Raw genomic sequence first — 72,089 nt, 5'->3', positions numbered from 1 at the left:
TCCTACCTCGACTATAATTGTATTTTAATTGTACTTGTTTAGAATAACAGCCGCCGCGTTTGCAGACTTTATTGGTGTTATTGCCCGCACTTAAGCTTTAGTTAGTTTCGGTTTTCAGCCATTCACGGGTTTAGGCTTTTGCAGTGCTGATTTGCAAGGCGGGCCTAGCTCGTTTCAATCACGTGTTAATAAGCAGTATATTAATTGTGTGTGCGCGCTGTCGCGGAAGCGTCAGCGGGAGCGTTCAGCCTCCTCGTGTGAAGACCGACTCGGGTAAAGACCTGCGACTCTACCTGCGCGACTCCACCGAGCAACGAAACCGGTAGGCACTTAAGTTTCTTCCCTCCTTTCACACTTTTCCTTCTTCCTCAGCATGTGCTTTCAACTCATTCCTGTTGTCTCTCGGCAACGCTCCACTAACCCACGTAAAAGGCAGCGCAATGTTTCTAACCTGCGCCCTATTTACTCCTCTTCTAATACTAACATTCCTCTCTCTGTCTCTGTGGGTCTATGGAATTGTCAGTCAGCAGTTAACAAAGCTGACTTCATTCCAGCCTTTGCTACTAATTCTTCTCTAAATATCTTGGGCTTGACTGAGACCTGGATTCGTCCAGAGGACTCAGCAACCCCTGCTGCTCTCTCTAACACCTTCACTTTCTCTCATACCCCTCGCCAGTCTGGGAGGGGTGGGGGCACAGGTCTTCTCATTTCTGACAATTGGAAATACTCGACTCATTCCTCTCTGTGCAACTACAATTCATTTGAGTTTCATGCTATTACAATCTCAATTCCTGTCAAAATTCATATCGTACTAATTTATCGCCCCCCAGGCCAACTGGGTACCTTTGTAGAGGAATTGGACATGCTGCTGTCCTCATTCCCAGAGGATGGTAGCCCACTTGTAGTTTTTGGCGATTTCAACATTCATCTAGAGAAGCCTTATGCTTCAGACTTCCACTCTCTTCTAGCCTCATTTGATCTTAATTGGCTCATCACCACGAGTACACACAAATCTGGCAACCAGCTTGATCTCATTTACACACGCAACTGCATCACAGACAACATTCTGGTAAAACCTCTGCACTTTTCTGATCATTTTTTCATTACTTTTAATCTTCAACTCCCCATTTGTTCACCACCAACCCCGCTACCAGTTACCTTCAGACGAAACCTGCGCTCTCTTTCTTCTTCTCATCTTTCCTCTGTCGTGTCATCCTCCCTTCCCTCACCCTCACAATTCTCATCTCTGGATGTGAATACAGCAACAGACACTTTATGTTCCACATTAACTTCTTCTCTAGATAGTATCTGTCCTCTGTCATCCAGGCCTGCACGTGCCACTCCCTCTAATCCCTGGTTATCTGATGTTCTTCGTGAACATCGGACCAAACTCAGGGCTGCAGAGAGGAAGTGGCACAAATCAAAAGACCAATTTGACCTATGTAGCTGTCAGTCTCTGCTCTCATCCTTTTCTGCTAAAATTCATGCCGCTAAATCCTCCTATTTCCACAACAAAATCAACAGCGCTTCAAACACACGTACACTTTTCAAAACATTCAACTCTCTCCTCTGTCCCCCTCCACCACCACCCACCTCATCCCTTACTGCTGATAATTTTGCTACATTTTTCACTGACAAAACATCTACCATCAGCAGTCAGTTCTCCGCTCCACACACACAGGAACACAGACCAACCACACACACAGCCACACACCTCCTCTCTTCATTCTCCCCCCTCACTGAGACAGAAGTATCCAAACTTCTCCTCTCCAATCATCCCACCACCTGCCCTCTAGATCCCATCCCTTCACACCTTCTACAAGCCATTGCTCCCACACTTTTACCAGCACTTACACACATTATCAACACATCTCTCCACACTGGCACTTTCCCTAACACATTCAAGCAGGCTCGGGTAACCCCACTGCTTAAGAAACCCACATTAAACACGTCTCTTGTAGACAGCTACAGACCTGTTTCTCTCCTACCATTCATAGGAAAAACACTTGAACGAGTTGTTTTCAACCAGGTGTCATCTTTCCTCTCACAGAGCAACCAATTGGATGTCAATCAATCTGGTTTCAAGAGTGGCCACTCGACTGAGACTGCACTGCTGTCAGTCACTGAATCCCTGCGGATTGCAAAAGCTAATTCCAAATCATCAGTTCTCATTCTGCTCGATCTATCTGCTGCCTTTGACACGGTGAATCATCAGATCCTCCTGTCCACCCTCTCGTCACTGGGCATCACAGGTACTCCACTTCTCTGGTTTGAATCCTATCTCACAGGAAGGTCTTTCAGGGTTGCCTGGAGAGGGGAGGTATCCAAAGCTCATCAACTGACCACGGGTGTTCCTCAGGGTTCAGTTCTTGGACCCCTCCTCTTCTCCATTTACACTACATCACTTGGTCCCATCATTCAGGCACATGGTTTCTCCTACCATTGCTATGCTGATGACACACAACTCTTCCTTTCATTCCAACCAGATGATCCCACAGTAGCTGCACGAATCTCAAGCTGTCTGGCGGACATCTCGGCATGGATGAAAGAACATCATCTACAGCTCAACCTGGCTAAGACTGAGCTTCTCGTCTTCCTTGCCAATCCGACTCTAAATCACGACTTCAGCATCCAGCTAGGCACATCCTCAATTACCCCATCAAATTCGGCCAGAAATCTTGGAGTAATCCTTGATGATCAACTGACCTTCAAAGACCACATTGCAAAGACAGCTCGGTCATGCAGATTTGCACTTTACAACATCAGGAAAATCAGGCCCTTTCTAACAGAACATGCAACACAACTTCTGGTCCAGGCTCTGGTCATTTCTAGGCTTGATTACTGCAATGCTCTTCTGGCTGGACTGCCATCATGCACAATCAAGCCTCTACAAATGATTCAGAACGCAGCAGCACGTCTCGTCTTCAACGAGCCCAAAAGAGCCCACGTCACGCCTCTCTTCATCTCTCTTCACTGGCTACCACTTGCTGCTCGCATCAAATTCAAGGCGTTGACGCTTGCTTACAGATCCACCACAGGCTCAGTACCCTCCTACTTCCACTCACTCTTACGAGTCTACACTCCTACCAGAAACCTGCGCTCATTAAAGGAGCGAAGGCTTGTGGTACCATCACAGAGAGGCACGAAATCACTTTCCAGAACATTCTCATTCACTGTCCCTTGCTGGTGGAATGATCTTCCTGCCTTCATCCGGAATGCGGAATCCCTGTCAATATTCAAAAGACAGCTGAAAACCCATCTCTCACTTAACCTCATCTTAAAAAAAAAATAAAAAAAAATAAATAAAATTTTATACCTATCCTTTCACTTCCTCTCTATTGTAGCTTAGGATACTCTGAGCACTGCCTATAACTTGTATTATGAGCACTTCTTGTCTATTTGCCTCGTCATGACGACTCGCTTGTTGTATTCCTCACTTGTAAGTCGCTTTGGATAAAAGCGTCTGCCAAATGAATAAATGTAAATGTAAAATGTAAATGTAACTAACCCTTTAACGGCTTCTATTGTTCTCCTCATTTCTCCTCATTATTCTGCTTTTAAAATGGGATATTTTGAAATGGCTATCTTGTAGCATCACAATTAGTACTCAATTAGTATATTAGAGTACACAGTCATGTCATGTACAGTATAAATGGCTTGTTTTGATCTCTCACTAAAACAGATTATGACCCGTGCAATAACTACAACATACTCGACAACCACTGGAGAAGCACACTCAATTACTGGTCTATGTTTGGATACGTATCTGCACATGATGACACTCGTGTAGAATGGGATGGCTGGTATCGACTCTTCATCAATGGATCAAGTGCTCAGATGCCTGAATGGTGTATGTCTTACATGACATGTGGAGGTTTTAGTGCTCTGTGGCTTGGTGACTCTCATCCTCGGCTAGAAGATGGAGTTGTTACTCGTCAAATTTACGGCTCCCGTAATGATCAGTGCAGTCACTACAGATCCGACCCAATCCAAGTCAAAGCTTGTCCTGGAAATTATTACGTCTACGAATTTACCAGACCAACTCTTTCAATCCCAGCTCCTGTATATTGTGCAGGTACATTAATTCCTTTTTATATTTGACATGATTATCATGAATTGTATTGATTTGTATTCATATTGTTTTCTTATATAAATATATATTAATATATTTAATCTGCAGTATATAATGCTCTCTTTCTACTTTTTCCTTAATAGAGCCTTTCTTTACCCCAAGTGTCGACCCCTGCTACAACTATACCAGTCTGGATGAGCCTTGGAGAGCCACTGACAACTCTTACTATAATAACTACGTTGGCATGTGTGATTCTTATGTGGAGTGGAATGGCTGGTACAGGCTGTTCTACAATGGTCAAAATGCTCAGATGGTAGAATCATGTGTTAATCAAGGCATGTATGTCACATATTACCCACTGTGGCTCAATGGATCTCACCCACAGCTGGAAGATGGAGTGGTCACTCGTCAGGTCTGTCTCTCCTTATGGAGTGGCTGCTGTTCTTACACATCCCACCCTATAAGAGTCAAAGCCTGTCCAGGAAATTACTATGTTTATGAGTTTGTCAAGCCATTATCTTGCGGAACTTACTGGGAAGGTGAGCATTTACCTATCTGTACTTTAGTCATTTATTCGTCTGGATTTTGTTTAAAAGTTATTGAAGTTGATATAAAATGTTCCTAATACCAGAAGCATCAAGTCAGTCCATCTCATCAGCGTCTACAACAGAGACAATCCCATCCATAGAATCCATTACTCCATCAGTCACAACCACTGGTAAAGTATTGTCTTGACTCCTTTATAAACCCTCACAAGCATCTTTTGTTTGTTTGTTTGAACATTACAGAACACTTTAGAAAAAGTCAAAGCAAAAATAATTTCTCCATTAATGATAAGTAAATATGTTATGAGAAGGAAAGAACAACAATTGCATAAAGACTCATCTTATGCATGACACTTGACTGAATCCTATTGCTGCATTATAATAACGTGAACAGAGAATGTGTTTTTTAAACTATGAAAATAAATCTGAGAGAACAGATAAAGATATTAAAAGGTTATAAAGGTTATGAAAAGTGAAAAACTGAACCCAAGTGCAGCTTTATTAATTGTGAATTATCTTTCATATTCCCAAACGGTTTACAGGTCTCAACCATCAGAGGCAGGAAATTACTTAACAGCATGTATGTACAGGGATAAAAAAGTAAAGGTGTCAAAGAGGAATTTGATAACCTTCCATACATTTATATAAGTTTATAGTGTACTTTTGTTGCTGATTTGGTTTAAAGAAAATAAAAAAATTACTTAAAACAATTTTAACAGGGAGCTCAAGTAAAGAGAGCACTACGGATAACAAATTCATACCACAACTACTACAACTATATGACAAGTATGTAACATTCAACAAAATGTTTTCCCCTAATATTTCCATGACAACAGCTCCATTTGTTGACCCCTGCTACAATTACTATGTCCTGGATGATCCATGGAGAGCCACCAACAATCAAAATTTCTCTCAAATAATGTGTGATGCTGGGGTCAGCTGGAACGGCTGGTATCGTCTCTTCATTCAGGGTCAGAGCGTTCAGATGCCAGTCACAATGCCGGTGGTAAACAAACACTCGTGTTCCAATACTCGTGCACGAGTTTTGGGAGGCGTTCCCTCGAAATGAGTTGTGAAGGAGGGGAGTTGTTCTTACGCATGCGCTCATTTCAAAAACTCAGTAACAGTCTTTGGTTTCTCAGTCGACGAAAAGATCCTCTTTAGCACCTTTGAACAGCATAAACAAAGTTCACACAGCTCATATAACCCTCAAAATGGATCTTTACAAAGTGTTCGTCATGCAGCATGTCTAATCGCATAAGTACAGTGTTTATTTGGATGTTTACATTTGATTCTGAATGAGTTTGATGGTGCTCCGTGGCTAAAGCTAACATTACACACTGTTGGAGAGATTTATAAAGAATGAAGATGTGTTTATGAATTATACAGACTGCAAGTGTTTAATAATGAAAATAACGACAGTCTTGTCTCCGTGAATATAGTAATAAACGATGGTAACTTTAACCACATTTAACAGTACATTAGCAAACATGCTAACGAAACATTTAGAATGACAGTTTACAAATATCACTAAAAATATCATGATATCATGGATCATGTCAGTTATTATTGCTCCATCTGCCATTTTTCGCTATTGTTCTTGCTTGCTTACCTAGTCTGATGATTCAGCTGTGCACAGATCCAGACGTTAATACTGCCTGCCCTTGTCTAATGGCTTGAACATGAGCTGGCATATGCAAATATTGGGGTCATACATATTAATGATCCCGACTGTTACGTGTTATGTTGAGATTCGCCTGTTCTTCGGAGGTCTTTTAAACAAATGAGATTTACACAAGAAGGAGGAAACAATGGTGTTTGAGACTCACTGTGTGTCATTTCCATGTACTGAACTCTAGTTATTTAACTATGCCAAGATAAATTCAATTTTTAATTCTAGGGCTCCTTTAAAAAAAATATTTCAAAAAATAAAATATTGGCTCATGTGATTTGAAAGTCTTTTAGTTTTTTAAATTTTATTCAAATTTAAAAAACATCCAAACATTTCCGGAATTCGGGTTGTATTTAACCGGATTCCAAACTAACACGACTCGTTTTGTCTTTGTGTTGTATTTCATCCTTCTAGTTGATGGAAACGCCTGTTCTGAGCTCAGCTGCTCTGAGGATGAAAGGTGTGGGATGAAAAATGGTGTTTATGGCTGTTTATGTAAAAAGGACCATCACAGACCACAACCACATTCTGACTCTTTTGGTTGGTATCATTCCACAATTAAATAAGAAATATACTTTTTTTTTCTCCAGTCATTAATAATTCCTTCTTTGTTTTGTCTCAGATGTCTCAGAATCCTGTGAAAGCAGCTCTGGCTCCATGTCTGTGTCTCGCTGTCAGCTCTTTGAGGCTGGTTTTCCAGCTGATGTCTTACACCTCAATGATCCCAGGTGCAAAGGAACGGTCCGGAATGGCAGAGTGGAATTCCATTTTGATAATGATGAACACATCTGTGGTACAAATCTTGTGGTAGGTTTAACTAAGTATAATATATTCAAATACAACATCAAATTATTTGTAGTCTCTGATAGAACCAAAAGAGTTTGATTTGTCCACCTGGAGAATCTCTATGTAACACCATGCCATAAAAGAGACTGGAGCTTGTGCCCACATTCTCCACTATTATTTAACTTGTCTAATACAACTTTTGTGGCTTTTGTATTTTCAAGTGTAGCTTATATACATTGAATTCAGTTTAGGCTAAATTACAAAATGTTATATTTGTTGTCCACAGGCAAACGGCACCCACTTCATCTATGATAACTTTATTCTGGGGACACCGAGGTCAGAAGGTCTCATCATCAGAGAGAAAATCCTGAAGCTTTCTTTCAGCTGTGTTTATCCTCAAACACAAACACTTTCCATGAATGTGGAAATCAACCCACTGGAGAGGTAAGTGTCAAATTCAAGTTCTAACTTCAGCTGTACCATTTTATTAAAGGAGTAGTTCAACCAAACCATTTTTTCTGACCTTCAACTTGTTTAAACCCTAATGTCTTTATATGTTCAATGGAAGAAATAAACCTTTCAATGCAGTTAGTCCTCATAGAGACTTTCAAGCATTAAAAAAGATGCAAGGATGCACTGTTGATACAAGTCTTTTGAAATTATGCCATAGCTTTGCGTAAGTAGCTTGAGAAGGAGAGCAGTCAGACTCGTGAACGAATCTTAAAAAGATCTGACTCAAAAGAATAAATTGCTTATGATTCGGACATCACTACTTTTCTGATCAACTCTTATGAAACCACAACTCTAATGACTTTAGTTTAGTTCTTTAGACTATTTTTGAACTTTGAAAATGTCCCCCCTTTTGTGTTGCATTAAAGAAAGAATTTCATAGTTTAGAATGGCACGCAGGTGAGTAAATGATGACAGAATTTTAATTTTTTGGCAAACTATCATTTGTAGCATTGTAATATTTTCTAATATTGTATTCTCTTAAAACAGTTTTTTACCATATATATATATATATATATATATACAGGTCCTTCTCAAAAAATTAGCATATTGTGATAAAAGTTCATTATTTTCCATAATGTAATGATAAAAATTAAACTTTCATATATTTTAGATTTATTGCACACCAACTGAAATATTTCAGGTCTTTTATTGTTATCTCAAAAAATTAGCATATCATGAAAAGGTTCTCTAAACGAGCTATTAACCTAATCATCTGAATCAACTAATTAACTCTAAACACCTGCAAAAGATTCCTGAGGCTTTTAAAAACTCCCAGCCTGGTTCATTACTCAAAACCACAATCATGGGTAAGACTGCCGACCTGACTGCTGTCCAGAAGGCCATCATTGACACCCTCAAGCGAGAGGGTAAGACACAGAAAGAAATTTCTGAATGAATAGGCTGTTCCCAGAGTGCTGTATCAAGGCACCTCAGTGGGAAGTCTGTGGGAAGGAAAAAGTGTGGCAAAAAATGCTGCACAACGAGAAGAGGTGACCGGACCCTGAGGAAGATTGTGGAGAAGGACCGATTCCAGACCTTGGGGGACCTGCGGAAGCAGTGGACTGAGTCTGGAGTAGAAACATCCAGAGCCACCGTGCACAGGCGTGTGCAGGAAATGGGCTACAGGTGCCGCATTCCCCAGGTCAAGCCACTTTTGAACCAGAAACAGCGGCAGAAGCGCCTGACCTGGGCTACAGAGAAGCAGCACTGGACTGTTGCTCAGTTTTGCATGTCATTCGGAAATCAAGGTGCCAGAGTCTGGAGGAAGACTGGGGAGAAGGAAATGCCAAAATGCCTGAAGTCCAGTGTCAAGTACCCACAGTCAGTGATGGTCTGGGGTGCCATGTCAGCTGCTGGTGTTGGTCCACTGTGTTTTATCAAGGGCAGGGTCAATGCAGCTAGCTATCAGGAGATTTTGGAGCACTTCATGCTTCCATCTGCTGAAAAGCTTTATGGAGATGAAGATTTCGTTTTTCAGCACGACCTGGCACCTGCTCACAGTGCCAAAACCACTGGTAAATGGTTTACTGACCATGGTATTACTGTGCTCAATTGGCCTGCCAACTCTCCTGACCTGAACCCCATAGAGAATCTGTGGGATATTGTGAAGAGAAAGTTGAGAGACGCAAGACCCAACACTCTGGATGAGCTTAAGGCCGCTATCGAAGCATCCTGGGCCTCCATAACACCTCAGCAGTGCCACAGGCTGATTGCCTCCATGCCACGCCGCATTGAAGCAGTCATTTCTGCAAAAGGATTCCCGACCAAGTATTGAGTGCATAACTGAACATAATTATTTGAAGGTTGACTTTTTTTGTATTAAAAACACTTTTCTTTTATTGGTCGGATGAAATATGCTATTTTTTTGAGATAGGAATTTTGGGTTTTCATGAGCTGTATGCCAAAATCATCAGTATTAAAACAATAAAAGACCTGAAATATTTCAGTTGGTGTGCAATGAATCTAAAATATATGAAAGTTTAATTTTTATCATTACATTATGGAAAATTTATCACAATATGCTAATTTTTTGAGAAGGACCTGTATGTATATATATATATATATATATATATATATATATATATATATAAAATATACACTGCGTTCCAAATTATTATGCAAGTGACAAATCAGTAAGATTTCTGTACAATAAACATTCAGATTTTAGTTTTTCTAAGAAAATGTTTGTTTGTTTATTTATCCATGTCTTTTTAGATAACTGGTATCAATCTCAGACAAAATAATTTGCCAGGTCTGTGGAAACCCTACTTAGAGGTTGTTCCACATTATTAAGCAAGTCACAGTTCTCATGCAATATAGGGAGGAAGAAAGATCTTTCTGAAGATGAAAAGTATGAAATGGTGCAATGGTGTGCAAAAGGCATGAAAACAAATAATATTGTGTGAAACTGAATGGAGATTATCGAATTATCATAGGATTTGTGAGTGATTTAGAGCACAGCAGAACTCGGTCAGATAAAGGCTTATTAATGAAAGTTCCTGTCAAAAAAATTGATGGTATTAAAAGGGCAGCTATAAAAAAGCCAGTGTTGAGCAGCAAACAGGTATTTGAAGCTGCTGGTGTCTCTGGAGTCTCAAGAAGCTCTCCATGCAGGCTGGCAGTTGTGCGTAAAGATGCATTTCAGACACCACTAACCAAACCTCACAAAGAGAAACATTTACAGTGGGTTTAGAAATACATGAAGACTCATTTTTAAATAGTTTTATTCACTGACTAATGCTGTACTACAATGGATGGTCTAAATGAATGGATTTCTGGATGGTTGGTGAATGGCCGCCACGTTCCAACAAGACTGCAACGTCAGCAAGGAGCTGACGGGTGATGATTTGGGCTGGAATACTGGGAAGTGAGATGGAGGGTATTAAAATGACTTTTACAAGATATGTGGAGTTCATAACTGGCCATTTTCAGCTATGGTATAAAAAGGAGGATAGTGCCTTCTGAAATACAATGCACTATGCACTATCCCATGCTGCATAAAAACACCACAGCAATAAAACTGTTTGAAAATGTATTTCTACACCCACTGTAAATGTTTCTCTTTGTGAGGTTTGGTTAGTGGTGTCTGAAATGCATCTTTACGCACAACTGCCAGCCTGCATGGAGAGCTTCTCGAGACTCCAGAGACACCAGAAGCTTCAAATACCTGTTTGCTGCTCAACACTGGCTTTTTTTATAGCTGCCCTTTTAATACAATACATTTTTTTGACAGGAACTTTCATTAATAAGCCTTTATCTGACCGAGTTCTGCTGTGCTCTAAATCACTCACAAATCTTATGATAATTCGATAATCTCCATTCAGTTTCACAAAATATTAGATGTTTTCATGCCTTTTGCACACCATTGCACCATTTCATACTTTTCATCTTCAGAAAGATCTTTCTTCCTCCCCATATTGCATGAGAACTGTGACTTGCTTAATAATGTGGAACAACCTCTAAGTAGGGTTTCCATAGACCTGGCAAATTATTTTGTCTGAGATTGATACCAGTTATCTAAAAAGACATGGATAAATAAACAAACAAACATTTTCTTAGAAAAACTAAAATCTGAATGTTTATTGTACTGAAATCTTACTGATATGTCACTTGCATAATAATTTGGAACGCAGTGTATATATATATATATATATATATATATATATATATATATAATTTATATAATTTTATATTTAATTTTAACATGGATCTAACTGTTTCATCAGCATTGTCCACAAGACTCTTCCCGCTGGTGAAGGCAGATATCGTGTCCGGATGATTCCATATCAGGATGATGACTTTATCCGGCCCTTCACTGGTGCAGTGGATGCAGAGTTCGACCAGGAGATGCATGTGGAAGTTCGTGTTGAGGGGGTCGACAGCCGCCAGTTTGCCCTGGTGATGGACACGTGTTGGGCTACACCTGTGAATGATCCTGATTACAGCCTCCGCTGGGATCTCATCGTTTCAGAGTAAAGCAGGGCTTTTTTAGGATTGCCTGAGGAACTTATCTCTCAGGATTTCAAGACCAAAGCACAAGATTCCACTTTTGCACAGTGGAAAGAAAGAAAAGAATTTGATTTGTTGATTTGTCATTATTGATATCCTCAGGTGTCCCAATCCAAATGACGACACACTGAAGCTGCTGCAGAACGGCGTCTCGACATCCAGCCGTTTCTCCTTCAGGATGTTAATCTTCACTGCAAACTCCACTAAGCTTTACCTGCACTGTGCTGTTCACCTTTGCCTTCTGTCAAGCAATCGTTGCTCAATGGTGAGTTTTGAGTACTTAATATCCATCCGTCCATCCTTGCATCCACCCAAATGTGAATTTTCTTTTTTTTTTTTTTTTAGTTTTAAGAATCTGACATTGAAAAACTCCTGTTGATCAAACACTAATCTAAATATCAGCAGAGAAATATCACTTTAAACGTCCATGGTGGTACAGTTTAATGCTCAAGGCTGCTAAAATATTTGTTTTGGCTGTCCTCTGCTGGAGACTTTTTGCACTCCTTTGTGTTTCTTGTTTGTTCAGTGATATTTAACAGGGATTCACACAGCTGATTTTGCTCTTTTCTCTATCAGGACTGTGACTCTGGACACCAGCGGAGAGAGGGCAGGTCTCTGGACTTCCATGACAGTGCTTCCATATCCATGGGTCCTCTGATGTTGTCTGGGGGGAACACAGGTGAACATTTCATTTAATTGAATCATTTGTAAATGAAGATTACTGATGATTTCTGTCATGAATACATTACATTTCATTTCATTATATTCCCTGTTCACAGATAAGTGGGTTCCAGACCAAGTGAAGGTATCTGAGGCTTCTTGTTTGTGTGGTTCTCTGATGGTGTTTCTTGTTCCTCTGATGAGTGTCCTGACACACTTTTAGTTTAGTACCACAAAAAAAAAATGTACATTTTACATACATATTGTCTAATGCCATTTTAATGAATGTGGCCCTGGCGATATACTGATTTTGAGTTTCTAATTGTTTTGTCACAGATGCTATATAGCCTTTGTTTGTTTACTTATAAGCACCAAAAATTATTTAATTAATGAATTATTCAATCAATTAATCATTCACAATTGCCATGCACTGTTAGTCATTAATTTTACTTAAGAGGACATGCTGTAATAACAAATGCATGTTTATTCAAATTATGCAAAACATTAAAAGGATGATTCCTGTTCTACGATTCCTTTCAGTTCAATAACTTGTCTAAAAAAATTAAATGCTTATGTTGCTGTTCAAGGAATTATTTCTATAACAGACTTTCAGAAATAGAAATATGATCTGGTCCATGAACAGATGAAGACATCAATTCCATTCTGTTGGTATTTTTAACCATCTTTTTAATAGTTGAAAATGTCAGACTACTTTGTGTAATTGGATCATATTTTAGTGACGCAAACCAGAGATTTGTTTTATAAAGGAAAAATACATTTTAATTCATTTCCAATTAAAACAATATATCACAATTTGCAAAAAGTGAAGCACATTTTCAGAAATATAGCAGCTAGATGTTTCATTTTATATTTTATAAGTGCAGCACCATCTTTAAAAAACAAACAAACAAATGATATATTCATATTTTATCCAGTATATCAAGGTATGTGATAGGAACATAATGCAGTAAGTGTCAAGGATTACCCAAAAGGTAATTCATTTTGATGAGTAAGTAAAGTGGCTTCATGGTCAGCCTTTTGTAATCAGTTACTTTCAGCAATATTTTAAAGAAGAGACATACTGTATTAGTGATTATTGCAATTGTTTTGATAATATTCCATAATGGTAATATAATATACATGATGAGTGTGATTTTATTTTCCATTCTAAAGACTGTTAGAAGAATGTTTGAAGAATGTTACTGCACTGTTTGAATTGTTCTTTCTGATAAGATTTTGAGGTTCAGTCATTGCTCAAATACTTCTACTAGTCCTAGATTATTCTATTAGTGCTTCCTAAAGGGTTAAACTGCTGATGTGAGAGATTTATCATGGTGTAGAATTATATTCAATCACTATAACAACTTGAGCAAGGATGTTATGGTAATGTGGTAAACCAATTCATTTGTCATACAGTATCTCACAGAAGTGAGTACACCCATTTTCACTTAGGGGTGTACACACTTTTGTGGCCAGCGGTTTAGACATTAATGGCTGTGTGTTGAGTTATTTTGAGGGGACAGCAAATTTACACTGTTATACAAGCTGTACACTCACTACTTTACATTGTAGAAAAGTGTCACATGGAAATATATATTTACAAAAATGTGAGGGGTGTACTCACTTCTGTGAGATTCTGTATATTCAGTGCTTGCATAATTAAAGCCGAGGGCACACTGTGTGATTTATAATAGTGCTTTACGACTGTTGCTTGTCAGACTGTACGAACATGATCCCAGCTGTATTCCATGTCACCCTGTGGGATCACAGTTATCATATTCAGATATGTATAATAATTAGGCAGTTCTCTGTCTCAGAGAAACGGACACCTTGTACTTTTGGAGACTCCATGTAGGTTTCAGTTCTGGAAAATGGTGACACTGAAGACTAAAGGGTTCCTGGTTGTTTCACACTTAATTCGTTGCTTTCATTCTTAAAGTGTTTTACAGTCTGTTTTCTTCTTAACCTGTTTTTTGCAACTCTGCAGACAATTATTAACAAAGCATTTAATTGTCTGATGGTCACACCTTCATTTTGAAATTTCCAAAGTGTTGCACCTTCACATGTCTCGATTGTATTATATATTTATACATGGTTGCTGGGAATCTTACTGATCCAGATTAAAAGGAACATGATCTGATTTTAGGTCAACATACACATTAACTATTGTTTTCACTGTAATATCAGAGCAGTCCGTACACAACAGAGCTGCACAATGAAGTCATTTATTAAATGGCAAGCATCGATACAATCTCTAACAAGATGAAAAGAAATGAAACACATCTTCAAGGTATTGTTTAGAGATTACTCCCTTTTCCAGAAATGATCCTCCCACAGTTATTAAAGGCCCTGATAAGATTGTGAGAGCTGCAGTTCAGCATCACTGTATTGAAGAGAGAATCTCACTGAGTTTGATCATCTGACCTCAGGTAAAGATATTTCTCTTTATTTTATCCTGTTGGGCTCAAATGTCTAGGCTTTTGACTGATTGAAATTATTTAGCAAAATGTTATTTTATATAAATATCTGTGAGCATTATAATTTAAGTTGTTCTTACAAACCTGCGCAATGTTTCATGTACATATGTGTGCAGGTGCGGTTCGTCACAATGAGGTTTCTGATCTCACTGTGTGTGTCTCTACTGCTGCTGATTAATGGTGAGTGTTTAATAAACTGTGAACTGACAAAATAATTTCCAATAATAAATCAGACTTAATAATTTGTCTATTAAACATGTAAAATCAGGGGCCTTATGCTTAAGCTTTTTTTTGATGGTGCACTAATGAGACATGATAGTCTGGTGGTGTAATTTGTTTAAAGTAGGGGAACTGCCATCGCTCTGCATTTTCATGTATGTAAAACAGTAGAATTTTCTTTTTTTAAATAACACTTTGTTTTATTGGGAAAACCCAAGCCCACATAATTAGAATTCATAGAAATTCATAGACTATTTGTGTAAATGACAATGGAGCATACAGATATAGTGTGAATTCAGGGTGATTGGGATACTTTTTGCCATTAAAATGACTGGGAAAAAGTATCCCAATGAATCTGAATTGACCCTAGATACGGATCCTAGAAAACACTGAGGTGAGAGGGATTTATCTTGGTTTTAGACTAGTCAGTACATCTAATCCAGCGTTTCTCAACTCCAGTCCTATTCAACACACTAAGAAGCTGATGAGTTGAATCAGGTGTTTCAATTAGTGAGACGTCTGAAACATTCTGGTTTGTTTCATCACAGACTGTCCCCCTTTTCTTCATTCTCTCAGAATCAACAACTTCCAGCTCTGATCCATGCTATGATTATCACACTCTTGATGAATATTGGAGAGACATACAACAGAGCCAAGACTATAGATATGATGACACTCTTGTTGAATGGAGTGGCTGGTATCGGCTGTATTTGAATGGAAAAAGTGCCCAGATGTCTGAGTGGTGTGTGAGTTATGTGGGATGTGGAGGCAAAACTGGACTGCATCTCAACAGTTCTCATCCAACACTTGAGGATGGAGTGGTGACCCGTGAAGTCCTGGGAACTTATACTTTGGGGTTGGGGGGTTTGTATTCCCATCAGTGTGGCGCCTACATGTCCACGTCCATCCAAGTCAAAGCATGTCCAGGAGATTATTTTGTCTATAAACTTGTCAAGCCAGATGTGTCGATGTACATGCCTTCGTACTGTGCAGGTGAAGTTCTAGGCTCTGTTTTCAAAAGATGTTTTTGTTAGTTGCATGCATACAGATTTGCTATGCAAATGTTATTCAATTAATTTAAACAAAAGTTAAAAGTGTAATGTGTCATTTCTATTCCTAACAGAATCAGTAAATTTTTTATTAAACCAGTTCCTTTACACCCCTCCTTGATCAGACAAATGAATCAGGTCCTTGTTAAATGGACCATTACAGCTTCATTCATCAAATAATGATCTGTTGAGCCAGAAGTTCTCATGGTGGGCTTTTCAAACAAACAGAACAATGAATGTTCTGAAAGAACGTTTTTAGTCTTTGAGAAACTCAACCTAAGAATTATTATTTTTAGACTTTAAATGTGACCAAACACTTTCTACTATCAAATTTCATTTAATAAATTTCAGTGGCATTATCCAGTCACACAAAATGTATTTGAAGGCATGTCACAACACGCCAGCATTATTTATATAAAGTGTGAAAAGTCTTCTACTAAAATAATGTGTCTTTTCCTTTTGTCCATGACAGTTGCTTTCCAAAACATCAGCAGTGATCCCTGCTACAACTATGAGTCTCTGGATCGTCCCTGGAGAGCCAACAATGAAAGTGGAGATTACATTTGTGATAACTCTTTCTCCTGGAATGGCTGGTACCGGCTTTTCTACCATGGAATGAACATCCGGATGTCAGAGACCTGTGTTAGTTCATTCACCTGTAACACAGTAATCAATCTGTGGCTCAGTGATCCTCACCCTCAGATAGAGGATGGAGTGGTGATCAGGGAGGTCTGTGCTAGTTATTGGGGAGGCTGCTGTGATTACAAGACAAATCCCATCAGAGTTAAAGCATGTCCAGGCAATTACTATGTCTACGAACTTGTGAATCCACAATGGTGGTGTTCAGGATACTGCACAGGTACTGTGCTTTTCTCATTTAAGTATTTCAAACCTTTTTAAAATGATTTCTGTCATGACGTGAATTTCCTTCCTTTTAGATGTCAGCACCATTTCACAAGTGGTTTCCACTACAAGTCTAGATATAATCAATGGATCCAGCACCATCTTGCGTATGTTGAAAGTAAAATATGTGAATACATGATTATCTCAACAATAAAATTTGCTGATTTTTTTTTTTTTTTTTTCCATTGAAAGTTCTGCATTACAGTTTAAATGGCAATTTTTATACATGAACTTGTAGCATAACATTTACACAGTCATGTCATGTATAAATGGATTAAGAATCTCATGATTATTGTAATGTTTGACTGGTTCACATTTACACTTGTGAAGTTCATTATTTAAATATAATTTGTTGGTTTTGGTCATCTCTCACTAACACAGATTATGACCCGTGCAGTAACTACAACATACTCGACAACTACTGGAGAAACACTCTCAATTACTGGTATGTTCGTGGATACGTATCTGCGCATGATGACGCTCTTGTAGAATGGGATGGCTGGTATCGACTCTTCATTAATGGATCAAGTGCTCAGATGCCTGAATGGTGTGCGTCTTACATGGCTTGTGGAGGTTATACTGCTCTGTATCTTGGTGACTCTCATCCTCGGCTAGAAGATGGAGTTGTTACTCGTGAAATTTACGGCTCCCATAATGATCAGTGCAGTCGCTACAGATCCGACCCAATCCAAGTCAAAGCTTGTCCTGGAAATTATTATGTCTACAAATTTACAAGGCCACCTCTATCAATCCCAGCTCCTGCATATTGTGCAGGTACATTCATTCATCTTTATATTTGACATGATTATCATGAATTGTATTGAAGGTTTTTGTTATTATAATGCACACTTTCTACGATTTCATAATAGTATCTTTCACCACTCCAAGTATCAACCCCTGCTTCAACTATACCAGTCTGGATGAGCCTTGGAGATCCACTGACAACACTTACAACAATGGCATGTGTGATTATAATGTGCAGTGGAATGGCTGGTACAGGCTGTTCTACAATGGTCAAAATGCTCAGATGCCAGAATCATGTGTTAATCAGTTCAGGTGTGGCACTGATGACCCACTGTGGCTCAACGGCCCTCACCCACAGCTGGAAGATGGAGTGGTCACCCGTCAGGTCTGTGTCCCATCATGGGGTGGCTGCTGTACTTACACATCCCACCCTATTAGAGTCAAAGCCTGTCCAGGAGATTACTATGTTTATGAGTTTGTCAAGCCACCATTTTGCGGAGCTTATTGTGTTGGTGAGCATTTACTCGTATGATCTTCAGCCATCAACTTTTCTGGATTTTGTTTAAAAATGATTGCTGTTGATTTAATTGTTGATTTAATTGTTTCTAAAACCAGATGCCTCAAACCAGTCCATCTCATCAGTGTCTACAACAACAGAGAGAGTCCCATCCACTGAATCCATTACTCCATCAACAGTAAAATCCATTACTCCACCAATCACAACCACTGGTAAAGTATTATCTTGCTTCCTTTATAAACTCTCATGAACAGCTTAGACTTTTTTAGTTTGACCCATTACACAAGAGTATAGAAAAAGTCATAGAAAAACGAATTTCTCCAGAAAATAAATTTCTCAACAGCTTCTTAATTTTCTCAACATCCTTTTCTTACACATCATTGCTGAATTCTGAGTCTTTCCTATTGTGATGGATGAAGAATTTGGCTTATGTGTCACATCATAATTAGAGCAGAAGTCATGACTTACAATTTAAGTGTTCCTAATCACTCAGGTGAACTTAACTTACAATATGATAACGAACATACTTTGGTTAGATTTTACTCTTAAGAATTTCTAAGGGTGACAGTTGAGGAGAATGTTTTATTTTATTTTTTTTCCTATAACTTCAGTTAAAGGATAGATTGTTGTGAAAATTTTGAATGAAAATGTCATTAATACCATGGAAAAATCACTGTTAAGATGCGTAAAGACAAAAATGCTTGTTAAAAAAGTAAAAATGGCTAAGAAATAAAAAGGAACAGACTAGTTAGGCTGGAATGATCTCTCTGAAACTGCATGTCTGAAGAAAGCAGGGCCGTGTATCATAAGCATAAATAGAAAACCATTGGCAACAATGGACTCTGACTCAGGCTGACAATGATTTTGAGAAACACAGTTCTCATTAGCCTGTGTTCTGATGTAAACAGCATATGAGAATAACACAGAAAAATAGAAATTGTTGAATAAAGTTGTTATTTTTGTTTTGTTTTTGCACAAAAAGCATTCTTATCACTTCATAAAAATAAGGTTGAACCACTGTAGTCACATGGACTATTTTAACGATGTCTTTAGTACATTTCTGGACCTTGACAGTGGTGGTTAAATTGCTGTCTGTGTCATATACCTCTCGGATTTCATCAGAAATATCTTAATTTGTGTTCCGAAGATGAATGAAGGTCTTACGAGTGTGGAACTAAACACAGAATTTTCATTTTGGGGTGAACTAACCCTTTAAAGATGGATTCTAACAATGTCAAGGTTTTTATTGTTTGTCAGCTGGATGAAATTATTCTGAAAGTGATTATGACAATATAGTTTCTCTATTTCATTATTGTTATAGTTGTGGTGTGTACAAAACTATTCTCATAGAATTGAAATGATTATTAAAACTTTTATAGTTATTGTGCTTGGTGTGAACGGCCTTAACATTTTTACTCTGGGATTTTTGTGATAACATGATTTTTTGTTTAATGTCAGTATCAAGACTAATTGTAATTAGTTGGTTAGTTAATTTACATAGCACAATAGATGAGATGTGTCTCATCATGGAATGGCTGCTGTATTTACACATCCTACCCTATAATAGTCAAAACCTGTCCAGGAAATTGGATATATAAATATGGGATGAGTTCAATCAATCCTACCACCACAGGAAATTATTAAAAACAACTTAACTGTGATGAAGGATGACCTCTCAGTCTCCAGTCCCGTGTTTCTTGGGAATATCCCGGACGAGCCCCCAAACTGTGAGATCAAAATCTCAATAATAGGTAGAATATTTGTAGTGTCAGTCATCAGTTTAGAAACAGTCACCTCAACCCTTGTGATGTGTGGCAGCAGCAGCGCGAGATCTCGGGAGAATGACCAAGCAGACACAGATCAAGTGTGGTACAAAACATTCTCAGATTTATTCAGGCAGAAGGGTCATATTTATAGACATAGGTCAAACAACAATCTCCAGGATGGCTTGAGCATCCAATCATACGACTTAAGAATCAAACCTTACCATGTATGGCATTTCAGGAAATATAATAACAAATAAGAAATGTATGTGTGTAAATGTGTGTGTGTCTTCAACTTCTGGTTATGTGTGAGAGTGTCAGTGTGTCCAAGAACTACTACTTCTTGTTTTGTCTAGGTAGGTACATGATGTGCACAATGGAAAAATCCCAAGACACAGAGAAAGTCAAAAAGTGAAGCTCAATAAATAAGAAATTATTTAACAAACATTTTCTCAAAAATCTTTTGTTAAACATCATTGCTGAGGTTTCAGTCTTTCCCATAGTGATGGATGAGGAATTTGGCCTATGTGTTACATCATAATTAGAGCAAAAGGTCATAACTTACAACTTAAGTGTTCTTAATCACTCAGGTGAACTTAAAAACTTACAATATGATTGATTAGATTTTACTCTTAAGATTTTCTAGGGGTGAGAATAATTAATAATAATAATAATAATAATAATAATAATAATAATAATAATTATGGCACATATTTTGGACAAATGTTGGATATGTATGTATATGAATAAGTCCACACTTACACCAATACAAAACCAAAGGTCATCATCATCGTCCCACTACTAATAGCATCCAGACTCCTCTCACATGACTTAAACATGAGCCTCACAAATTACTGTAAAATGTAAATGTCAAATCTTTTGTATTTTTTTTTTTTTTTGTTCATTCTCACAGCAGCACCAGAAATATTCTACCCTTTCGGCTCTTCAGAAGACACAAGAAATGCTGCTGCTGATGATGGAAGCTCCTCTAAAATTCAGCTGTTGAGGCCATTTCTGTTCTTTGGCCGCACGTACCAGCAGATTTATGTAAGAATTTGATTCCATCTCAATTCTGTGTCTAAATGTGAGTGGTGAATGCTTCATAAGCTCATCTGTGATCAGTAAAACATGTGGCTGTTATTTTGACAGTATTTTCCATGTTTCAGGTGAATAATAATGGACACATCACATTCAACCAGTCTTCATCACAGTTTATTCCCTACTCTTTTCCTGCTAATGGAAGCCAAGATATAATTGCTGGTCTCTGGACCGACCTTAACAACAATGCAAGAGGTGTCATTTCATATAATCAGTACACTAATGGAAGTGTTCTCGCACGTGCCACTCTGGATATAAACAATCATTTCCCAAATCTGACCTTCAACGCTTCTTGGGTCTTTGTTGCAACTTGGGATAAAGTCCCTTACATTTCCATGTTTAGAGCAGTAAGTTTGATATACTTCTGAATTCAATTCAATTCAAAATCAAAATACTTTGTTGGCATGAATACAATACAAAGTGTTACAATACACAGAAAATAATTAATTAAATCATTAATAATAGCAACAAGGTCACAATAATGGTCATACAAGAGCAATAATGAAAAATGAACATTAAATGATTATCCTTTTTGCCAATGTTTGCAGGAAACATCGTTTCAAGTGATTTTAATTTCAGGCAGTAATTTTTCATTTATTCTGATGAATTATGGTGACACTTCTGTAACAGGGCTTCCAGTAGAGGTAAAAGCAACTTATCTGTATCCGAACAAAATGTTACTATTCCATACTATATAAGTGTATTTATGTATGTACTGTTAACATATATAATTAGCATATTTTACATATTTTATCCAGGCTGGATATGACACCGTTAACTCCATACACTACTTTGTGATTCCTGGATCAGTCAACGGGAGCTCCATTTCAAACCTCAAGAACTCCAGTAATGTCAATGTTGCAGGTCGTTGGGCCTTCAGGGTGGATGGTGGACACAAAGGTATAAGATTTATCTTTTTAGAAATAGATAAAAACAATAAGGTTTTGCTTTACAAGCCATTTTTTTCTGATAAATGTCATATAACTCGGTGCAATGTTTTGAATGAAAAACATTCAAAATACTTTATAGTTATCGTGCTTGGTGTGTACGGCCTTAAGATTTCTACTCTGGGAATTTTGTAATGATAACATTATTTTTGTTTAATGTCAGTATCAAAACTAATTTTAGTTAGTTCATTTATATAGCACAATAGATGAGATGTGTCTCCTCATGGGATGGCTGCTGTACTTACACATCCCACCCTATAAGACTTAAAGTGTTGGTGAGCATTTGCTCATGATCTTCAGCCATTAACTTCTCTGGATTTTGTTTGAAAATGATTGCTGTTGATATAAAATTGTTCCTAATACCAGAAGCCTCAAATGAGTCAATACCAGAAGCCTCAAATGAGTCAATCCCATCAGCGTCTACAACAACAGAGACAATCACAGAAGAATCCATTACTCCACCAATCACAACCACTGGTAAAGTATTGTCTTGCTTTGTTTATAGACTCTTACAGTATATCTCCGGAAAATAAATCACATTAGACAGAAGTAAAAAAGCTCAGAATGATTATTTCCTTGATAGTGGAATCGGCTATTGTAGCAAAGTTCAAAGTTCTTAGGGAAGGAAGAGGAAAGGGTCGGCTTTGACTGCTGACTGAGCTTTATTTCAGATATTAAATCTCCAACCAAAAGGCGACAGCCATCTGAACACCCGGCCTGTGGACCACCCTGAACTTAAAAGGCTGTAAAGCTAGATACCAACAGGTGATCCACGTGTTGGTATCCTTCATGCGGTGGAGCCACTGCAGAGGAGCGTGGTCTGAACAGAGGGTGAATTCCCATCCCAGGAGATAATAGCGGAGATGGCCCACCTGATGGCTAGACATACTTTCTCCACGGTGCTGTACTTAGCCTCTCTCTTAGAGAGCTTGCGGCTAATGTACAGCACAGGCCGTTCCTCCCCCTCTATCTCCTGGGACAGGGCAGAACCCAGCCCCCTGTCCGATGCATCAGTCTGCAACACGAAGGGGAGAGAAAAATCAGGAGAGTGAAGCAATGGCCTGCCACTTAGAGCAGCCTTCACCTGGGTAAAGGTCTGCTGACACGGCTCTGTCCACTGGATCGTATCTGGTGCCTCCTTTTTAGTCAGATCAGTCAAGGGGCTGGTGAGGTCTGAATAATTAGGCACAAACCTTCTATGATATCCTGCCAGCCCGAGGAACAGTCTAACCTCCTTTTCGGTCTTGGGGCGCGGACAGGTTGCAATTGCTGCCGTCTTATCAATTTGGAGACGCACCTGTCAATGTCCCAAGTGGAAGCCCAGATACCTTACTTTCACGCGCCCAATCGCACACTTCTTCGGGTTGGTCGTGAGCCCGGCCCCCCTCAGCGACGTTTCAGGACGGCCCTCAAATGCTGCATATGCTGCTGCCTGTCGTTACTGAAGATAATAATATCATCCAGATAGGCAGCAGCATATGCACCATGGGGCCGCAAAATTTTTGTCCATGAGACGCTGAAAGGTGGCCGGTGCCCCAAACAGCCCGAACGGAAGTGTAACAAATTGGTGTAATCCGAACGGCGTCGTGAAAGCTGTCTTTTCTTTAGATAATGGTGACAAGGGGATCTGCCAATATCCCTTTGTTAAGTCCAATGTCGAATAAAAGCGAGCCGTACCGAGCCGGTCAAGCAGTCCGTCAACCCGTGGCATTAGATATGCATCGAATTTCGACACAGCGTTCACCTTCCGGTAATCCACACAGAACCGTACTGAGCCGTCCGTTTTGGGAACCAAAACTATCGGCTCGCCCAATTACTGCTGGATTCTTCTATTACCCTCATTTCAAGCATTGCTCCTAATTCTGCCTGTACCACCTTTTTCTTATGTTCAGGCAATCTATATGGCCGGCTGCGAATCACCACGCCCGGCTCGGTCTCGATGTGGTGCTGAATGAGGCCTGTACGGCCCGGTAGGGGAAAAAACACGTCAGCAAACTCTGCTTGTAACTTAGACAAATCAGTGAGCTGGGAGGGCGAGAGGTGATCTCCCCCTGGGGCCAGAGCGAGGGATTGTTTTTTTATATTCGCCTCCGGCCCAAGATCATCCTCTCCGCTAATCACCATTGCCAGCATCACTGATTCTGCCTCATTCCACTTTTTCAGGAGATTGAGGTAGTAAATTTGACGTGCTCCCCTCCTATCAGATCGTATTACCTCATAATTGAGCTCACCAACCTGCGGTGTGACCTCGAATGGTCCTTGCCACTTTGCGAGTAATTTTGAACTTGAAGTGGGGAGCAATACAAGCACTTTATCTCCCGGTGAAAATTTTCATAAATTAGTTCCCCTGTTATACAGCCGGCTCTGTCTGTCCTGGGCTTGTAACAAATTCTCCATGAATAGCCACCCCAAAGTGTGGAGTTTTGTTCTCAAGTCCAGCACATACTGAATTTCATTTTTAGATTGAGATGGTCCGTCCTCCCAAGTCTCTCTTAGGACATCCAATAAGGACATCCGGGGCTGGCGTCCAAAAAGAAGCTCGAAGGGGGAAAACCCAGTGGAGGCTTGCGGGACTTCTCGCACAGCAAACAACAGGGGTTCTAACCATTTATCCCAATTTTTGGCGTCTTCCTGAACGAATTTACAAATCATGGATTTAAGCGTGCGATTAAAACGTTCGACCAGCCCGTCCGTTTGTGGGTGAAAGACGCTGGTACGAATCGATTTAATGCCCAATAATTCGTAAAGTTTGCGTAATGTGCGTGACATAAACGCCGTGCCTTGATCAGTGAGGATTTCTTTCAGAATCCCCACTCAGGAGATTAGACTAAACAGTGCGTCCGCAACACTCTTAGCGGAAATGTTGCAGAGAGTCACTGCTTCGGGGTATCGCGTTGCATAATCCACAATGACTAATGCAAAGCGATGCCCTCTTTCTGATCGCTCTAATGGCCCAATGAGGTCCATAACGATTCTCTCGAAGGGGACCTGCATTAATGGGAGGGGGCGCAAAGGCACTTTTGAAGCGGTCGGTGGATTCACCAACTGACATTCACGACAAGACGTGCACCACCTGCACACATTCTTGTGGATGCCTGGCCAAAGGAATCGGGTCATGAGGCAATTTAGTGTTGCCGTTTGTCCTAAATGTCCAGCCATTGGATTAGAATGAGCCGCTTGGAAAAGCATTTCCCTGCTGCTCTTTAGAACTAACAACTGGGTTGTATCTTCCTTTGTCTGAGTGTCTTGGGTCACTCGATACAACCTATCTTTTATGATCGCAAAATATGGATAAGTAACGGACGTCCAGGCTGGAGAGACTGACCGTCGATGGTGCTGACCCTTTCAAAGGCATGTTTTAGTGTTGCGTCCTGAGACTGCTCCAGGGGAAAGTCATCGCGTTCCAAAAGAATAAGTCTCCCGATTCCGCTCTGTTCACCTGAGGCTGTACTCATTGGTCCCTAGTCAGTCTCTCCCACCTGCACTCGCGCATGCTTATCCAGCGTCTTTTTTCAAGAGGCATCCGAGCACAAACATCCCAATAATTTATTAAACGCTGGCCAATACGTTCCCAGAATTATCGGATGCCGGAGGTGCGGGTTAACTGCCACCTCAACATTATGCTTTTGCCCCCTGAATTTAATAACAATTGGCACTATAGGATATTCAACCACATCCCCGTGCACACACCGCACCCTAACCATGCGGCTTGTATCCAATGCCCTGGATGAAATCAGGCTTTGATGAACCGAGGTTTGGTTACATCCTGAGTCCACCAAAGCCTGATAAGTACCCCCCTTGATACTCACAGGTATTTGGTACCAGCCAGCCTGACCAGGGGCAACCTGCGGGTCGTCCGGGACCTGGATCATCGTCCCGAACTGCATGACCGGACACCTGTCCACGAAATGGTCCGGGTCCCCGCAACGCCAAAAAGCCGGCCCAGACCTGCCTGCCGCTCTTGTGGCAGAGAGTGGATTAAATGGTTGGCGCGGAGAGAGGGGAGAAGCAGGAGCGGGGTCCGGCCCGGCAGCATTCAGTCCCACCCCCCTGGGCGGGGCTCTCAGTCCGGAAAACTGTCCTGGGCCGGGCAGACGAGACCTGGGGAGAGGGACAGGTCTAGAGAGAGAGGAGGACGGGGAAAGAGAGGGAGAGAGAGAGATAGATGGCAGGGGTTCGCTGACCCCTGGGCACGCCACCATGTGGTCCTCCGCAAGTTGGATGGCTGAGTTCAGCGACGTGGGACAGTGGCACCAGGAGGACCAGGAGACCAGGAGGTTCTGTACAGGAAGCTGCTGCGCTGCCACCTGCGACTCACCCGATAGCAAAGGGGTGAGCTGCACTGGCCACTAATCCCGGGGCCATCCAGAAACTTCGGCAGACTTTTCAAACAAGTCCAGGAAGGCCTCCAGACCATCCTGCGGGCCCATTTTCTTCAGTGGCAGATTGGTGGTGGGCGCAGCGAGCTGTCCGGTGGTCTCCGTACGAACCTCCCGGTCAATCCAGTTCCGGACCCTCTCGCGGTCTTCCTGCTAGACTTGTAGAATGGCCTGGAAGCGGCGGTCTTGATGCGTAGGTCCAGCAGGGCTTGGTGTTGGTCTTGGTGCAAGACCACGAGGGATGAAATAATGTCCACAAACGGCGTGGCAGAGGTCGATTGCATGGCGGCAGCTCCCTTCTTCCTTCCCGGGTTTCGGCACCAGTGTAGCAATGTTCAAAGTTCTTAGGGAAGGAAGAGGACAGGGTCGGCTTTGACTGCTGACTGAGCTTTATTTCAGATATTAAATTTCCAACAAAAAGTCTGTGCAAATGCACAACAATAAAATAATCTCCACAGTAATGACTTCACTTCAGCAACAGGTGTCTCGGCAGTCCAGCGTTCTCAGTCAGCAGTCCCTCTCTCTCTCACACACTCCTGCTTCTCCTGGCGTTTTCTCCTGTCTCCGCGCCAATTACTGGAATGAGAAACAGGTGTTCGTAATTTACATTTAACCCTCTCACTCACCATGCGTCTCCCGACTCTCTCTCCCGCTGCAGACTTCGCTGAACCACGCCCCCCTCGCCACAGCCATTTTCAGTGATCCTTAGTTTTTATTTCTAATATCAACTTCCACATTTTCTCAAAAATCTTTTGTAAAACATCATTGCTGAGTTTTCAGTCTTTCCCATAGTGATGGATGAGGAATTTGGCCTATATGTCACATCATCAGATAAACAAGAGTGAGCGATCCCTTAGTACAATAATTGCAGTAGTCCAGTCTTGTTGAAAGAAATGCATGAATAACACATGAATAAGTCCACACTTAGACCAGTCCACAACCAGAGGTCATCATCATCCCACTACTAATAGCAGCCAGATTCCTCTCACATTACATAAATAAACATGAGCCTTACAAATTACTGTGAAATTTAAATGTCAAATCTTTTGTATTTATTTATTTTTGTTCATTCTCACAGCAGCACCAGAAATATTCTACCCTTTCGGCTCTTCAGGAGACACAAGAAATGCTGCTGCTGATGATGGAAGCTCCTCTAAAATTCAGCTGTTGAGGCCATTTCTGTTCTTTGGCCGCACGTACCAGCAGATTTATGTAAGAATTTGATTCCATCTTAATTCTGTGTCTAAATGTGAGTGGTGAATGTTTTATAAGCTCATCTGTGATCAGTAAAACCTGTGGCTGTTATTTTGAAAGTATTTCTCATGTTTCAGGTGAATAATAATGGACACATCACATTCAACCAGCCTTCATCACAATTTGTTCCCTACTCTTTTCCTGCTAATGGAAGCCAAGATATAATTGCTGGTCTCTGGACTGACCTTAATAACGGTGCAAGAGGTGTGATTTCATATAATCAGTACACTAATGGAAGTGTTCTCGCACGTGCCACTCTGGATATAAACAATAATTTCCCAAATCTGACCTTCAACGCTTCTTGGGTCTTTGTTGCAACTTGGGATAAAGTCGCTTACATTTCCATGTTTAGAGCAGTAAGTTTGATATACTTCTGAATTCAATTCCATTCAAAATCAAAATACTTTGTTGGCATGAATACAATACAAAGTGTTACAATACACAGAAAATAATGAATTAAATCATTAATAATAGCAACAAGGTCACAATAATGGTCATACAAGAGCAATAATGGAAAATGAACATTAAATGATTATCCTTTTTGCCAATCTTTGCAGGAAACATCGTTTCAAGTGGTTTTAATTTCAGGCAGTAATTTTTCATTTATTCTGATGAATTTTGGTGACACTTCTGTAACAGGGCTTCCAGTGGAGGTAAAAGCAACTTATCTGTATCCGAACAAAATATTACTATTCAATACTACATAAGTGTATGTATGTATGTACTGTTAACATATATAATTAGCATATTTTACATATTTTATCCAGGCTGGATATGACACTGTAAACTCCATACACTACTTTGTGATTCCTGGATCAGTCAATGGGAGCTCCATTCCAAACCTCAAGAACTCCAGTAATGTCAATGTTGCAGGCCGTTGGGCCTTCAGGGTGGATGGTGGACACAAAGGTAAAAGATTTATCTTTTTAGAAATAGATAAAAACAATACAGTTTTGCTTTACAAGCCATTTTTTTCTGATAAATGTCATATAACTCGGTGCAATGTTCTGAATGAAAAACATTCAAAATACTTTATAGTTATCGTGCTTGGTGTGTACGGCCTTAAGATTTTTACTCTGGGATTTTTGTAATGATAACATTATTTTTGTTTAATGTCAGTATCAAAACTAATTTTAGTTAGTTCATTTTTATAGCACAATAGATGAGATGTGTCTCCTCATGGGATGGCTGCTGTACTTACACATCCCACCCTTTTCTCATGATCTTCAGCCATTAACTTCTCTGGATTTTGTTTGAAAATGATTGCTGTTGATTTAAAATTGTTCCTAATACCAGAAGCCTCAAGTGAGTCAATCCCATCAGCGTCTACAACAACAGAGACAATCACAGAAGAATCCATTACTCCACCAATCACATCCACTGGTAAAGTATTGTCTTGCTTTGTTTATAGACTCTTACAGTATATCTCCGGAAAATAAATCACATTAGACAGAAGTAAAAAAGCTCAGAATGATTATTTCCTTGATAGTGGAATCGGCCATTGTAGCAAAGTACAAAGTTCTGAGGGAAGGAAGAGGACAGGGTCGGCTTTGACTGCTGACTGAGTTTTATTTCAGATATTAAATCTCCAACAAAAAGTCTGTGCAAATGCACAACAACAAAATAATCTCCAAAGTAATGGCTTCACTCCAGCAACAGGTGTCTCGGCAGTCCAGCGTTCTCAGTCAGCAGTCCATCTCTCTCTCACACACTCCTGCTTCTCCTGGCGTTTTATCCTGTCTCCGCGCCAATTACTGGAATGAGAAACAGGTGTTCGTGATTTACATTTAACCCTCTCACTCACCATGCGTCTCCCGACTCTCTCTCCCGCTGCAGACTTTGCTGAACCACGCCCCCCTCGCCACAGCCATTTTCAGTGATCTTTAGTTTTTATTTGTAATATGAACTTCCACATTTTCTCAAAAATCTTTTGTAAAACATCATTGCTGAGTTTTCAGTCTTTCCCATAGTGATGGATGAGGAATTTGGCCTATGTGTCACATCATCAGATAAACAAGAGTGAGCGATCCCTTAGTACAATAAATTGCAGTAGTCCAGTCTTGTTGACACACTTAGACCAGTCCACAACCAGAGGTCATCATCATCCCACTACTAATAGCAGCCACATTACATAAATAAACATGAGCCTTACAAATTACTGTGAAATTTAAATGTCAAATCTTTTGTATTTTTTTTGTTCATTCTCACAGCAGCACCAGAAATATTCTACCCTTTCGGCTCTTCAGGAGACACAAGAAATGCTGCTGCTGATGATGGAAGCTCCTCTAAAATTCAGCTGTTGAGGCCATTTCTGTTCTTTGGCCGCACGTACCAACAGATTTATGTAAGAATTTGATTCCATCTTAATTCTGTGTCTAAATGTGAGTGGTGAATGTTTTATAAGCTCATCTGTGATCAGTAAAACCTGTGGCTGTTATTTTGACAGTATTTCTCATGTTTCAGGTGAATAATAATGGACATCTCACATTCAACCAGTCTTCATCACAGTTTATTCCCTACTCTTTTCCTGCTAATGGAAGCCAAGATATAATTGCTGGTCTCTGGACCGACCTTGACAACCGTGCAAGAGGTGTGATTTCATATCATCAGTACACTAATGGAAGTGTTCTCACACGTGCCACTCAGGATATAAACAATCATTTCCCAAATCTGACCTTCAACGCTTCTTGGGTCTTTGTTGCAACTTGGGATAAAGTCCCTTACATTTCCATGTTTAGAGCAGTGAGTTTGATATACTTCTGACTTCAATTCCATTCAAAATCAAAATACTTTGTTGTCATGAATACAATACAAAGTGACAGAAAATAATGAATTAAAACATGAATAATAGCAACAAGATCAAAATAATGGTCATACAAATAAGAGCAATAATGAAAACACTAAATGATTATCCTTTTTGCCAATCTTTGCAGGAAACATCGTTTCAAGTGATTTTAATTTCAGGCAGTAATTTTTCATTTATTCTGATGAATTATGGTGACACTTCTGTAACAGGGCTTCCAGTGGAGGTAAAAGCAACTTATCTGTATCCGAACAAAATGTTACTATTCAATACTATATAAGTGTATGTATGTATGTACTGTTAACATATATAATTAGCATATTTTACATATTTTATCCAGGCTGGATATGATACTGTAAACTCCATACACTACTTTGTGATTCCTGGATCAGTCAATGGGAACTCCATTCCAAACCTCAAGAACTCCAGTAATGTCAATGTTGCAGGCCGTTGGGCCTTCAGGGTGGATGGTGGACACAAAGGTATAAGATTTACCTTTTTAGAAATAGATTAAAAAAAATACAGTTTTGCTTTACAAGCCATTTTTTCTGATAAATGTCATATAACTCGGTGCAATGTTCTGAATGAAAAACAATCAAAATACTTTTTAGTTATCGTGCTTGGTGTGTACAGCCTTAAGATTTTTACTCCGGGATTTTTGTAATGATAACATTATTTTTGTTTAATGTCAGTATCAAAACTAATTTTAGTTAGTTCATTTTTATAGCACAATAGATGAGATGTGTCTCCTCATGGGATGGCTGCTGTACTTACACATCCCACCCTTTGCTCATGATCTTCAGCCATTAACTTCTCTGGATTTTGTTTGAAAATGATTGCTGTTTATATAAAATTGTTCCTAATACCAGAAGCCTCAAGTGAGTCAATCCCATTAGCGTCTACAACAACAGAGACAATCACAGAAGAATCCATTAGTTCACCAATCACATCCACTGGTAAAGTATTGTCTTGCTTTGTTTATAGTCTCTTACAGTATATCTCCAGAAAATAAATCACAGTAGACAGAAGTAAAAAAGCTCAGAATGATTATTTCCTTGATAGTGGAATCGGCCATTGTAGCAAAGTTCAAAGTTCTTAGGGAAGGAAGAGGACAGGGTTGCCTTTGACTGCTGACTGAGCTTTATTTCAGATATTAAATCTCCAACAAAAAGTCTGTGCAAATGCACAACAACAAAATAACCTCCACAGTAATGGCTTCACTCCAGCAACAGGTGTCTCGGCAGTCCAGCGTTCTCAGTCAGCAGTCCCTCTCTCTCTCACACACTCCTGCTTCTCCTGGCATTTTATCCTGTCTCCGCGCCAATTACTGGAATGAGAAACAGGTGTTCATGATTTACATTTAATCCACTCACTCACCATGCATCTCCCGACTCTCTCTCCCGCTGCAGACTTCACTGAACCACGCCCCCCATACCACATACCCCCACTGCCCGACTCAGGCCGGGGAGCCATCCGCGCGTTGGTATCCTTCATGCGGTAGAGTGGCTCCACCGCATGAAGGATACCAATGCGCGGATCACCCGTTGGTATCTACCTTTACAGCCTTTTAAGTTCAAGGTGGTCCACAGGCCAGGTGTTCAGCTGGCTGCAGAGGAGCGTGGTCCGAACAGAGGGTGAATTCCGGTCCCAGGAGATAATAGCGGAGGGTGAGCTCTCTTAGAGAGCTTGCGGCTAATGTACAGCACCGGCCGTTCCTCCCCCTCTATCTCCTGGGACAGGACAGCACCCAGCCCCCTGTCCGATGCATCAGTCTGCAACACAAAGGGGAGAGAAAAATCAGGAGAGTGAAGCAATGGCCTGCCACTTAGAGCAGCCTTCACCTGGGTAAAGGTCTGCTGGCATAGCTCTGTCCACTGGACCGTATCTGGTTCCTCCTTTTTAGTCAGATCAGTCAAGGGGCTGGTGAGGTCCGAATAATTAGGCACAAACATGAACCGTGTCATGAAAGCTGTCTTTTCTTTAGATAATGGCGACAAGGGGATCTGCCAATATCCCCTTGTTAAGTCCAATGTCAAATAAAAGCGAACTGAGCCGGTCAAGCAGTTCATCAACCCGTGGCATTGGATATGCGTCGAATTTCGACACAGCGTTCACCTTGCTGTAATCCACACAGAACCGTTCTGAGCCGTCCGTTTTGGGAACCAAAACTATCGGGCTCGCCCAGTTACTGCTGGATTCTTCTATTACCCCCATTTCAAGCATTGCTCCTAATTCTGCCTGTACCACCTTTTTCTTATGTTCAGTCAATCTATATGGCCGGCTGCGAATCACCACGCCCGGCTCTGTCTCGATGTGGTGCTGAATGAGGTCTGTACGGCCCGGTAGGGAGAAAACACGTCAGCAAACTCTGCTTGTAACTTAGTCAAATCAGTGAGCTGGGAGGGCGAGAGGTGATCTCCCCCTGGGGCCAGAGCAAGGGATTGTTTTTTTTATATTCGCCTCCGGCCCGAGATCATCCTCTCCGCTAATCACCATCGCCAGCATCACTGATTCTGCCTCATTCCACTTTTTCAGGAGATTGAGGTGGTAAATTTGATGTGCTCCCCTCCTATCAGATCGAATTACCTCATAATCGAGCTCACTAACCTGCCTTTGACCTCGAATGGTCCTTGCCACTTTGCGAGTAATTTTGAACTTGAAGTGGGGAGCAATACAAGCACTTTATCTCCCGGTGAAAATTTTCGTAAATTAGTTCCCCGCCCCAAAATTAAATTAGATAGCCGCCCCAAAGTGTGGAGTTTTGTTCTCAAGTCCAGCACATACTGAATTTCATTTTTAGATTGAGATGGTCCATCCTACCAAGTCTCTCTTAGGACATCCAGTACCCCACGGGGCTGGCGTCCAAAAAGAAGCTTGAAGGGGGAAAACCCCGTGGAGGCTTGCGGGACTTCTCGCACAGTGAACAACAGGGGTTCTAACCATTTATCCCAATTTTTGGCGTCTTTATGAATCATGGATTTAAGCGTGCGATTAAAACGTTCGACCAGCCCGTCCGTTTGTGGGTGAAAGATGCTGGTACGAATCGATTTAATGCCCAATAATTCGTAAAGTTTGCGTAATGTGCGTGACATAAACGCCGTGCCTTGATCAGTGAGGATTTCTTTCGGAATCCCCACTCGGGAGATTAGACTAAACAGTGCATCCGCAACACTCTTAGCGGAAATGTTGCAGAGAGCCACTGCTTTGGTGTATCGCGTTGCATAATCCACAATGACTAATGCAAAGCGATGCCCTCTCGCTGATCGCTCTAATGGCCCGATGAGGTCCATACCCGGGGCGGGACACGAGGAGGGCCGGGCGGACGAGACCTGGGGAGAGGGACAGGTCTAAATAGAGAGGAGGACAGGGAAAGAGAAGGAGAAAGAGAGATAGATGACAGGGGTTCGCCGACCCCTGGGCACGCCACCATGTGGTCCTCCGCAAGTTGGATGGCCGAGTCCAGCGACGTGGGACAGTAGCACTGGACCCACTCGGCTGTTCTCCTCGGAGGCCGAGTGATAAACTGTTCCAGTACCACCCGATCGATGACTTGCTCCACGTCGCCTCCCTCAGCCAGTAGCCATTTGCGGCACGAGTCCCGGAGCTGTTGGGCCATCACGAAGGGCCGGCCGGACTCACCTAATTCCAAGGAGCGGAAGCGTTGTCGGTGCTGTTCTGGGGTCCGGCCGACCCACTGAAGGATGTACAGGAAGCTGCTGCGCTGCCACCTGCGACTCACCCGATAGCAACGGGATGAGCCGCATGGGCCACTGATCCCGGGGCCACCCTGAAACTTCGGCAGACTTTTCAAACAAGTCCAGGAAGGCTTCCGGGTCATCCTGCGGGCCCATTTTGTTCAGTGGCAGATGGGTGGTGGGCGCAGCGAGCTGTCCGGTGGTCTCCGTACGAACCTCCCGGTCAATCCAGCTCCGGACCCTCTCGCGGTCTTCCTGCTGGACTTGTAGAATGGCCTGGAAGCGGCGCTCTTGATCAGTGCGTAGGTCCAGCAGGGCTTGGTGTTGGTCTTGGTGCAAGACCGCGAGGGATAAAATAATGTCCGCACCAGTGTAGCAAAGTACAAAGTTCTAAGGGAAGGAAGAGGACAGGGTCGGCTTTGACTGCTGACTGAGCTTTATTTCAGATATTAAATCTCCAACAAAAAGTCTGTGCAAATGCACAACAACAAAATAACCTCCACAGTAATGGCTTCACTCCAGTAACAGGTGTCTCGGCAGTCCAGCGTTCTCAGTCAGCAGTCCCTCTCTCTCTCACACACTCCTGTCTTCTCCTGGCGTTTTATCCTGTCTCCGCGCCAATTACTGGAATGAGAAACAGGTGTTCATGATTTACATTTAACCCACTCACTCACCATGCGTCTCCCGACTCTCTCTCCCGCTGCAGACTTCGTTGAACGACGCCCCCCTCGCCACAGCCATTTTCAGTGATCTTTAGTTTTTATTTCTAATATCAACTTCCACATTTTCTCAAAAATCTTTTGTAAAACATCATTGCTGAGTTTTCAGTCTTTCCCATAGTGATGGATGAGGAATTTGGCCTATGTGTCACGTCATCAGATAAACAAGAGTGAGCGATCCCTTAGTACAATAAATTGCAGTAATCCAGTCTTGTTGAAAGAAATGCACGAATAACGCATGAATAAGTCCACACTTAGACCAGTCCACAACCAGAGGTCATCATCATCCCACTACTAATAGCAGCCAGATTCCTCTCACATTACATAAATAAACATGAGCCTTACAAATTACTGTGAAATTTAAATGTCAAATCTTTTGTATTTTTTTTATATTTTTATATTTTTTGTTCATTCTCACAGCAGCACCAGAAATATTCTACCCTTTCGGCTCATCAGGAGACACAAGAAATGCTGCTGCTGATGATGGAAGCTCCTCTAAAATTCAGCTTTTGAGGCCATTTCTGTTCTTTGGCCGCACGTACCAGCAGATTTATGTAAGAATTTGATTCCATCTTAATTCTGTGTCTAAATGTGATGTGTCTAAAGTCATCTGTGATTAGTAAAACCTGTGGCTGTTATTTTGACAGTATTTCTCATGTTTCAGGTGAATAATAATGGACACATCACATTCAACCAGCCTTCATCACAGTTTATTCCCTACTCTTTTCCTGCTAATGGAAGCCAAGATATAATTGCTGGTCTCTGGACCGACCTTAATAACGGTGCAAGAGGTGTGATTTCATATAATCAGTACACTAATGGAAGTGTTCTCACACGTGCCACTCAGGATATAAACAATCATTTCCCAAATCTGACCTTCAACGCTTCTTGGGTCTTTGTTGCAACTTGGGATAAAGTCCCTTACTTTTCCATGTATAGAGCAGTAAGTTTGATATACTTCTGAATTCAATTCCATTCAAAATCAAAATACTTTGTTGGCATGAATACATTAATACACAAAGAAAGTGACAGAAAATAATTAATTAAAACATTAACAATAGCAACAAGATCAAAATAATGGTCATACAAATAAGAGCAATAGATAAAAAATAAAGAAAAATGAACACTAAATGATTATCCTTTTTTTCCAATCTTTGCAGGAAACATCATTTCAAGTGGTTTTAATTTCAGGCAGTAATTTTTCATTTATTCTGATGAATTATGGTGACACTTCTGTAACAGGAGTTATGGTTGAGGTAAAAGCAACTTATCTGTATCCGAACAAAATGTTACTATTCAATACTTTATAAGTGTATGTATTTATGTATGTACTGTTAACATATATAATTAGCATATTTTACATATTTTATCCAGGCTGGATATGACACTGTAAACTCCATACACTACTTTGTGATTCCTGGATCAGTCAATGGGAGCTCCATTCCAAACCTCAAGAACTCCAGTAATGTCAATGTTGCAGGCCGTTGGGCCTTCAGGGTGGATGGTGGACATAAAGGTATAAGATTTATATTTTTAGAAATAGATAAAAACAATACAGTTTTGCTTTACAAGCCATTTTTTTCTGATAAATGTCATATAACTCGGTGCAATGTTCTGAATGAAAAACATTCAAAATACTTTATAGTTATCGTGCTTGGTGTGTACGGCCTTAAGATTTTTACTCTGGGATTTTTGTAATGATAACATTATTTTTGTTTAATGTCAGTATCAAAACTAATTTTAGTTAGTTCATTTATATAGCACAATAGATGAGATGTGTCTCCTCATGGGATGGCTGCTGTACTTACACATCCCACCCTTTGCTCATGATCTTCAGCCATTAACTTCTCTGGATTTTGTTTGAAAATGATTGCTGTTGATATAAAATTGTTCCTAATACCAGAAGCCTCAAGTGAGTCAATCCCATCAGCCTCTACAACAACAGAGACAATCACAGAAGAATCCATTACTCCACCAATCACATCCACTGGTAAAGTGTTGTCTTGCTTTGTTTATAGACTCTTACAGTATATCTCCGGAAAATAAATCACATTAGACAGAAGAAAAAAAGCTCAGAATAATTATTTCCTTAATAGTGGAATAGGCCATTTTCAGTGATCTTTAGTTTTTATTTCTAATATCAACTTCCACATTTTCCCAAAAAACTTTTTTTAAACATCATTGCTGAGTTTTCAGTCTTTTCCATAGTGATGGATGAGGAATTTGGCCTATGTGTCACATCATCAGATAAACAAGAGTGAGCGATCCCTTAGTACAATGAATTGCAGTAGTCCAGTCTTGTTGAAAGAAATGCATGAATAACGTATGAATAAGTCCACACTTAGACCAGTCCACAACCAGAGGTCATCATCATCCCACTACTAATAGCAGCCAGATTCCTCTCACATTACATAAATAAACATGAGCCTTACAAATTACTGTGAAATTTAAATGTCAAATCTTTTGTATTGTTTTTGTTCATTCTCACAGCAGCACCAGAAATATTCTACCCTTTCGGCTCTTCAGGAGACACAAGAAATGCTGCTGCTGATGATGGAAGCTCCTCTAAAATTCAGCTGTTGAGGCCATTTCTGTTCTTTGGCCGCACATACCAGCAGATTTATGTAAGAATTTGATTCCATCTTAATTCTGTGTCTAAATGTGACTGGTGGATGTTTTATAAGCTCATCTGTGATCAGTAAAACCTGTGGCTGTTATTCTGACAATATTTCTCATGTTTCAGGTGAATAATAATGGACATCTCACATTCAACCAGTCTTCATCACAGTTTATTCCCTACTCTTTTCCTGCTAATGGAAGCCAAGATATAATTGCTGGTCTCTGGACCGACCTTAATAACGGTGCAAGAGGTGTGATTTCATATCATCAGTACACTAATGGAAGTGTTCTCACACGTGCCACTCTGGATATAAACAATCATTTCCCAAATCTGACCTTCAACGCTTCTTGGGTCTTTGTTGCAACTTGGGATAAAGTCCCTTACTTTTCCATGTATAGAGCAGTGAGTTTGATATACTTCTGACTTCAATTCCATTCAAAATCAAAATACTTTGTTGGCATGAATACAATACAAAGTGACAGAAAATAATGAATTAAAACATGAATAATAGCAAAAAGATCAAAATAATGGTCAAAAAATAATGAAAAATGAACACTAAATGATTATCCTTTTTTTCCAATCTTTGCAGGAAACATCATTTCAAGTGGTTTTAATTTCAGGCAATAATTTTTCATTTATTCTGATGAATTATGGTGACACTTCTGTAACAGGAGTTATGGTTGAGGTAAAAGCAACTTATCCGAACAAAATGTTACCTTTCTGTTCTATGAAAATGTTCAATAATATATAAGTGTATGTATTTATATATGTACTGTTAACATATATAATTAGCATATTTTACATATTTTATCCAGGCTGGTTATGACACTGTAAACTCCCTACACTACTTTGTGATTCCTGGATCAGTCAATGGGAGCTCCTTTCCAAACCTCAAGAACTCCAGTAATGTCAATGTTGCAGGCCGTTGGGCCTTCAGGGTGGATGGTGGACACAAAGGTAAAAGATTTATCTTTCTAGAAATAGATAAAAACAATAAGGTTTTGTTTTACAAGCCAATTTTCTGATACATTTATATAACTCTGTGCAATGGTTTGAATGATTATTATGCATATGTTTAAACGTCATTCAACAAATATTTTATGTGTGTGGCTTTCAGTGCTTATCTATCAGCTTTAATTTTATCTTTTGCAGTGATGGCACCCTTTGAAAATATTCAATAATTTGTGGCACCCTACACTAGTGTTGTCATGATACTGGAATTTCTAACTTTCTAAGTAAATTGATTTGAAAGTAGGATGTTAATTGATTGAGTGTTTCATTAAGTTTACATATACATTACATTTATGCATTTAGCTGATGCTGTTCTCCAAAGCGACTTCAAATAGTGGAACAAAAGCAGTTTGTGTTGTATTTCATCTATCTGTGCTTCCCCTTCTAGTTGATAGAAACCCCTGTTCTGAGCTCAGCTGCTCTGAGGATGAAAGATGTGGGATGAAAAATGGTGTTTATGGCTGTTTATGTAAAAAGGACAATCACAGACCACAACCACATTCTGACTCTTTTGGTTGGTATCATTCCAGAACATAATGTGAAATGATTTTTTTTTTTTTTTCAGTCATAAATTATCTTTATTTTTTTCCCTCTCAGATTTCTCAGAATCCTGTGAAAGCAGCTCTGGCTCCATGTCTGTGTCTCGCTGTCAGCTCTTTGAGGCTGGTTTTCCAGCTGATGTCTTACACCTCAATGATCCCAGCTGCAAAGGAACGGTCCGGAATGGCAGAGTGGAATTCCATTTTGATAATGATGAACACATCTGTGGTACAAATCTTGTGGTAAGTTTATTCTATCAGGCAATACAAATAATTAGATGGTATATTTGAATAGATTATACAGAGTTTGATTTAACCACTTGGGGAATCTTTCTTTTCTGAGACTTTGAGAAGTCTGTATGGAGGTCTGTAAAGGTACTGAAGAATCTGTAACAACCAAGTGAGGGGCCCAAACAGACCTCCCTAAAGACTCTGAGAGATTCAGCAGGGAAAGATACACTAATCCATGCCACAAAAGAGTTTGGAAGTTTTGCCCGCATTCTCCACCATTAATGTCACCCACCATTATGTCTCTTGACTGAGGCAAATTTTGTCTTAGTTTCTAATTTTGCTTTAACAAAAATACATTTAAAATACCTTCAATTAAATTTAGACTTAATTACAAAAATGTTATATTTGTTGTCCACAGGCTAACAGCACCCACTTCATCTATAATAACTTTATTCTGGGGACACCGAGGTCAGAAGGTCTCATCATCAGCAGAGAGAAAATTCTGAAGCTTTCTTTCAGCTGTGTTTATCCTCAAACAGAAACACTTTCTATGAATGTGGAAATCAACTCACTGGAGAGGTGGGAATCTTTTAAGCAGGAAAAACTACTGTACAGTATAAAAATGAGTAAATATATGTGAATATACTCCAAGAATACTGTATATATGCTATGCTCTTAATATCTGTGTTTCTGAATATAAATTGAGATATAATATAAAAAAATCAATTTTTTATAAATGGATCTTGAACATTTCATCAGCATTGTGCAAAAGATCCTCCCCGCTGGTGAAGGCAGATATCGGGTCCGGATGATTCCATATCAGGATGATGAGTTTACCCGGCCCTTCACTGGTGTAGTGGATGCAGAGCTCGACCAGGAGATGCATGTGGAAGTTCGTGTTGAGGGGGTCGACAGCCGCCAGTTTGCCCTGGTGATGGACACGTGTTGGGCTACACCTGTGAATGATCCTGATTACAGCCTCCGCTGGGATCTCATCGTTTCAGAGTAAAGCATTGTTTGTTTTTCTATTCTTTAAAGCTTAGCCTTAACTCAATGTAGCACTTTTACTGAATAAATTATAATCATATCACTTTTAGGATTGCCATAGATAGTTTGTCTTTCAGTATTTTAGAATTAAAGCACAAGATTCCATTTTTGAACATGGAATGCCAATGTGTATTGACTGTTTCAAATGAGAGAATTTGTCATTCTTGATATTGTCAGGTGTCCCAATCCCAATGATGACACACTGAAGCTGCTCCAGAATGGCATTTCGACATCCAGCCGTTTCTCATTTGGGATGTTTATCTTCACTGCAGAATCCACTAAGCTTTACCTGCACTGTGCTGTTCACCTTTGCCTTCTGTCAAGCAATCGCTGCTCAATGGTCAGTTTTCAGTACCTCTCATAATAGTACTGAATTATGTTTTTGTATAATTTATTGTAATGGAGATTCTCATCACACTGCAGTTAAAGTAACATCCATTTAAATGTATAAAATGATAGTTTAAGCTACAATATATTCTTTTGGCCATCTAGCATTTGAAGCATAAAAAAGTTACTAGTGTTGGTTATGGTTAAGGTCCCAATAAACTCTCAGCAAAGTTCTTTTTCGGGGTAAAAGAAGTTGGAAATACCTTTTGCATGGATATACTGTTAACGAACATCCTCCACCCACACTGCTGAGAAAGGTGTTTAGCTGAACATTATGACCAGTCACAGGTAACATCGTTGATCATCTCCTTACAAGGCCACATATTGAGGTCTGGGTAGATTAGATGCTAAGCAAACAATGGTTTGCTGGTAATCAACTTGTTGGATGCAGGAAAATGGGCACTCCTACAATTGGCATGCAAGCGTCAGAACTGGACCTTAAAGCAGTAAAATTAGTTAGCCGATGAGTTCTGTTTTCTTTTACAAAATGTTGATAATTAACCCAGAAGGAAATATGATTGCATTGTAAATGGGACATTTGCAAGCAGTGACCACATACTTGGCACTCACGTAAATGTGCACAAAAGTTTTATTTAACTAAATCACGAACACATACTCACACATACATGGGTAAAATGGAAGTTAAAGTGAATTAAGTGTCAGTTAACTACCTGAACATAAACATCAGTTTCTAAATTTAAAGCATCTTGGCAACAAGAGATCTAAAGCTTATACTAAACCTCTGTTTAGTTAGTTAAATGTACGGTACTTGTAATGCCTTAGCCATTGAACAATCGTCCATCCAATGAAGTCTTGATGATGTAGGGTCTGCACAGTCTCAAGGATGAGCAGGTCCCACCATAAACTGTGTTTAAGCCTCAATTCACGGAACTTTGGTTTGTAAATCTTACATCGATTCCGGCCCGGCAGACACTAATGGATCACGAGACTCTTTTTATGACTGTTTCGATAAGTCCCCTAACCTCTCCTCCGCGACTTCAAAGGGGGTGCAACACCACGGATCGGGTTCTAGGGACCAGGTCCAAATTCCAAACGGTCATAAAAGGAAAATACACGCACACACCCACAGACACACACACACACACACACACGGCTCCCCTACATAGAGACTGTATGCACAAACATTATACCTACAAATATGAATGTATCGGCCATTGTAGTGCTCGCTGCATGTATGTGTTACTAGTGTAGAATTGTAGAATTGACTGTAGTAGGTTAGTTTTCATGTGAAACTGTAGTAATAGAGTGTAAAGGGTATCTTCTTTATATGACGAGAGACACCTGTCGAGTTTGATTTCTCCGTAAAGCTGTGAATCCGAGCTATTCACTGATGTACGTTACATTTCTGTCAAATGCATCGTTCAATGTTTAATAACACTATGAAGAAAATGCATTGATTCAACATACCATAAATTTATTCGGGAGACAGGACAAAGGAATGTGGAAACCCGCCAAATTGCAACGCTAGCATTGGAGGACGTTATCAAGAAGGCGTTCTGGTCTGTTGTCTTTAAAACACCATGACACGCGTCTTTTGGTGGCACAAGTTTTCTGCACGAGTTCCTGCCGTCAAGACGGACTCTCTTCTTTATTTTCCGGTCATATTACAACAGTTAAACCTTCGTTTGAAACTTCGCCGAAACAACCTCCGGAAGAAGAAGCAACTATCAAACCGAGCGCTCCGAAACTCCAAGCACCCTGACTAACCCATGCAAGTATAACGTTTTTACGATTTTAAATACTGAGTTTCCTTGCTGGCTCTCAAAGGTGAACTGTTGCAATTTGACCTGCTTTGATCATCTCTTTCGTTTCTGCCTCTCCTTCTACTTTGTATGTATTTGTATTTACTTGTGTCCATTTAGCCGTATAACCTGTGTATTACCCGTTTCGTATATTAAACTCATTATATCCATGCTTTTTGTTCACTTGCTCATTTTAGCAACAACCGAGTCACTTTAACGTTCTGATTCTAATATCCTTGCTCTATATTTGGAGGCTATGATAGAAAGTTAGTCTCCCGGCCCGAGAATAACATTTCTGTCGTGATAATCTGTGGATAATTTTCCGTTTCGGTGGACGAACTGATAGTTTTCCACATAATTATTAAACCAGAACTAATCATATATGTGATTGATTATAATTTGTTGTAGTTAATTCACCATATATGTTTAATTCCCCGTTGGGTCGATATATGAACGTCATAAAGCTTTCTGAATTATGATATTCATATTTCATCCATAAATTGATTAATAACTGTACATCGCTACAATGAAAAGTCTTGATATTTTAATAGTTCGATGGTGGTGAAGAATGACGAACTTTAGCGATGTCAGTCTGACTCTCTTGTTGTCGGAGAGTTCTCTTTCCTGGGTGGAAAGTTACTACATGGCTTGTTGTAACTTTGAGGTCCAGCTGACGTGGGGAAGTCCCACTGTGTCGCAGTCAGACCAAATGGTTCTACTCTTTTCTACAGAAACAACTCAAGGAAGCATCGGGATATAGTGGCTTTTAAATTCTGCAGAGGTCACACCTCTGAATGTTACGATCCTATCGGACTTATGATAGCAACCTGAGTCGTAACAAAGCACTGTTCGCCAGAGGAGAACTGGCCCCCTGACTAAGCCTGGTTTCTCCCAAGGTTTTTTTCTCCATTTTAACACCTATTTGCCAATTGTTTGCCACCTGATGTCACCTGTTGGAGATTGGGTTCTTTGCCACTGTCGCCTTTGGCTTGCTTAGTTGGGGACACTTGACTTTTGATATTCAACAGTGCTTTGATCTGCCTGCATTGACATTATTATACATTAATCTACATTTTAAAAAGCGCTATATAAATAAAGGTGACTTGACTTGACTCTCCAGTTTGGCTTGACCAATGAAAAGGGTATAATTTCAACAGGGAAAAGTTCCTTTGTTTGAAAGTTGACTCATTTAAGTGGGCTTGTGGTTTTGTGTCCATTTATACTCTGATTAATATAACAGGCATGCACATTATGACGAGGTGATGTACTCCAATGTGTAGGAAATGAAATGAGTATCATTTTGACATGAAACATGATACCAATAAGGTTACATTATCTAATAATTCTATCATAAGGCATGCATAAAACAGTATATAATACAAAAGGGCAATGTACATGAATTTGCACACAATGTCCTGGGGATATGCATGTTCATTCATAGAAATAATGCCCTGTGGGACAAGCTGGTAGAGGGAGTGTGACGCTCTGGGCAATGTTCTGTTGGGGAAACCCTGGGTCCACCCTGCCACACTGCCAACAAGTTTGATCCATGGCAGCTCCACCCCACAAACTGCAGGACTTAAAGGATCTACTGCTAAAGTGTTGGTGCCAGACACATTCAGGGTTCTTGTAGAGTCCATGCCTTGCTGGGTTGGCAGCATGCGGATGACCAACAGCATATTAGGCAGGTGGTCATAATGTTTTGGCTCATCAGTGTATGTGCTGCACGCTTTCCTCTCAATAACAAAATAAATGAACAACAAAAATAACAGCGGTGAGAAAACAGCAGTTATGAAAGCATCTGATCATAGTGATGTGGACTTGTTTGCATGAGCTCTGTAATTCACCACTCCAGTGAAGTCACATCATGTTCATTTATATAATCACGTTATACAATAGATTGAATTACAACTAGGGATGTCCCGATCACGTTTTTTTGCCCTCGAGTCCGAGTCCGAGTCATTTGATTTTGAGTATCTACCGATACCGAGTCCCGATCCGATACTTCTATAATACATGAAAAAGAATAAAGAAGAGCGAAAAAAACAGATCCAGGAACAGTGCTTTTCAGGTTTTTCAGGTATCTAACAGTAGTTCCCTTTCAGTCAGTCACGTTCGACGTACGTCAGTAGTGACCGACGAATTGGGATATCGCTAGAGAGCCCTATCAGCTTCGAGTGAACTAAAACAAGCCAATGGAATTGGCGTGCGATATTTGCATAATGCGCACCGCCTCTGACAGGTGTATATAAATAGGAAGCAGATGCAATCGCACTCTGTCTTTCGCTTCGGAGCCAACCTGTGTGTTCCTGCTATTAGACTGAGAGTGACTTTTCAAGCCTTTGAAGAGCTTTCGTTCTACAGTGCTGGTATTATGGCACCGTACAGCGAGGCTGCGAGCTTCCAGAGTGAGCTTTCCGAGCTGTTATTCAGCTCTCAACTGCTGTTTTCACAGCATTATTTGCCCCGTTTGGTTTGCGATTTGGGCCGGTTCCTCTGTGTATGTGACTCAGGGAGTGAAAGCTGTTCCTGCAGTCACATCGCGGCTGTTCCCTGTGTGCTTCGGCACAAAGAACAAAAGCTTCTAAAAGAGCTTCACAGACAGACACTGCGTCTTTTTCAAGACGTCATTCTGTCTGTGCGTTTCTGGAGGCGGTCGTTTCCTATCCTCACTGACGGCCACAATCACTTTCTCTCATGTCTGCTTAGCGTGCTGAGACTGTGTTTGTGGGTGGTTCATATTCTCTTATGAGAATATGCCCACGTCGGCGCGTTGTTTGTCTCGCCTTTCTCGTAAGGGTTTGAGCGCTCAGCGCGCCGTGTGCCGTCGAGCTGCCGGCTGACAGCGCGCGTTGCCATGGCGACCCTGCGCGCTGTCTGGCGCTCTAGATGCACGGTCGAGACTCGAGTGCCTTTAATGAGGTGGAGTCCCCTCACTTATTCCCCGATCTAGTTTATTTTTCTGAATCAGAGAAATACTACTTTGGTTAATAAGCCTGGGTGACCAGAGGATCACAGTGGGGCATTACCCGCCGAGCCATTCTCCGTGGGCCCCCCACTCCTCTAGTGCATCGCAAACATGTTGTGACTTTGTTCGTGGGTGGTTCATGTTTAGTTCAACATAGCCACGTCGGCGCCCAGTGCGCCGTGTGTCGTCCAGTTGGACGGCCACGTTCACGGTCCAACATGGCTGGTAGCCTCTGCATGGATTGCTGGTCCTTCTCATGGGGGACCTAGCGTCTTAGTCAGGGCTCCAGCAGAGGATCAGACGTCGACTGCTACATTGGAGAGAGTATTGTTGAGTTCTGAACGTGAAGATGAGGCTGAGTGTCCCACGGTTGTGATGTGCTCATGCTGAATCAGATTCAGACTTGACAACCATACTTTCCCGGGCCCCTGGGGGCGTGGTGCGACGCATACTCGCCTTGCCCCGCCCCCTGTCTTTAGCCCAGACGTGCATGGAAAAACTTGGCGGTTTGTAGCCTTTTTTGGTGTCAAATATGAAACGCCAAAGGGGTCATAATCTGCATTACAAGTTTTTTTCTCTCTCACTACCCTCTGGGGTGGGGTGGCAGTGCTACGATCACACCACCTCTGCCCTGCATGGGTCTTGGTCACCGGCAAGTCCGTGGTAGGCCAAAGCACTCATTGCATCTGGGTAGTTCTGAGTCGGGGTTGAGCTACGCATGGTGCAAGTCATAGCGCAGGCCCCTGGCCAGACAATGCCCACCGTGGTGGTCCAGAAACACCCCTGGCTAGTCTTGTTGGGATGTGTCGTCGTCAAAGTACGCTTTCTCGATGCACTCATCTCACAAGCTGGCCTAAAACCCAGCCCGCTTAGCCCGCAGTCAACCCAGTTGGCTAGCGGGAAGCGGTCCTGGAGATATGGCGACCTGGCGACCTGGAGCTGAGGTAAACAGTTCTTTCTCCCCGGAGGAGGGCTGGGGGGAGAATTCTGGTCTGTTCCGCCGCTGGCTCTCCGGAGTCCAGCGGTACCCACGGATAGAACTGTTGTCTGATCCTCCAGGTCCCGAGAGGGTGTGGCTGGCAGTGTGCGGGTCCCTGCCTTGCCACTCTCAGCCCCCTCTCACTTACAGGTTCCAGTGTGATGGTTCAGGCCGCACCCCATGTGCCGTCTCCCATTCACACTGCTACCTCGCAGAGTCTGACCACACTCTGGGCCGCAACCATGCTGTCCGAGTCGAGTCCCCGTACTCTGCTTGTGGCTGTCAGCGTGCGAGGCCCCACCTTGCCACGCGCGGCCCCCTCTCACATCGCCAGCAGGTGCCAGTGTGATGGTGCAGGCCGCACCCCGTGTGCCGTCTCCCATACACACTGCTACCTTGCAGAGTCTGATCACACTCCGGGCCGCTACCATGCCGTCCGAGTCGGGTCCCCGTACTCTGCTTCGCTGCCCCACCCCCGGTACGTCTGTGGTGCGTTTGGTCCCGCTGACTCAGTGTCTGGAAGCCTGGATAGCGCTCCCCAGCCCGTCCCGCTGGCTCATTCGCACTATCAGACTCGGCTATGCGATTCAGTTCGCCCGGCGTCCCCCGGTTTTCAGGGGTGTCCACTTCACTTAGGTGTCGTTGGACAGTTCACCTGTTCTCCGGGCGGAGATTGCTGTCCTCCTGGCGAAGGATGCAATCGAGCCGGTCCCTCCAGCCGATATGAAGTCAGGGTTCTATGGCCCTTACTTCATTGTACCAAAGAGGGTGGTGGGCTACGGCCAATCCTGGATCTGCGCATTTTGAACCGGTATCTTCACAGGATGCCGTTCAAGATGCTCACGCAGAAGCGCATTTTCGAATGCGTCCGTCCCCAGGATTGGTTTGCAGCGATCGACCTGAAGGACGCATACTTTCATGTCTCGATTCTTCCTCGACACAGACCCTTCCTGCGGTTTGCGTTCGAGGGTCGGGCATGTCAGTACAAAGTCCTACCCTTCGGGCTGGCCCTGTCACCCCGCATCTTCACGAAGGTTGCGGAGGCGGCCATTGTTCCCCTCAGGAACAAGGCGTTCGTATTTTCAACTATCTCGACGACTGGTTGATCCTGGCCAGCTCGCGAGAGCAGTTGTGCGAACACAGGGACATGGTTTTAGCTCACCTCAGTCGGTTGGGTCTTCGGGTCAACTGGGACAAGAGCAAACTCGCCCCTGGGCAGAGGATCTCTTATCTCGGTCTCGAGCTAGACTCGGTCACACGGACTGCGCGTCTCACCGAGGCGCGCGTCCAGTCAGTGTTGAACTGCCTGAGCTCGCTCAAGCGCAGGACAGCGGCCCCACTGAAAGACTTCAGAGGCTCCTGGGGCATATGGCATCTGCAGCCACGGTCTTGCCGCTCGGATTGCTCCATATGAGGCCGCTTCAACACTGGCTCCGCGGCCGGGTCCCGAGATGGGCGTGGCAGCGCGGCACGCTCCGTATCCCCGTGACACCGAGCTGCCGTCGCACCCTCATCCGGTGGTCGGACCCTTCGTTCCTGCGGGCAGGAATGCCCCTCGATCAAGTGTCCAGGCACGCTGTGGTCCACACAGATGCCTCTGCCACCGGATGGGGGGCCATGTACAATGGGCATGCAGTGTCGGGTCTTTGGACGGGGCCTCAACTGCATTGGCATATCAATTGCCTGGAGTTGCTAGCAGTACGTCTTGCACTGGGCCGCTTCAAGGAGCTGCTGTCAGACAAGCACGCACTGGTCCGCTCGGACATCACTGCGGCCGTTGCGTACATCAACCATCAGGTGGTCTACGCTTCCGTCGCATGTTGCAACTCGCCCGCCATCTCTTGTTATGGAGTCAGAAGCATCTGAGGTTGCTTCGTGCCATTCATGTCCCAGGTGTGCTCAACCATGCAGCTGACGAGCTCTCACGGCAGCCTCCACTTGCGGATGAGTGGCGACTCCATCCCCAGGCGGTCCAGCTGATCTGGCAGCTTTCGGCGAGGCCCAGATAGATCTGTTCGCCTCCCCAGGAACTGCCCACTGCCAGTGGTTCTATTCCCTGACCGGCGGCATGCTCGGCACGGATGCCCTGGCACTCAGCTGGCCCCGGGGTCTACGCTATGTACGTTTTCCCCCAGTGAGCCTTCTCGCACAGCTCCTGTGCAAGGCCAGGGAGGACGAGGAGCAGGTCTTGCTAGTGGCTCCGTTTTGGCCCACTCGGACCTGGTTTTCGGACCTAACGCTCCTCACGACAGCCCCTCCTTGGCCGATTCCTCTGAGGAAGGACCTCCTGACTCAGAGACGGGGCACCCTGTGGCACCCGCGTCCCGACCTGTGGAACCTGGACGGGATGCGGAGGTTCTGAGTGGTCTCCCGCAAGCGGTCGTAGACACCATCACTTTCGCTAGAGCTCCTTTCCGTTAGGAGCCTCTATGCGTTGAAGTGGAACCGGTTCGTTGAATGGTGCTCCTCTCTCGAGAGGACCCCCGATTATGCTCGGCAGATCCGTGCTTTCCTTCCTGCATGAGGGCCTGGAGCGAAGGCTGTCTCCCTCCACCCTCAAGGTGTATGTTGCCGCTATCGCCGCACATCACCATGCAGTTGTTGGCAAATTAGGGATCTGCACGCATTTTCGGTCGACGAATCGTGCCTGGAATTCGGGCCCGGTGACTCTCACGTTATCCTGAGACCCCGGCCCGGATATGTGCCCAAGGTTCCTACCACTTCCTTCGGAGGAGGCAGACCCAGCTCTAGCTTTGCTCTGTCCCGTCCGCGCTCTGCGTGTGTACGTAGACAGAACGCAAAGCTTCAGGACCTCAGATCAGCTCTTGTCTGTTACGGAGGCCAGCAGAAGGGAAAGGCTGTCTCCAAGCAGAGGATGGCCCACTGGATAGTGGATGCCATCGCCCTGGCGTACGAATCCCAGGGCGTGCCTTGCCCGTTCGGGTTGAGAGCCCACTCCACCAGGAGTGGCCTCTTCCTGGGCGCTGGCTCATGGCGCCTCGCTGACAGATGTCTGTAGAGCTGCGGGCTGGGCGACACCTAACACGTTCGCTAGGTTTTATAGCCTATGTGTAGAGCCGGTATCTTCACGTGTACTCGCATCCACTAGTCGGTAGACGTGTTGTACCCGCTCTAAGTGTCGGCTTGCAATACCATTCCCGCCCCCTGGGCCGGATACGTGCATACTTTTCACTCCAGTCGTGTTCCCCGCTTGGCGAACCCTGTCGAGTTCCTCCGCCTCCCCCTTCGGCTCGGACATTGCGGAGTGTCTGATGCCAGGCCTACATCCGTCGCTGACGCTGTCTGTTGGCTGGGGTCCATATGTCGTGACTCCTCTACGTGAGCAGTCCCATATGTGTAATTATCCACAGTTTAAAACTCCCTACGGGTGAATCCGTGTCTTTCCCTTAGCAGAGCCAGCTCTGCTGTCACCTGTCAGATGAGTCTCCCCCTACCAGGCAGAGCCATCCCAGGGACTCCATATGCGTACGGCTTACGGGCCAGTCCATATGTGTATTTCCCACGTAAATTCCTCCCCACTGGGCAGGTTGTGGTCTCCGCAGCGTCCCTTACGGGTTCGCTTCCCCAGTGTAGTCTAGTTTACTTAGTGGGTATTCGGTAAGACAGCAGTAAACTCTCTCGGCGTAAGCTCGCCCCCTTCACCGTTCCAGCTGGTGCTATGGGTGGCCGAGCTTGCGCTGGGCACTGGAAGGGGTTTCGTAACTGTGGCGCTTTATTTGGGATCCCAATTCGTCGGTCACTACTGACGTACGTCGAACGTGACCGACTGAAAGGGAACGTCTCGGTTACGTATGTAACCCTCGTTCCCTGAAGAAGGGAACGGAGACGTACGTCCCGTCGCCACAGTTTCTGTACCCTCGCTGTAGTGCGGACACAAGTTCCTCAGCGAAAAACAGAGTGCGATTGCATCTGCTTCCTATTTATATACACCTGTCGGAGGCGGTGCGCATTATGCAAATATCGCACGCCAATTCCATTGGCTTGTTTTAGTTCACTCGAAGCTGATAGGGCTCCCTAGCGATATCCCAATTCGTCGGTCACTACTGACGTACGGCTCCGTTCCCTCCTTCAGGGAACGAGGGTTACATACGTAACCGAGACGTTTTCACGTACAGAAAATGGATAAAGTAATGAAATATAAAATATCACTGCATATAATCTTTACTGTATAAAATAAATAAAGATTAATCATTATTGAAGTTACAAAAACTATTCAGTCAAGAGCAGTGAGTGATTTCTTTGTTATTTGTTGTTTGATTTAACATTAAAAACAGGCAGCAGGAATAGTTTTTTTTCCCTATAAGACATGCACGATCCAGTACATATACTGTTACACATGCGCTGTCTTTCTCGAATAATATACGTTCACTTAAGACATAACCGACTATGTTTGCTAGGATACTCGCTAAGACGGGCATGTTGACATAATTTTTGTATGAATTTGTCCGCTGAAGCGCAAGACTTGAAAGAGAACTCAGTATTTGCGCGCTGACTGAAATAAGCGTGTGCGCGCTTCGGATGAGCGCACAAATCTTCTCACAGCGCGTGCAAGTTCTCTTTCGCGTCTTGTTCTTGAAGGTTTAAATCAGCAAGGCTTAAATGAGTTAGTTTAAACACAGACAGCAACGTGTGCTGTTCAGGTCTCACCTGTATCAACACCCGGGTGATGACGGCGTAAATGACTGGACATTAGAGCAGACGGCACTCGCAGTTAACAGTTTACAAAGAGTGACTGTTTTGTCCACGCTTTCTGATTATCGTTGTTGTAACGTTTTGCGCATCCATCGACTGAAACATACATTATTTGAACTCTGTCTGTTTTCCACGTTGCTATTTTAAACAAACCATATTAACCAATAGATGCGTCGTCATTCGAGATGGACCGCGGTGCAAGTGCATACCTAACCGTAAGTGGAGAACCGTAGGGTTCGATTTTTTACTGAGAACCGTTGCACCCCTAATACATATATATCCGAGTCCTGATCGGGAGGTAACGTCCGATTCCGATCGAGTCTGAAACCACGTGATCGGGCCCGATTTCCAATCACATGATCGGATCTGGACATCCCTAATTACAACTTCAGATTCTACTATAAAGCAGCTCTCTAGTGAATGTTTTCACTCCCATCTGACCTCGACAGACTAAACAGAGGAAATGAACCAGAGAAGATTTCCATGTCAAAGAAGGCAGAGCCACACCTACCTATTATGTAATTGCCATGGACCAATGGTAGTACAATGATGTTTACCAGCCGGAGCGAACGTTTCTGGAAAGTTTGCTTTGGCAAGCTGTTTCGAACTCCTAAAACAAATCATTATATATGAATGTGGTATTATTGTAGGCTTACTGTAGTGATTCAGCGCAAGTCGAAAACACTGTTTGGAAGATGGATTCACAATGAGCTCAGTAATTATTAAAAATGTAGTTAATATGAACAACAAAGTTACACAGTGTAGCTTTAAATTAATCTAATGCCTCAGTGTCAGTATGTTAGGCTGCTAAAATGCTTGTTTTGGCTTTCCACTGCAGGACACTCTTGTGCACTCCTTTCACAAAGAACCTGATGCACTGTGAACTGTGATTGAAATATCAATGATATTTAACAGGGATTTACACACTTGGATTTTCCACTTTCTCTATCAGGACTGTGACTCTGGACACGAGCGGAGAGAGCGCAGGTCTCTGGACTTCCATGACAGTGCTTCCATATCCATGGGTCCTCTGATGTGGTCTGGAGGGAACACAGGTGAATATTTAATTTATTTTAATCATTTTTAAATAAAGGTTTCTGTTATGAGTACATTACATTTCACTGCATTATGTCCCCTATTCACAGATAAGTGGGTCCCAGATCAAGTGAAGGAATCTGAGGCTTCTTGTCTGTGTGGTTCTCTGATGGTGTTTCTTGTTCCTCTGATGAGTGTCCTGACACACTTTTAGTTTTGTACTACAAAAAGGGCAGAATTTACATGCATACTGTCTGATGCCATTTTAATGAATGTGGCACTGATGACACACTAGTTTTGAGTTTCTAATTGTTTCTGTCACAGATGATATGTATCCTTTGTTTGTTTACTTACAAGCACCAAAAATTATTTAATTATTAATGAATTCAATCAATTAATCATTCACAATTGCTATGTACTATTTTAGTCATTAATTTTACTTAAGAGGACATGCTATAATATCAAATGCATGTTTGTTAAAATTATGCAAAACATTAAAAGGATGATTCCTGTTCTACAATTCCTTTCTGTTCTATAACTTATTTAAAAAGTGTAAATGCTTATGTTGCTGTTCAAGATAACAAGATGAAGACATCAATTCCATTATTTTGGAATTTATATCTTTTTAATTGTTGAAACTGATTTGTGTAATTGGATCATATTTTAGAGTGACGCAAACCAGAGATTTGTTTTAGAAAGGAAAAAAGACATTTCAGTTCATCTCCAATTAAAACAATATTTCCAAGAAATCTTTTTTTTTTTTTTAGATTTTAAACCATTTCAGTTGCAAAAAGTAAAGAAACATCAAGCTGCTATATTTCTGAAAATGTGCATTTTATATTTTATAAGTGCAGTTTTTCTTTAAAAAACAAACAAGCAAACAATATATTCATATTTTATCCAGAAAATCAAAGCATATGATAGGGACATAATGCAGTAAGTATCAAGAATTAATGAAGATTGAATATAATCATTTATAGGTGATATTTAATTGTTGATGAGGTCTAAAAATGCATTTTATTCAGTTGTGTTTAATAATTAGACAGTTCTCTGTCTCTGAGAAATGGTCACCTTATACTTCTGGAGACTCCATGTAGGTTGCAGTTCTGGAAAATGGTGACACTGAAGACTAAAGGGTTCCTGGTTGTTTCACACTTAATTCGTTGCTTTCATTCTTAAAGTGTTTTACAGTCTGTTTTCTTCTCAACCTGTTTTTTGCAACTCTGCTGACAATTATTAACAAAGCATTTCATTGTCTGATGGTCACACCTTCATTTTGAAATCGTTGTGATTGTATTATATATTTATACATTGTTGCTGGGAATCTTACTGATCCAGATTAAAAGGAACATGATCTGATTTTAGGTCAACATACACATTAACTATTGTTTTCACTGTAATATCAGAGCAGTCCGTACACAACAGAGCTGCACAATGAAGTCAAATGATTAAATGGCAAGCATCGATACAATCTCTAACAAGATGAAAAGAAATGAAACACATCTTCAAGGTATTGTTTAGAGATTACTCCCTTTTCCAGAAATGATCCTCCCATAGTTATTAAAGGCCCTGATAAGAATGTAAGAGCTGCAGTTCAGCATCACTGTATTGAAGAGAGTTTGATCATCTGACCTCAGGTAAAGATATTTCTCTTCATTTTATCCTGTTGGGCTCAAATGACTAGGGTTTTGACCGAGCTAAAGTATTTTGCAAAATATATATATACATTTGTGAAAGTTATAATTTAAGTTTTTACCAATCTGTACAATAAACAAAAAGAAAAATAAATATTTTGAATGTTTCATGTATATGTATGTGTAGGTGCGGTTCGTCACAATGAGGTTTCTAATCTCAGTGTGTGTGTCTCTACTGCTGCTGATTAATGGTGAGTGTTTAATAATCTGTGAATTGACAAAATAATTTCCCAATATTAAATCATGCTTAATCATTAGTCTATTAAACATGTAAAATCAGGGTCCTCATGCACTTTTTATTATTATTTTTTGAAGGGGCACCAACAATGAGAAATGATAGTCTAGTGGTGTAATTTGTTTAAAGTAAGGGAGCTGGGTTCAAATCCTAAACTATAATATCATTTTTTATTATGAACCAAGCAAAAATTACTAACTCAACTGCCAGTAATCATTTTCATGTATGTAGAATTTTCTTTTTTTAAAAACACTGTTTAATTGGGAAAACCCTAAGCCCACAAATTTATTAATTATAAGAACTTCTATATCCCTGTAATAATTAGTTCAATGTCTGTGCCTAATTATACACGTTTGAAGTATATGAACTCAAGCAAGATCATTATTATTGTCAGGGTATTTTATGGGATGAGTCTTGATAAAATGTACAATTTGTGTTGCTGTTTCATTTATTAATTTTGTATTTATAACAGCCACGCTGACAATTTAGAGGTTTATATAGAAATTTATGGGCAAAAAAATATTCATAGAAATAAACTGACCATGGATAATATGGATTTAGATAGGGATCCTAGAAAACACTGAGGTGAGAGGGATTTATCGTGGTTTTAAGTGTTGTCAGTTTATTTAATCCAGTGTTTCAAAGCCCCAGTCCTCTGGACTCCCAGAATGTTTTCAGTGTATCTCTATTCAACACATTAAGAAGCTGATGAGTTGAATCAGTGTTAGACATCTGAAACATTCTGTAATTGGTTATATGTGACCAGTCACGGAAAGTAGGGACACAAGTCGGTTTTGGGGCATTTTGAGTTATTCACAGATTCTGAAAGTGCAGTCTCCAAGCTTTCCAACGATGTGTGACACATGGAAATCTGATAATATTTGGAGAAGTTGTGGCCATTTGAAGGTAGGCAATCAAGAAAGCTCTATAGGGAGAAAAACGCCTCTAAAGTTGCAGTTCTCACCTGTTCTCACCTGCTGGGAGTGACAATAGGGCTCATTTACATCTCATTTAGATAAGCCATACCCCCTGTAAAGCTGCATGGACCGCATACTATTAATAATAAAGGTTAATGTGCATTGTAAATGTCAGTAATTTATCTTTTTTGACTTTTATAAAAATGATTTAGAGGCTGAAATATGTGACTTTTTTGTCAAAACTCTATTTGAACTTGTGCATTGTAGATAACATGTTGCAAGACACTCCTTTAAAATCTGCCCATCATTTTTAATGTTATTATTTTAATGTTTATGTAAAGAAAAAGTACATATTGATGCTAATTTTATTTTTTATTTGCTGGTTTTCCACATAAAACTTGGTGAATTGACTTTTTGAACAGGATTCTGTGATAACCGTGATCATTTTGGTCACTATAATCATGAAATGAAATGTTCTCACCTGAGAAGCCTGTTAAAGAAGAATAGGCAATCCAGGAAATAACTGGACTAACAGAGAGGCCAGAGATCGCTAACTATGGCTATTCAAAACACTTTTCAAGTCAATAAATACACGATTGAGACGATGAATGCATGTATTGACTCAGAATTTGCGTCTGAATAGCGCTGGCTCCGTGGGCGTGGCCGCATTAGCAGATAATGAGCTGAATCACGGACTTCTGACATGGCTCTCTTTTCATACAGATTACATAAACACAGAAGGTTTGTTTTCGATTTGACTTACACATTTTAACACTTGACATTTCAACGTTTTTTCAGACATAGGCTAAGTATAATTTTTTTATGATTAGTATTCACTAAGTTACAGTTCATTTTCTGAGAACTATCAGATTGGACTTCGTTCAGAGGGAGACGAGAGATCACGCATAATGTTAGTTTTCTTTATTTTTCAAAAAGCACAACATTTTGTTTTTACTCTGAGTGTACACAAATAAAAGAAGACATTCTATAGTTTCAATTGATATATTACTTATGTCTCTATGACAAAAAATGACGGAGTATTTTAAGTCTGTTTTGCTGCAATGTGAAAAAAATCCTGCAAAATGCGCCGGCGCGTTACCCGACTCCAGAGAGGTAATGTCTTATTATGCCGCTTTCATCGTCGCTCAGATCGTCTTCAGAATCAGTGAGCGCTTGTTCATAAGCATCCGGCTTGTCGAAGAAGTACTTCAAAACATTCATTGAATTTTGATATCAGCTAGAGCCGGCCAGAGCGCTGCATAGTAAGTAGCCACGCTTCCCAGTATGGAAATACACACAGACAATGACACGCCCCTACTGCGTGCTAGAGTCTCCGAAAAACAAGCCGATTTCAACCTCAAAATGTACGCTTTTAAATATACCAATACTGCTATCTCAAACACGGAAAGGCTTCTTCATGATCTCAACTAACAGATTCTGCAAAAAAACGAAAATCACCAATTTTGAAAAAAAAATGCTTCTTTCTCATTTTGCTCGAGAGTTGTGCTGCCGACTTGTGTCCCTGGTTTCCGTGACGGGTCACATATGTTTCATCACAGACTGTCCCTTTTTCTTCAATCTCTTAGATTCAAAAACTTCCAGCTCTGATTCATGCTATGATTATCACACTCTTGATGAATCCTGGAGAGACATAAGACAGTATCTCTACTATGAATATGATGACACTCTTGTCGAATGGAGTGGCTGGTATCGGCTGTATTTGAATGGAGAAAGTGCCCAGATGTCTGAGTGGTGTGTGAGTAATGCTGGATGTGGTGGTCAAACTGGACTGTATCTCAGCGGTTCTCATCCAACACTTGAGGATGGAGTGGTGACCCGTGAAGTCGTGGGAACTACTACATGGTTGCCGTTGGCATATTCCCATCAGTGTGGAGCCTACAGATCCACATCCATCCAAGTCAAAGCATGTCCAGGAGATTATTATGTCTACGAATTAGTCAAACCCATCATATCAGCCCCCAGGCCTATGTACTGTGCAGGTGAAGTTCTAGGCCCTGTTTTAAAAACATGTTTTTGTTAGTAACATGTATACAGTTAGTATTTCTTAGAAATGCTATGTAAATGTTATTCAGTTTATTTAAACAGAAATTAAACGTGCAGTGTGTCATTATTATTCCTATCAGAATCGGTACAATATTTACTGAACAGGTTCCCCACAGGATCCTTGAGCAGACAAATGAATTGGGTCACTGTTAAACAGACTATTACAGCTCTAGGGTCTAAATAATGACGTTGTTTAGCCAGAAGTTCTCATGTTGGGCTCCTCAAACAAACAGAACAATGAATGTTCTGAAAGAACGTTTTCAGTCTTTGGGAAACTCAACCTAAGAATTATTATTTTTAGCCTTTAAATGCGACTTAAATTTGTAGACAGTAGAAAGTGTTTGGAAAAAAGTTACTTTAAAAAATTTCAGTGGAATTTATTTATTGAAAGGGTTAGTTCACCCAAAAATGAAAATTCTGTCATTTATTACTTACCCTCATGCCATTCCACATCCGTGAGTCCTTCGTTAATCTTCGGAACACAAATTAAGATATTTTAGTTAAAATCTGATGGCTCCGTGAGGCCTCCATAGGAAACAATGTAATTTCCTCTCTCAAGATCCATAAAGGTATGTAACACAGTTCACGTTCGTGTATGGGAAGGAAGAGGACAGGGACGGCAAACAACTGCTGACTGAGTTTTTATTGAAACGAATGTTCAACAGAAAGGCCGTGCAACGCACGATAACAGCAACACAAATAATCCACAAAGGGCTTCACTCCATGTTCGGTAAACACAATCCACAAAGGGCTTCACTCCAAGTAACTCGCTGGGTCTCAGTCAGCAGTTCCCCTCTCTCTCACACACTCCTGCTTCTCACGGCGTCTTATCCTGTCTCCGCGCCAATCACTAGAACGAGAAACAGGTGTTCGTGATTTGCATCCAACCCACTCACTTACCAAGCGTCTCCCGCTATTCTCTCCGGTTGCAGACCTCGCTGAACCACTTCCCCCTCGCCACATACCCCCACCGCCCGACTCAGGCCGGGGAGCTGTCCGGCCTGCAGCCACCCCCCCCCCCCCATTTCTGGAAATCGGCCACAGCCATCCGAACACCCGGCCTGTGGACCACCTTGAACTTAAAAGTCTGTAGAGCCAGCTACCAACGAGTGATCCGCGCATTGGTATCCTTCATGCGGTGGAGCCACTGCAGGGGAGCGTGGTCCGAACAGAGAGTGAATTCCCGTCCCAGGAGATAATAGCGGAGGGTGAGGACGGCCCACCTAATAGCCAAACACTCTTTTTCCACGGTGCTGTACTTAGCTTCTCTCTTAGAGAGCTTACGGCTAATGTACAGCACCGGCCGCTCCTCACCCTCTATCTTCTGGGCCAGGACAGCACCCAGCCCTCTGTCCGATGCGTCAGTCTGCAACAGAAAAGGGAGAGAAAAGTCAGGAGAGTGAAGCAATGGTCCGCCACATAGAGCAGCCTTCACCTGGGTAAAGGCCTGCTGGCACAGCTCCGTCCACTGGACCGTATCTGGTGCATCCTTTTTAGTTAGATCAGTCAACGAGCTGGTGAGGGCCGAATAATTAGGTACAAACCTTCTATAATATCCCGCCAGCCCGAGGAACTGCCTAACCTCCTTTTTGGTCTTGGGGCGCGGACAGGTCGCAATCGCAGTCGCAGTCATTACTATAGATAATGATATCATCTAGATAGGCAGCCGCATATGCACCATGGGGCCGGAGAATTTTATCCATGAGTCGCTGAAAGGTAGCCGGTGCCCCAAACAGCCCGAACGGAAGCGTAATGAATTGGTGTAATCCGAATGGCGTCGTGAAAGCGGACTTTTCTTTGGATAATGGCGACAAGGGGATCTGCCAATATCCTTTTGTTAAGTCCAGTGTTGAATAAAATCGAGCCACGCCTAGGCGGTCAAGCAATTCGTCCACCCGTGGCATTGGATACACGTCGAATTTCGACACTGCATTCACCCTGCGATAGTCCACGCAGAAACGAACAGAGCCGTCTGTTTTGGGGACCAAAACTATCGGGCTCGCCCAGTTACTGCTGGACTCTTCTATTACTCCCATCTTAAGCATTGCCTCTAATTCGTCCTGAACTACCTTTTTTTTGTACTCAGGTAATCTATACGGCCGGCTGCGAATAACCACGCCCGGCTCCGTCTCGATATGGTGCTGAATGAGGTTGGTACGCCCTGGCAGGGGAGAGAACACGTCTGCAAACTCCGCTTGCAGTTTAGATAAATCAGTGAGCTGGGAGGGTGAGAGGTGATCTCCTCCTGGGGTCAGAGCGAGGGATTGAGTTTTTACATTCGCCTCTGGCCCGAGATCATCCTCCCCGCTAATCACCATCGCCAGCATCACTGATTCGGCCTCATTCCATTTTTTAAGGAGATTGAGGTGATAAATTTGACGTGCCCCCCTCCTGTCAGACCGTACCACCTCATAATCGAGCTCGCCCACTTGCCGTGTAACCTCAAAGGGTCCTTGCCACTTTGCAAGTAATTTAGAACTTGAAGTAGGGAGCAATACAAGTACTTTCTCTCCCGGTGCAAATTTGCGTAATTAGACCGTCTGTTATTCAGCTGGCTCTGTTTGTGCTGGGCTTGTAACAAATTCTCCATTGACAGCCGCCCCAAAGTGTGGAGTTTTGCTCTCAAGTCCAGCACATACTGAATTTCGTTTTTGGCCTGAGATGGTCCGTCCTCCCAAGCCTCCCTCAGGACATCCAGCACCCTGCGGGGCTGGCGTCCAAAGAGAAGCTCGAAGGGGGAAAACCCCGTGGAGGCTTGCGGGACCTCTCGCACTGCGAATAGCAGAGGTTCCAACCACTTATCCCAATTTTTGGCGTCTTCCTGAACGAATTTACGAATCATGGATTTAAGCGTGCGATTAAAACGTTCGACCAGCCCGTCCGTTTGTGGGTGAAAGACGCTGGTACGAATCGATTTAATGCCCAATAATTCGTACAATTCGCGTAACGTGCGTGACATAAACGCCGTGCCTTGGTCAGTGAGGATTTCTTTTGGAATCCCCACTCGGGAGATTAGGCGAAACAGTGCATCCGCAACACTCTTAGCGGAAATGTTGCGGAGAGCCACTGCTTCAGGATATCGCGTTGCATAATCAACAATGACCAATGCAAAGCTATTATTGGATGCCGGAGGTGCGGGTTAACTGCAACCTCCACACTATGCTTTTGTCCCCTGAATTTAATTATGACAGGCATTACAGGATATTTCACCACATCCCCGTGCACACACTGAACCCCAACCATGCGGCCTGTATCCAATGCCCCAGATGAAATCAGGCTTTGATGGACCGAGGTTTGGTTACAGCCCGAGTCCACCAAAGCCTGATATGTACCCCCCTTGATACTCACGGGTATTTGGTACTCGCCAGCTTGACCAGGGGCAGCTTGTGGGTGGTCAGGGACCCGTATCATCGTCCCAACTTCCATAACCAGACATTTATCCACAAAATGATCCGGGTCCCCACACCGCCAACAAGCCGGCCCAGACCTGCCCGCCGCTCCTGTGGCAGTGAGTGGGTTAAATGGCTGACGTGGAGAAAGGGGAGAAGCAGGAGTGGGGTCCGTCCCGGCAGCAGGGAGTCCCGCCCCCCCCCGGGGCGGACGCGAGGTGGGCCGGGCGGACGAGACCTGTGAAGAGGGATAGGCCTAGAGAGAGAGGGGGACAAAAGAGAGGGAGAGAGAGAGACAGCTGGAAGGGGTTCGCCGCCCCCTTGGCACGCCACCATGTGGTCCTCCGCCAATTGGATGGCTGAGTCCAGCGACGTGGGGCGGTGGCACTGGACCCACTCGGCCGAGTGATGAACTGCTCCAGCACCACGCGATCGATGACCAGATCCACGTCGCTTTCCCCAGCCAGCAACCATTTGCGGCACGAGTCCCGGAGCTGTTGGGCCAACACGAAGGGCCGGCCGGACTCACCCAGGTCGAGGGAACGGAAGCGTTGTCGATGTTGTTCCGGGGTCTGGCCGACTCTCTGGTTGCAGACCTCGCTGAACCACTCCCCCCTCGCCACAAGGTACTAAAAACATATTTAAATGGGTTCATGTGAGCACAGTGGTTCAATATTAATATTGGGAACGGAAGCGTTGTCGATGTTGTTCCGGGGTCCGGCCGACCCGCTGGATGATGGCCCGCCGTAGGTCGTCATACACCAGGAGGTTCTGGACTGGCAGCTGCTGTGCCACCACCTGCGATTCTCCCGAGAGGAGCGGGACCAGCCTCATAGACCACTGGTCCCGTGGCCATTCACTCGCTTCAGCGGATCTCTCAAAGAGCTCGAGAAAAACTTCTGGATCGTCCAGGGGGCCCATCTTGTTCAGGGGCAGGTGTACAGGCACAGCTGGCTGCCCGCTGGGCTCCCGAGAAACCTCCTGGTGAATCCAGCTCCGGAACGCCTCGCGGTCCTCCTGCTGGGTCTGGAGGATGGTTTGCCAGCACCGTTCCTGGTCTTTACGCAGATCCAGCAGGGCCTGGTGTTGTTCACGGTGCAGGACAGCGAGGGACGCAATGACATCCGCAAATGGTGGGGAGGACGGTGTTTGCATGGCGGCATCCCGTCTTCCTTCCCGGGTTTCGGCACCAGTGTAACACAGTTCACGTTCGTGTATGGGAAGGAAGAGGACAGGGACGGCGAACAACTGCTGACTGAGTTTTTATTGAAACGAATGTTCAACAGAAAGGCCGTGCAACGCACGATAACAGCAACACAAATAATCCACAAAGGGCTTCACTCCAGGTTCGGTAAACACAATCCACAAAGGGCTTCACTCCAAGTAACTCGCTGGGTCTCAGTCAGCAGTTCCCCTCTCTCTCACACACTCCTGCTTCTCACGGCGTCTTATCCTGTCTCCGCGCCAATCACTAGAACGAGAAACAGGTGTTCGTGATTTGCATCCAACCCACTCACTTACCAAGCATCTCCCGCTATTCTCTCTGGTTGCAGACCTCGCTGAACCACTCCCCCCTCGCCACAAGGTACTAAAAACATATTTAAATGGGTTCATGTGAGCACAGTGGTTCAATATTAATATTATAAAGTGACGAGAATATTTTTTGAGTGCCAAACGTAACAAAATAACGACTTATTTAGTGATGGCCGATTTCAAAACACTGCTTCAGGAAGCACAGTGAATCTGTGTATCGAATCTGCTGTTCGGAGCACCAAAGTCACGTGATTTCAGCCTTTGGCAGTTTGACACGCGATCTGAATGATGATTCGACACACTGATTCATTTGTGCTCCGATGCTTCATGAAGCATTGTTTTGAAATCGGATATCACTAAATAATTCATTATTTTGTTACTTTTGGCGCTCCAAAAATATTCTCGTCGCTTTATAATATTAATATTGAACCACTGTGCTCACATGAACCCATTTAAATATGTTTTTACTACCTTTATGGATCTTGAGAGAGGAAATGTCATTGCTCCCTATGGAGGCCTCACGGAGACATCGGATTTCAACTAAGATATCTTAATTTGTGTTCCAAAGATTAACGAAGGTCTTACGGATGTGGAACGGCATGAGGGTGATTAATAAATGACAGAATTTTCATTTTTGGGTGAACTAACCCTTTAATTACTCACCCTCATGTTCTTCCGCACCTGTAAGACCTTCGTTAATCTTCGGAACACAAATTAAGATATTTTTGTTAAAATCGGATGCAGTGAGGCCTGATTGACAGCAAGTTAATTTACACTTTCAATGCCCAGAAAGGTACTAAAGACATATTTATAAATAACCAAAAAACAAAATAACGACTTTATTCAACAATATCTAGTGATGGGCGATTTCAAAACACTGCTTCATGAAGCTTTGAAGATTTACGAATCATTTGTTTCGAATCAGTGGTTCGGAGCGCGTATCAAACTGCTAAAGTCATGTGATATCAGTAAACGAGGCTCCTTTACATCATAAGAAACATTTTGAAATTTTCATATGACTTTGTCAGTTTGATACGCGCTCCGAACCACTGATTCGAAACAAAAGATTTGTAAATCTTCAAAGCTTCATGAAGCAGTGTTTCGAAATCGCCCATCACTAGATATTGTTGAATAAAGTCACTTTTTATAATATTAAGGTTGAACCTCTGTACTCACAGGAACTGTGATATGAATATGTCTTTAGTTCCTTTCTGGGTGTTTGAAAGTGTAAATTAACTTGCTGTCAATGCAGGTCTCACTGAGCCATTGGATTTTATCAAAAATATCTTAACTTGTATTCTGAAGATGAATGAAGGTCTTACTGGTGTGGAATGACATGAGGGTGAGTAATAAATGACAGAATTTTAATTTTTGGGCTAACTAAACTTTTAAAGTGTTAAAAGCCTTCTACTACAATAAAGTATTTTTTCTTTTTGTCCATGTCAGTTGCTTTCCAAAGCATCAGCAGTGATCCCTGCTACAGCTATGAGTCTCTGGATCGTCCCTGGAGAGCCAACAATGCAAGTGGAGAATTTATTTGTGATAACTCTTTCTCCTGGAATGGCTGGTACCGGCTTTACTACTATGGAATGAACATCCGGATGTCAGAGACCTGTGTTAGGCCAAACAGCTGTAGCAGATACTACAGTCTGTGGCTCAGTGATCCTCACCCTCAGATAGAGGATGGAGTGGTGACCAGGGAGCTCTGTGCTAGTTATTGGAGAGGCTGCTGTGAATTCAAGTCAATACCCATCAGAGTGAAAGCGTGTCCAGGAAATTACTATGTCTATGAATTTGTGAATCAAAAATTGTGGTGTACAGGATACTGCACAGGTACTGTGTTTTTATCATTAAAGTCTTTCAAACCTTTTAAAATGATTTCTGTCATGACATGGATTTGCTTCTTTTTTAGATGTCAGCACTATTTCACAGGCAGTTTCCACTATAAGTCCAGATATATTCACTGGATCCAGCATCACCTTGAGTAAGTTGTAAATAATTACATATAATATAATATAATATAATATAATATAATATATATATATATATATATATATATATATATATATATATATATATATATATGAATGAGGTTATTCACAATAATTTATAATTTGCCTCTTCTTTAATTATCTATTGCAAAGAAAGTTCTGTTACAGTAAAAAGTAAAAAGTGACCATCATTATTACACATTCATGTTATGAGTTACTTAAGAATCTCATAATTTTTACTGTGTTAGACTGATTCAGATTCACACTCGTGAAGTTCATAATTGAAATATACCTTTGAAATATAACTTGTTTTGGTCTCCATCTAACAGATTATGATCCGTGCAATAACTACAACATACTCGATAACTACTGGAGAAGCACACTCAATTACTGGTCTTGGTATGGATACATATTTGATCATGATGACACTCTTGTAGAATGGGATGGCTGGTATCGACTCTTCATGAATGGATCAAGTGCTCAGATGCCTGAATGGTGTATGTCTTACATGTCATGTGGAGGTTGTAGTGCTCTGTGGCTTGGTGAATCTCATCCTTGGCTAGAAGATGGAATTGTTACTCGTGAGATTTATGGCTGCCGTGATGATCAGTGCAGTCGCTACAGATCCGACCCAATCCAAGTCAAAGCTTGTCCTGGAAATTATTACGTCTACAAATTTACCATGCCGAGTGTTTCAATCCCAGCTCCTGTTTATTGTGCAGGTACATTCATTCTTATTTATGTTTGACATTGCAGGCTTACATATGACAACTACTAATGTATTCTTGTTGAAGATTAATGCATACTTATCTGAAGTATATAATGCTCTCTCTTTCCTTTTTTCCATAACAGTATCTTTCTCCACTCCAAGTGTCGACCCCTGCTACAGCTATACCAGTCTGGATGAGCCTTGGAGAGCCACTAACAACTCTTTTTCTAACTCTCTGTTGAAATGTGATTTTGATGTGGCGTGGAATGGCTGGCACAGGCTGTTCTACAATGGTCAAAATGCTCAGATGCCAGAATCATGTGTTAATGAAGGCATGTGTGGCACTTATTACCCACTGTGGCTCAACAGCCCTCACCCACAGCTGGAAGATGGAGTGGTCACACATCAGGTCTGTCTCTCCTCAGGGAGTGGCTGCTGTAACTACACATCCCACCCTATAAGAGTCAAAGCCTGTCCAGGAAATTACTATGTTTATGAGTTTGTCAAGCCACTATTGTGTGGAGCTTACTGTTCAGGTGAACATTTACTCATTTGTTCTTTAGTCATTTAGCCATTTAGCCATTTACGTACTCTGGATTTTGTTTTAAAATTATTGTTATTGATATCAAATTTTCCTAATACCGGATGGCACAAGTCAATCCATCCCTTTAGCATCTACAACAGTAGAGACAATCGCAGCCATAGAATCCATTACTCCACCAATCTCTAAATGTATTTATCCTTGTTTCCAGTAAGGATGAACACTACCTATACTACTGTGATACCAGAGACAACTACAACCACAGGAAATACAACTGAAAGTACAGCCACAGAAACTACAACCACAGACACTACAGGTGATAATATAATGTGCTGTTATCTGTGATGCATGTAATATAGTGTGTTAAATCTATAGTTGTAGAACTAGTTCTTTTGCAGACCACTATGTCATGTTAGAAAAGCTAGCAGTGACAATTTGGGCTGTTTCTGAGAAGCTATTGGGTTCCTGTGGCTAATTGAAGGGCGCTGTGGATGATAATTGTGTCTGGGAGAAGAGAAGAGACAAAGTTCATGTTATTTTAATATAAAAGTAGGACGTTAATTTAGTAGTGCATCAAGTCCTACTTTTCATTAACTTGATGCTACTGGAACATGCAATGTGTGGAGTTATTTTGTACTGTATTTCATCTAACTGTGCTTCTCTTAGATGTGAGAGATCCCTGTTCTGAGCTCAGCTGCTCTGAGGATGAAAGATGTGGGATGAAAAATGGTGTTTATGGCTGTTTATGTGAAAAGGACAATCACAGACCACAACCACATTCTGACTCTTTTGGTTGGTATCATTCCAGAACTAAATTAAAATATATAATTTTTCAGCCATTAATTACCTATTTTTCTATCTCTCTCAGATTTCTCAGAAACCTGTGAAAGCAGCTCTGGCTCCATGTCTGTGTCTCGCTGTCAGCTCTTTGAGGCTGGTTTTCCATCTGATGTCTTACACCTCAATGATCCCAGCTGCAAAGGAACGGTCCGGAATGGCAGAGTGGAATTCCATTTTGATAATGATGAACACATCTGTGGTACAAATCTTGTGGTAGGATATATCACATACAGTGCTAAAGTAATGCATATCATCTCAAAATGTCACTGAATATTTGATAAAAAAAAAAAAAAAAAAAAAACTCAAAGTATATATACTTTTTTATCATATGTGTGATTCCAGTTGTCTTTTTGACAACTTTTAATGTAATGTTCACTCACAAGAGACTCCAGTCATGATCAGTAAGCAAAGCTCTTCTTTTATACTTATTAAATTTAATATAATAATGTATAATAGTATAATGAAGGGCTGATAACTTATGAGTTCAGCTTGGAGTGAGAATTATTTCTGTGGAGAATTATTCCTTGCATCAAGTTTATTGTGATTGTCAAAACATTTGGTAACTGAACAGAATTTGAATAGGTTTACTGACAACATGTTACAATGTTTACACGCTATCTTGAGATGATGTAAAATGATTGAGATGAGAGGGAAAGAGGCACTTAGCATGCATGGAAAAATAAAAATTTAATAGAGTTGTGTGTTTCGTCTGATCTCTGTATAACTAACTGCTGTTCAGTGCTGCTCTGTCTTGTCTGTTGTCGTGTTTTCTGTGTCCTCTTTGCTCTGTGATGTTCATTTTTTTTCACTGCATGAGAACAGTTTCAGTTGCGTGAGAGTTGGAACCCCCTTTAACACTTTATATTGTGGGTAAAATATTTGACGTTCAAGTATTATATCTATGTTCCATCAGGCAAACGGCACCCACTTCATCTATGATAACTTTATTCTGGGGACACCGATGTCAGAAGGTCTCATCATCAGCAGAGAGAAAATCCTGAAGCTTTCTTTCAGCTGTGTTTATCCTCAAACACAAACACTTTCCATGAATGTGGAAATCAACCCACTGGAGAGGTGGGAATCTTGGGAAAAACTAATGCACAGTATAAAAATGAGTGTGAATATACTCCAAGATACATGATGTGCTCTTAAAATATCTACACTTCTAAATATAGATTGAGTTGCGGCAAATTTATTCTATTTTCATCAGCATTGTGCACAAGACTCTTCCCGCTGGTGAAGGCGGATATCGTGTCAGGATGATTCCATATCAGGATGATGAGTTTACCCGGCCCTTCACTGGTGCAGTGGATGCAGAGCTCAACCAGGAGATGCATGTGGAAGTTCGTGTTGAGGGGGTCGACAGCCGCCAGTTTGCCCTGGTGATGGACACGTGTTGGGCTACACCTGTGAATGATCCTGATTACAGCCTCCACTGGGATCTCATCGTTAATGAGTAAAGCAGTGCTCAATGTAACACTTTTACTGAATAAATTATGATCATGTTACTTCTAGGATAACCTTAGATACTTTTTCAGAACTTCAGCACAAGATTCCATTTTTTGAAGCATGGAATGCAAATGTGTGATGATTTACAGCAGATCACGTTTGTATTGACTGTTTCAAATGAAAGAATTTGTCATTATTGATATTGTCAGGTGTCCCAATCCAAATGACGACACAGTGGAGCTGCTGCAGAACGGCGTCTCGACATCCAGCCGTTTCTCCTTCAGGATGTTCATCTTCACTGCAAACTCCACTAAGCTTTACCTGCACTGTGCTGTTCACCTTTGCCTTCTGTCAAGCAATCGCTGCTCAATGGTGAGATTAGAAACCTTTCATAATGATAATGAGGTGTTTGAGTAACCGACAGAAATTATCACTTTAAATGTATAAAAATCACTGTTAAATTCTATATTAGAACTTTGATCAAATGCTTCAGCGTCAGTATGTGAGGCTGATAAAATACTTGTTTTTGCTGCCCTCTTCTGGAGACTTTGTGCACTTCTTTATGTTTCATGTTTGTTCAGTGATATTAAACAGGGATTCACACAGCTGATTTTGCTCTTTTCTCTATCAGGACTGTGACTCTGGACACCAGCGGAGAGAGCGCAGGTCTCTGGACTTCCATGACAGTGCTTCCATATCCATGGGTCCTCTGATGTTGTCTGAAGGGAACACAGGTGAACATTTCATGTCTTTTAATCATATGTAATAAAGGTTTTTGATGATTTCTGTCATGAATACATTACATTTCACTACATTATGTCCCCTGTTCACAGATAAGTGGGTTCCAGACCAAGTGAAGGTATCTGAGGCTTCTTGTCTGTGTGGTTCTCTGATGGTGTTTCTTGTTCCTCTGATGAGTGTCCTGACACACTTTTAGTTTAGTACCACAAAAAAATAAAAAAATAAAAAATAAAAATAAAATAAATAAGTGCACAGTTTACATGCATTTTGTCTAATGCCATTTTAATGAATGTGGAACTGGTGATGTATATACTGTAACTGTATTCTTATCTCATGTAGCTTGGCATTCATATAAAAATTACTCCACTTATATGAGTAAATATACTATATATTATTTACTGAAGAGGGTGTGCTACAATAACAAACACAATAAGATTCATGTTTATTCAAAAAATTCAAATATTCCTGTTCAGTGATTTAAGTTCTAAAACCTATGTAAACATTTGAATTTTCTCATGTTGCAGTCAATGCTTTTGCAGTTTAATCAAACAGGATGTCACGTTTTAGAGTGACACAAGCCAGTTAGGGTTAGACATGATTTCCAATTGAAGTAATTATTTTTCCAAGAATTCTGTATATCAAGTCCCCTTTATTTATATAGTGCTGTTTACAATGCAGATTGTGTCAAAGCAGCTTTACAGTGATAACTGGTAAATAATTTTCTTAAAGAAAATGAAGTCATTGTCCAGCTTAAGTTAATTCAGTATCGATTCATTCTGTTGTAAAAATCATTATTATTATTACAATTATTAATGTAGTTCGCATACAATGGTGTCAATGCAGGCAGATCAAAAACATTGTTGAATATCAAGTGTCCCCAACTAAGCAAGCCAAAGGCGACAGGGGTAAGGAACGTTAACTCCAACAAGTGACATCAGGTGATAAGCGTCAGGTGATAAAAATGGAGAAAAAACCTTGGGAGAAACCAGGCTCAGTCAGTTCTCCTCTGGCCAACAGCGAACAGTGCGTGATTATGATTCAGGCAGCTTTACAGATCATAAGCCCTGGTGCCCTGGATATGTTTTGACACGCCCTGACATTTCTGCATTTTTCATTTGCTTAAAAACATATTAAGCTATATTACGCGTTTTCTTTATAACAGCATTAAGCCACGTTAAGCATTATACATTAAGCCACATTAAGTGTTTCTTTTATAATGAGGAAATGCTTAACGTGTAATTAAACGTTTTGCGTTCATATTCTGGGCATCTGCTTACATTACTCCAGTCTTCAGTGTCACATGATCCTTCAGAAATCATTCTAATATTCTGATTTATTATCAATGTTGGAAACTGCTGTGCTGCTTAATATTTTTTATAACCTGTGATACTTTTTTTCAGGATTCTTTGATGAATAAATGAAATAATGGCTGATGAAAATTCAGCTTTGCTTTGGACACTTTACAATAAGGTGTCAGTGTAGGATGTGCACGCTGGAATGGGATGGGGGTGGTTGGGTCAAATTTTAGCTAGTGGGGGCCCTTTTTGAAAATCTGCTTAGGGCCTCTGAAATGTTAGGGTCGGCTCTGAAAGCGCATGAATCTGCCTAAACTTGATGCGTTTTTTTTAACTGACGACTATGTTTGCATGGATCGATTCAGAACTTGCCTTTGAATAGTGCACGCTCTCTGTGGATAATGAGGTAACTTGTGAACATCGCTCTCTTTTCAAACAGATTACATAAACAGAATATTTGTTTTTGATTTGACTTACATTATTTAAAACCTGACATTTAAACGTCTCATGTTTGTGTGACAAGTAGGCCTATGAAGTTACAGTTCATTTAGTCAGAATGGACTCCTTTGAAAGAGAGATGGCAGATTGTGCATCATGTTTTTTTCTTTGTTTTGCAAAAATCACACCATTTTGTTTTTACTGTGAGTGTACACAAATGAAGATTTGAATGATGTAGAACTCTTGTCTGTATGACCAAAATCGACAGAGTCTCTTTCGCACTGGTAAGAAAAAAAGCGAGGTGGTCTTGCCGGCGTGACCGTCGACCCCAAGGGGTTAATTGCAAATCATTAAGATTTCAATCAAGTCAATTAGAGAATGCCTAGGGTTCTTATAGAAACAGAGGCTTAAAATCTCCACCCTCTCTGCATTTGATGTACAGGCTCAGTCACACTCAATAATGCAGGTTTGATTGGAAATATAATATTTGTATTGTTATTAATCATATGTTGGATATCAGTGGGCCCCCTAGATTGCAACAATGCTAATGACTGGACATGATAAATAATTTTCTGAATAGGACTTATTTTGAGCCTGCAGGTGGAATTTGAATTCTACATCTGTAGTCAGAAATTAAATCAATTGATGTGTGACTGTAGTCATGCACAAGCCGTTGTCCAAACCGGTCCAAATATGTCATGGATTTTTTAAATAGTGTAAATCTCTCATGGGTTTTCTACTACATATTTCAGTAAGAGACATCATTTACGTTATATTAAGCCATACAAGTCTTAACACCAGAGGTTCCCTTTAAGAGTAGGAGTCATATGCAAATCATATAGCAATTATATGTATTGTGAAAAGCACTATACAAATAAATTTGAATTAAATTGAACTTATTTTGCTGGACATGTCATGAAAGTTTTTTGCTGGAAGTTATGTTGACATAAGGCAGAACTCCACAGTCTTTACAGACAACAGAGATACAATTGCTAAGAAAACAGAACAGCATCAAAATAGAACTCATGCTCTGACCACAGATTTGACTATATAAACAGCATTATTTAAAGAGATTTTCCCAGCAGGCCTGAGCATTACAATGCTCACAATACAGTAAGTTGCAACAGCAGGTTCAGCTTTTAGATGTTTGTTTAAAACCCTCAAGAACAGTGCTAAAAACGGGCTTCTCAAAGCATGTAAAAAACAAATTGGCTAAGGAAATACTGTTCTAGGGTTAGGGTTGGGTGTTACCTATTTTACTTTTACAGTTGCAAGAAAAAGTATGTGAACCACTTGCAGAATCTGTGAAAATGTTAATTATTTTTAATAAAATAAGAGAGATCATACAAATGTTATTTTTTATTTAGTACTGTCCTGAGTAAGATATTTTACATAAAATATGTTTGCATTTAGTTCACAAGACAAAAAAATTAGCTGAATTTATTAAAATAAACCGATTCATATGTATGTGAACCATTGATTCTCAATACTGTGTGTGGTAACCTGATGAGTTGTGACCGTTTTTTTGTTTTGTGATGGTTGTTCATGAGTCTCTTGTTTGTCCTGAGCAGTTAAACTGAGCTCTGTTCTTCAGAAAAATCCTCCAGCTTCTGCAGATTCTTCAGTTTTCAACCACTTTTTGCATATGTGACTGTCTGATTTGAGATCCGTCTTTTCAAACTGAACTATTAAAAAAGGTTCAAACATTCACTGATGCTCCAGAAGGAAACACAATGCATTAGGAGCCGGGGGGTGAAAACCTTTGAATTCAAATATCAAGGTAAATTGTACTTATTTTTTCTTCCAGGAAACATGCTGTTTCAGATCCCTTGTCTCCCTGGACTCCATTTCCCAAGATCCTCCTGTTCTCCACACCTGCACTCACTTCCCTCGTCAGCTCCTCATCAGCACTCATCACCTGCACCTGGACTCTATTGTCAGCACTCCCCATATATTGCACTCACTCCCTTCACTCCTCGTCCGTTCTCTGTTGTGTTAAGTGTTAGTTTGGTGTTCCTGCCCTGTGTTAATTAAAGTACTTATTATATTGTGGAAATCCGTATCTGCCTCGTCTCTGCACCATCTACACGTAACAGAAGAACGGACCAATACAGCATGGATTTCCACAAAGGAAAGA

At 41.6% G+C, this 72,089-nt stretch overlaps 1 protein-coding gene and 1 pseudogene across 4 annotated transcripts; both read left to right on the top strand.

The window, feature by feature from the left end:
- LOC125255414 overlaps positions 1 to 12,768 on the top strand; it is a 19,723-nt pseudogene extending 6,955 nt beyond the window's left edge.
- Positions 12,769 to 14,302: 1,534 nt separating this feature from the next.
- On the top strand, positions 14,303 to 68,537 carry LOC125255412. Of its 4 annotated transcripts, none has more exons than XM_048170631.1 (39): positions 14,303 to 14,685; positions 14,850 to 14,913; positions 15,529 to 15,945; positions 16,474 to 16,860; positions 16,940 to 17,011; positions 17,286 to 17,678; positions 17,774 to 18,160; positions 18,264 to 18,377; positions 20,842 to 20,975; positions 21,095 to 21,373; positions 21,575 to 21,670; positions 21,785 to 21,926; positions 22,340 to 22,450; positions 27,431 to 27,564; positions 27,684 to 27,962; positions 28,164 to 28,259; positions 28,374 to 28,515; positions 28,903 to 28,989; positions 29,817 to 29,950; positions 30,070 to 30,348; positions 30,540 to 30,635; positions 30,750 to 30,891; positions 31,279 to 31,365; positions 35,244 to 35,377; positions 35,488 to 35,766; positions 35,984 to 36,079; positions 36,198 to 36,339; positions 36,727 to 36,813; positions 37,314 to 37,447; positions 37,567 to 37,845; positions 38,033 to 38,128; positions 38,259 to 38,400; positions 38,843 to 38,968; positions 39,052 to 39,236; positions 39,643 to 39,803; positions 39,984 to 40,229; positions 40,449 to 40,611; positions 52,034 to 52,136; positions 52,227 to 52,759. In XM_048170631.1, exons 2-39 carry the CDS (start codon positions 14,865 to 14,867, stop codon positions 52,328 to 52,330), a joined length of 6,534 nt encoding a protein of 2,177 aa, XP_048026588.1. In that variant the 5' UTR covers positions 14,303 to 14,685; positions 14,850 to 14,864; the 3' UTR covers positions 52,331 to 52,759. The 4 variants fall into 4 exon arrangements, with proteins under 4 accessions (XP_048026588.1, XP_048026589.1, XP_048026587.1 ...); XM_048170632.1 differs by lacking the exons at positions 40,449 to 40,611; positions 52,034 to 52,136; positions 52,227 to 52,759 and adding exons at positions 67,688 to 67,850; positions 68,110 to 68,212; positions 68,312 to 68,537 and having other exon boundaries at positions 14,626 to 14,685; positions 27,434 to 27,564; XM_048170630.1 differs by lacking the exons at positions 40,449 to 40,611; positions 52,034 to 52,136; positions 52,227 to 52,759 and adding exons at positions 67,688 to 67,850; positions 68,110 to 68,212; positions 68,312 to 68,537 and having other exon boundaries at positions 14,626 to 14,685.
- Positions 68,538 to 72,089: the final 3,552 nt, after the last annotated feature.

The sequence above is a fragment of the Megalobrama amblycephala genome, linkage group LG20, assembly GCF_018812025.1.
Source record: "Megalobrama amblycephala isolate DHTTF-2021 linkage group LG20, ASM1881202v1, whole genome shotgun sequence".
Taxonomy (NCBI): domain Eukaryota; kingdom Metazoa; phylum Chordata; class Actinopteri; order Cypriniformes; family Xenocyprididae; genus Megalobrama; species Megalobrama amblycephala.
Note: the sequence above shows the minus strand (reverse complement) of the source record. Positions and strands in the feature narration are given on the sequence as shown.

Excerpts from the sequence above, each read along its gene's own strand:
- LOC125255412 (XM_048170630.1), top strand. The coding sequence starts at position 14,865 with ATGAGGTTTCTGATCTCACTGTGTGTGTCTCTACTGCTGCTGATTAAT. Across the intron at positions 29,951-30,069 it reads GCACGTACCAACAGATTTAT|GTGAATAATAATGGACATCT; the intron begins GTAAGAATTTGA and ends CTCATGTTTCAG. Across the intron at positions 38,969-39,051 it reads ACCACATTCTGACTCTTTTG|ATTTCTCAGAATCCTGTGAA; the intron begins GTTGGTATCATT and ends TTTCCCTCTCAG.